The sequence below is a fragment of the Euphorbia lathyris genome, chromosome 2 (genome assembly GCF_963576675.1).
Source record: "Euphorbia lathyris chromosome 2, ddEupLath1.1, whole genome shotgun sequence".
In the NCBI taxonomy this organism is placed as follows: Eukaryota; Viridiplantae; Streptophyta; class Magnoliopsida; order Malpighiales; family Euphorbiaceae; genus Euphorbia; species Euphorbia lathyris.
Genome location: NC_088911.1, coordinates 68,466,297 through 68,538,385, shown reverse-complemented (window position 1 = coordinate 68,538,385; position 72,089 = coordinate 68,466,297). Strand labels below are relative to the sequence as shown.

The 72,089-nt window shown below is 34.5% G+C and overlaps 2 protein-coding genes, 1 non-coding gene and 1 pseudogene across 4 annotated transcripts; 3 read left to right on the top strand and 1 right to left on the bottom strand.

Annotated features, from left to right (window-relative positions):
- The first annotated feature begins 23,823 nt into the window (after positions 1-23,823).
- On the top strand, positions 23,824-24,986 carry LOC136218536 (uncharacterized). The gene is made up of 4 exons (XM_066005472.1): positions 23,824-24,056; positions 24,141-24,274; positions 24,377-24,474; positions 24,551-24,986. Exons 1-4 carry the CDS (start codon positions 23,939-23,941, stop codon positions 24,783-24,785), a joined length of 585 nt encoding a protein of 194 aa, XP_065861544.1. The 5' UTR covers positions 23,824-23,938; the 3' UTR covers positions 24,786-24,986.
- A 223-nt stretch (positions 24,987-25,209) lies between these two features.
- LOC136218535 (eukaryotic translation initiation factor 3 subunit H) lies at positions 25,210-32,453 on the bottom strand. 2 transcript variants are annotated; one of them, XM_066005470.1, is made up of 12 exons: positions 32,307-32,453; positions 32,129-32,208; positions 31,932-32,048; positions 31,754-31,857; positions 31,481-31,547; positions 29,717-29,850; positions 29,577-29,625; positions 28,768-28,839; positions 28,580-28,681; positions 28,437-28,504; positions 25,791-25,943; positions 25,210-25,501 (listed from the first exon to the last, which is right to left on the bottom strand). In XM_066005470.1, exons 1-12 carry the CDS (start codon positions 32,320-32,322, stop codon positions 25,447-25,449), a joined length of 1,017 nt encoding a protein of 338 aa, XP_065861542.1. In that variant the 5' UTR covers positions 32,323-32,453; the 3' UTR covers positions 25,210-25,446. The 2 variants fall into 2 exon arrangements, with proteins under 2 accessions (XP_065861542.1, XP_065861543.1); XM_066005471.1 differs by having other exon boundaries at positions 32,313-32,393.
- Positions 32,454-45,256: 12,803 nt separating this feature from the next.
- LOC136221219 (small nucleolar RNA R71) lies at positions 45,257-45,363 on the top strand. Its single transcript, XR_010684998.1, has one exon. It is a non-coding gene; the product is annotated as a small nucleolar RNA R71 (small nucleolar RNA).
- A 13,996-nt stretch (positions 45,364-59,359) lies between these two features.
- LOC136217098 (U-box domain-containing protein 21-like) lies at positions 59,360-60,164 on the top strand (annotated as a pseudogene).
- Positions 60,165-72,089: the final 11,925 nt, after the last annotated feature.

Sequence of the window (72,089 nt, the reverse complement as noted above, 5' to 3'; positions counted from 1 at the left end):
GTGTTTATGAAAGTGCAAGGCAATATTTATAAACAAAATCAGAAAACTACAACTATGAGAATGTTTAAACTAAGCTATAAATTCCAGCTATAGGTTGTATATGGCAGCTATAGTTATAATGTGGAAAGGTTATGTGTATTTCTCAAATATAGAGCAATTAATAAGATTAAAAAGTGCAGCTATAGGATATAATAAACACAACCAAAAAATCACAGCTGCAATTCAATAAGTATAAACAAGTGTAGTATAAACAAGTAAATGCCTAAACTAACAAATTTGACTTTTGGTTCGATATTGTTGGAAGATAAATCCTCGGCAATGGCGCCAAAAACTTGATGCGTCCTGAGCTGGTGCTCAGAGGCTCACTAAAGGATAAGTGTACCCCGTCGTTATCAAGTAATAAATCTGAAAATTCCATATATCAAATCCACAAGATTTATACCACAACTGCCAAACTACTCGATTTCTAATGTTATTTAGGCGGTGGAAAGTTGAATTGGGTTTTATATCTAAATTATTCTACTCCTAAGGTGATCTTAAGCCAAAAAATCAATCTAATAGCAAAACGGAGTGATAAGATAATGTAGAAATCAACCTAATTAACCAATCTAATCAATTACCTAATCTGAGTTGCATAAACCTAAGGCAATTAAACCGAATCATCCTTCTCAGGTCCCTAGCACCCAATTCCTTATTACAAGACGTAGCTAGCTCTGAGATTCAGGAATTTGGGTCATATTCACTATAGATTTGTCAATTGCATAGGCTTTGATTATAGACAATCAAATCAGACTTGCAATATGAACCTAGTCTATTTTTGGACTTTTGAGTGATTCAATTCAATTAGGTAAAGCATAAACAAACAGATAAGAAACTTTGGAAAATCAAATTGAAATTTATACTAAAGATGAAGAATCGATATATGAATGCAACTAGCTCAAAATTCATAGCAAAGATCTAAAGTAAACAGATACTAAGAGGGTAGAAATCCCTCACTGAAACCTGTCGACTAAAGTAGTAGTCTTTCTGAGACTGGAAGATGAAGCTTGAAAATTCTTGAAGATGGAGATGGAAGGAACCTTGGTGCTTCAATGGCAGATGAAGGAATTTGAGGATGAATTCTCAAGGTGGGGAAGATTGATTACAATAGCAAAAGATGAAGATTACAATTGAAAGGTAGTTTATTTATACACTGAAAATAGACCTCAAAGCTCAAAGTTAACGTTACATTTGAATTGGAAAGCGAATATTTGAAAATCCCCGTATCTCAGGAGTAAGAATTTGTCTTTTTAGACTAATTCTCGGGTCCAGCTCGCCGAGCTGCAGGGGAGGCGCCAGCCTCCTTTGGTGGTCAGCTCGCTAAGCTGGCCCCCAGAGGCCCCGAGACGCGCTTCGATGCTTAAGACGATATTGCCCTTCCGTATTCGACCTGCAAAAATGCACTAAAACTCCAAAAACATTAGTCCAAGTGCTGAATTGATTCACCAAACTTAGGATTTAAGTGTCAAACCATTTTATAGTGACATTTGGTGAATCAATTAGCCAAAGTAATTAAAGGAAAGCTTTAGGTGCGTGTTAACTTGACGTTCTTTCACTAAAAACAATATAAATGATGTAAAAAGTGCTAAAAGTGCTAAAACGGAAGTAAAAACTAAATAAATGACATAAGTGAAATAAAGCAAGGGAAATTACTATTTATATACTGAAATTAGTGTAAAATTACTCTAAAAACCGTACCAAAAATATGGTTTTTTTTACCCCTATCACTACGCTGAATGACCATTTCACTTCCAAAAAGTGATGAAAGGGCCCATCTTCCTCCTTCCTCCACCAAACTAGGAGTATTTACCCAATACCTATAGTGCAAATGAGATTTCCATTGCTTGAGGGTGTTGTGGCCTTGCTAATTGAATTTAACCTTTGCCCTTATCAAATTACCACCAATGCTTGGTTAGAACTTCTTAGTTTTGACAAGGTTTGCACTTATCTGGATATTGAACTAACTGGACCTCTTTTTTGGAGTTTCTGGCATCCAACTAAGAAACCATACGAAAATATGGTTTATTGGACTATTTCTGGCCGAAGAAAACCCTTTTTGACAAAGAAGATCCAAAGTGTTAAAGACTTCAAGCTAAAGTGGTTCTAGATAGAGCCGAATAGGATGGACCTGAACACTCCCTACGCTCAAGGGTTTCCCTTCATCGGCAAGTGGAATGAAAATCCCAAAGAAAAAACCACGAGGAAACCTGAAAGAGCGCTAAGCTCTGAAGAAAAATTGGACGCCGAACATATCAGTGCTTACAAACTCTAATGGGAATATCAAGACATGATCAAAATTATCCGAACCAAGGGACATACTAGATTCGTTAGCATAACCAAAGGAATTGCATATTTGGGATCTAATCAATTTGTTGCTATATAAGGTAGATTTACTTGTATTCTTTTGATTTTTCGTTTTTTCTTCTTTGCCGCAGGTAATTCTGATCAATATCTACCCTTCATGACCAAATAATAGCTCGTCTCAAGTAAGTGAAAGCTAACAAAGCAGCGAAAGCAGCAACAGCACAAAGCTCATCAAGCCCAAATGCTGCTCTAGAATTTCCACTCCAACTTCTACTAAGACACATGTATCCGAAGATCTTGAGGTGCAGCCAAATCTAGGAACTTCCCCTACTGTCAATGCTATACTACACCTCCAATGCCAAACCTTCCCCTTAACTCCGAATTTCTTCCATTCGGCTTCAACACTCCTTTAAATGAAGTTGTTATCTTCACTGAAGGAATGCTTCCTTCACTAGGGCAATCCGGGGAAACTCCAACCTTTTCAAAATGAAGAGACTATTAAGAACATAGTAATATATTTCGTATCCTCCTCACACGAACCTTCTCAAATCCTTCAAGTTATTGTTCCTACTAAAGCTGTTGCAGACACTAGAGTTGGAAGACCTATGATGAAAATCTCTGAAAACAATCATATACAGTCGGAACGTCAAAAAATAAAATATAATCATAGGAATAGAAAATGGTAAACGGGAACTTCTTAGTTAATTAATTAAACAATTGATTAGTTAATTAGGTAAATCGAAAATTACTTTCGATTAATTAACTAAACCAATTAATTAGTTAATTAACTAGACATGAAATGATAATGCAAACAAAATGTCAAAAATAAAAAGGGATAAAATAAAAGTCAAATATCAAAATATTAAAGTAATTAGAATAAAATAGAAAAAAATATTTTATTTCTATAAAATGGGCCCGCCAAAAAACGTCACGGGCTAATGATTGCGCCCAAGTTGGCGTAAAACCTCGGGTTCCATGCCTATAAAAAGGCACGCAGCCTAATGCAATTAGGGAGTGGGGTTTTCCTAGTATTGTCGAACCTCTGTCGAACCATTTTGAGACACGAAACACTATTAAACACACCCGGGCTTGGAATTATAGAATGATTTGGATCGTAATACCTCAAACATGTATTAATCTGAGGAACTGGACCAAATTTTTTATTTATCTTTATTGCTTTTCACACACATCCTGATTTATTAAAATTATTTATTTGCATTTTAAATTTAAAACCTCGTTTTTTAATCCCGTTATACGAAACGTGATCCGATTTGGGCAGTTCACGATTAAAAATGATGATTTAGAATAGATTCAATTAGTTTTTTGGAGTTTCTAAAGTAAATAGGGACTGATTTGGATAATTGTTTATTTTTATCTAACAGTGGTTTAGTGACGGATTTCCCATCACTAAATCTACTGGAGTTGTTAAATAACAAGGGACTGATTCTCATACTAATCCATTTCTGTCTCAAAACCAGTTTAGTGATAGATTTTCCGTCTCTAAATCTGCTGAGGTTTTTAAAATGGTTATTTTTGAGTTTGTTTTGGGTTTTTTTATTTAATATATAAGTATAAATATAGTTAGTATTAATTAGTTTGGGGTTTTGGTTTTGAATATTTATTTTATTGATATATGTTAATATGTTAATTATATTTATTTTTAAAGTATATATATATATATATATATATATATATATATATATCCCCTTGTATTATATAGGGTTAATACATATATTTGCCCTTGTATTATCACGGAAAAATAGATATGCCCTTATATCAAATAACCCACAAAACTATCCCTGAACTTTCCACAAACCTGCAATTATACCCTAATCTAACAGATCTGTGATGTGGCATAAACTGCGTACCCTTTAGTTTGATATAAGGGCATACCCCTAATTGATAAACTAATAAAAACCATATACTAATTTAAATTAAAAACTAACTCATACTGGTCTTCGGATTCCGGCCATTTCGGCTTTGGTTTTTATCCACAAGGCCGCCACTTTTCCATTAGCGTCTTCATGCCATCAATCCATCAGAGAACTGTAATATGGACAGCAAATCCAAATGATCCACCTCTTTCCAAGAATGCCACTTTAATCTTATACCTTCAAGGTCGACTTATCTTGCGAGGTGGCGAATAGAGTTCAATTGCGAATACTCTCTCCCCAGCCTCATCCGCTTCCACGCTCGAATTCGGTAACTTCATTCTCTACGATTCCGATTCCAACATCATAAGGCAGACTTTTGATGTTCCAAGCAGACATCACTTTCTCTTTTCTTTAGATTGGGCTCAACTGACTTGAGCATATTCAAAAACTCTTCTATAGAGGTCTCTGAGTTATTCATCTGACAGTTCATTATGAACTTATGAATAATGTCTAGGAGGGATCAAAGAACTAAGTCGGTACTTAATTAATCAAGTAGTAAAGCAGTCATGGATGGCTGATGGATGGACTTGTGAGTGACTGTTGACTAGTTTTAGGTTTGAGAATTGAGGATTTTGGATGGGTCCACTTTGGAGAATTGGGGTTGGAATAGGATCGATATTTAGGCGCATCTAATTAGAATTAGGTTTTGTTTTTTTAATGTTTCATTAAACAACATTGTCCAACTTAAGTGGAACAACGTGGTTTTGTTTATAAAAAAGGAAAAAGATAAATAAAAGAAAAACCTATCTCTTTCTTTCTTCAACCTTAGCCCTTACAGTAGCAGCCACGCCATTGTCAACGGGGGCAAACCTTTAAACTTTCATATTGTTACAGGGAAGATCAAAAAAATTCCAGAACACATTTGGGGCAAGTGCCCCCATTACCCCCACTGTGAATTTGTCCCTGATTATGTTGGCCGAATTAGCATAGGGGGAGTGAGTATTTATAGAGTTCCAATTCCTAACCCTAATCCAATTAGGTTAAAACACTTACTATGTATTATAATCCCATTAGGTTTACTAATTAAATAAATAAAGATAATTATTAATATTATCTATATCTAATATAAATATAATTAATAATTCTAATTCTAATTCTAATCCCATTAGAATACTTATTTATGTTAAGATAATAATTTAGTGATATAATCACATTATACTTACTAATTAATATTAGGAACATTATCATTAACTATATCTCATATAATTAATAATCCATAATTCTAATCAAATTAGAATTCATATTTTCTAATAGAATTATAATCTCTTAATTAATTTATCCATAACTATAATCAAATTACAATTATCTTATAAATCAATTAATCAAATAATCCCCTTATACCTATTGATATCGGGCTAAACGATATCCCACGCATGATGTCATCACTACCCTCGTTACGACAAGGGCCCACACGTAACAAAAGCCCAACAGGGCATAATTCATTGATGCGGCCCAACCCCAAGCAAGCGACAACCCATCACCAATCACCAAAGGCTCCAAGCCTTAACACATCAATGATCTTCTACAATCCTACAAGACAAAGGATTCCTCCTAGGATCCAAAATCCTTGAGGGAAACAAAATCCTAAACTTGTAAGGATTCCTAAGGAGGTGACAGCCTTAAACCTAATCATGCACTATAAATTCACGGGTATAAGCATAAAGTTCAGTATGTTAACTATTATTTCTAACTAGTCCATTCCCCTCTATTCGATCCTTGATCATTAACTAACTTAGGCATCGGAGCGGGTTTGTCGGACTCCGGCCCCGTCTGACTTGCTTATTGTTTTATAGGGTCTAATACGACGTCGAAACTCCATCACGGTCAAAGAACAAGACCAATTTCAGGTAACCATTTATCATTGGTGCAGTGAGCGTGGAATGGGATTATCCACAATCTTTCAGAATATTCAATAATGGCTCATTCCGGCCAAGTCCATTTAGAAATCCATCGGAGGAATGAGGAAGAGGTTGACCAACGTGTAGAGCACCAACTCCAGTTAGACCCAGAGTACCAACTCTTGGTGGAGGAAGTATCCCGCAAATTCGCCAAAATTTAGCGGCCATGCAGAAAGAGATGGATGATGTGAAAATCGCTCATAAGCTAGAGATGGCAGACCTATGGCGACAATTGCAGAAGGCTAAAGAAGGGGGGGAAGAGAAGAAGAAGCCCACCCGAGAGGAAGAATCTAGTGGGGAATCCTCCAAAACCCCTAGGGTACTCGAGATCAATGAGCCCTCGTAGGCACCATACTATTAGGGTTTAATGTCCTATAGACAATTGTTGTAGGATATAAACTATTTGTAAACGAATTGTTCATTATCATTTGTTTTATAAGATATAGTAAATTAAACTATATAGAGGCATTAATCTTTTATCAGAGCTAATTAAGTCAAATAAAAGAGATCCCAAGTTTAATTAAGTATGAGCCCTCGCAGACACCATACTGTTGGGGTTTATTCCCTATAGACAATTGTTGTAGGATATAAACTATTTGTAAATGAATTATTTTTGTTTTATAAGATATAGTAAATTAAACTATATAAAGGCATTAATCTTTTATCAGAGCTAATTAAGTCAAATAAAAGAGATCCCAAGTTTATTTGAGTGATCATAAAATGTTCATACAAGCATGAAGTGAGACTAGACTTTATAATAATAAATTTAAAATCAACCCAAGTCAAGTAATATGTTAAAAGGGTTTACATATTACTGTTGAGACTTGCATGTAACAGTGTTTTCTGTCCAGACAGAGAGCTGATCTCACAAGCTTTAGATATGGAGATATCTAGACAGTTCATGGATCCGGTGAAGGAGTTCATTAGGATTGGGACCCGACTTGAGATAACGGTATGGATAGATTTATCTAAGTGTCAACTATTCATCTCATTGGTGTTAGTAGGTATAAGTAATCCCCAGACTCAAACAATCATTAATTAGTGATTCTAGATTATGGAGTGTGATGCTTTGATTCTGTGCGAGCACGATCCACTACAGGGGAGCCCTGGGGTGTGTGAGTGCAGGGTTGGGTATCACATAAAGTAATGGCAAGATATTTAATGTTAGATTGAGCATTCGTCACTCTTGATAAGTAGGAGATATATCTAAAGGGCCGCTTGTGGTGAATTGACTGAAATCCTTACAAGGTGATCGAGTTAAGAGTAGAAATGGAGATTTCACTTAACTTATCTTTCAGAGTTAATTCCACCTGCACAAGTATAACAGACTCTTTGTTATATGTAACATGACACGTTCCATGGTTATAAGAACTGTCTAAAGGATATACTTGATGAAGGATCGAATTATACTGGACCTAATACGGAAAGATAAACGTCAGTATTCAACCTGGCTTCTTATCGCACTAGGGGAATGTCTAAGGTTCTGGTAGTAACAGCTCTCGAAGTCATTTCGTTATATATAAGTTGAAATTAATCAGGTTGAATTAATTCCAATAAATATACAGGGCTAGCAATGATAAGAACCTAATGGGTCGCACATGGGACTTGGAACCGGAGGACATAATGGTAATTAAGAGAGAGGAAGTATATGGGCCGAATTTTATACATTAGGGATGAAATAATTTAATTGATAATTATAATTAGATTATGGTTATAATTAAATTATATGATTATAATATTAATTACAAAGTTTAATGTGATTATATCTCTAATTAATTAAATCTCTAATATAAATAAATATCTAATTAGGATTAGGATTATTATCTATTTATATTAAGATATAAATAAAGATAATGATTATATTTATTTATTTATCTAATTAGTAATCCTATTCGGAAAGGATTCTAATTAATTAAATCTCTAACATAAATAAATATCTAATTAGGATTAGGATTATTATTTATTTATATTAAAATATAAATAAAGATAATGATTATATTTATTTATTTATCTAATTAATAATCCTACTCGGAAAGGATTATAATTAATTAAATTAAATCCCTAACATAAATAAATATCGAACTAGATTAGGATTATCATTTATTTATTTATATAAGATATAGATAAAGATAATGGTAATATTTATTTATTTATCTGTTAGTAAACCTATTTGGAATAGGATTCTAATTAAGTGATTAAACCTAATGTGATTAGGGTTAATATTTGAAAGGCTATAAATAGTCCCCATACCTATGAATTTCGGCCATGGCATATTCAAGAGGCTAAGAATTTCTTCCGACTTCATCTCGTCTTAATTACTTTTTCGTTTACTCTCTATTTGATCTCGTGTCGATTCCTTTAGAGGCAATCAATTTAGATTGTTATTCATTGGTTGATTACTAACCATTTTCTTTTCTGTTGTTATTATTGTTCGTGATATACGGATTAGAAGTTGTGGGCACTTCGTTTGCAACGCTAGATTGATCTTCAGAAAAGGTACACTTGTTTAATCACTCCTTGTATGAAATAACGATTAACGGATCTTCGGAAAAGAGAAATAGATAAAATAGATAAAATTTTATAATTCCGTTGCACCTAAGCTTCTCTATTTTCTTTCAGTGGTATCAGAGCAAGCGTTAAATCCGTTATTTCATATATGAAAATATTAAACGGTTAAGACGAGATTAAAAGGTTTTATGATTCGGTTAATTGACAAATGGGTTAGTAGAATTAAACGGTTGATTAAAATGATGTTTGTATATGTGGAGAAATTATATAATACGCCAGGCATACCACATCAAAATATGATGTGGTATGCCATAGCCACTAAAATTAAAACTTTTGTACAAAAAATTCCAACTAAGTATAATTAGGATAAGGGTAGTTAAAGTAATCTGCCCCAAAACTATATCTCATCTTTCACACGAGAAAGTGCCGTCGCCTACCACTGCTCAGGTCGTATTCCACCGTCAGCGACCACCACTACCCCGTTCTTTCTCCTTTTCCGGCGACCACCAATGTTCATGCTTGATTTATCTCATACTGCCAACTACTTGGTTTTCCGGTCAGTTCCGTCTGAATTCGCTCAAATATCACCTCCCTCCTAGATCTGACTTCGAACTACAATTGTTGAATGATTGCCTGAAATCTAGTCAAGTAGGGGAAGTTCTCCTGGGCAATACATACTTGTATTTGGTTTCACTGATTTCATTCACAAATTCTTCTTCCCCAAAACAATTTTTAGCATTAATAAAGCATCAATCTCAAAACATTATTTAATTTTAATTGAATTATGGTCCTGGTTTACATGAACTTCCATTAATTCATTGTGGAATTTTCTGCAATTAAAACTAAAAAAAAAAAACTATTTTCTCTTGTTGTCGTCCTTTTACGATTTGTAGGTGCTGAGTGGATTTCAGATGCAAATTCTCCATTAATCAATTACATCTTCCAGTCACCTGTACTAAAAAAAAAAAAGGAGCCAAGTAGAAGGACAATCGGAGATGGACGATCGAAGATGGTCGGAGAACGAACAGAACACTCATGGTACCTGATAGGAGATGATCTTTTTTGGTAAGAATAGGAGATGATCTTATATTTGGGGAAGATTGGTTTTCGACGTCTCATAAAAAAACAAAAATAACAATTACTTAGTTGGAATTTTTTGCACAGGTGTTTTAATTTTAGTGGCTATAGCATACCACATCATATTTTGATGTGGTATGCCTGGCGTACTATATAATTTCTCGTATATGTGATATACGTGTTTTGTGGATTAATGGTTTAATCGTTTGAATCGTTAAAAGAGTTAATTAGATTAATCTTTAAAAATTTGATATTGTTAACGATATAAGCGAAACGGTTAAAATCGATTAATTAGGGATATATATTGAAAAAGGTTATATATATAAATATAAAATAGTTAAATATATATATATATTAAAGTTTTAATTTAAATATATATATATATATATATGTATATATGTATGTTCGAAACAGTAGCTTTTGTGCTATGTTTCGAACACAACATCCCACATACATGGGCGGCAACGTTGCTGCCAATTTTGGCAGCAATGTTGCTATTCGTCGCGGGTTAATTCCGCGACGGGGATGAACCCGATTTTCGTCCCCGTCATGTGTATTTTTTGTTTTAATTTTTCTAAATATTTGTTTTTCAGAAAACTAAAATTGATATATTGAATTAATTGATCCACATGATTTTATTGTTGTTTATTTTAATAGGTATAGATTGAATTAAGTTGTCTAATTAAAAATATTTTGATACAATTAATTAGGCGAACTATGTAGTTCATTGATACAAAAGTTAAAATTTTGAAACAACGAATCAGCCCATATAAATTTATCGACATATAATTGTTATAACTAATAAAATGACATGGTAATTATGTGTGTTTTAATTTGATTTTGCAAACCGTTTTCGTGCTTAATAATTATATTAGATATACTAGTTAAACACGTTAAACAGTTTCAATAAAATAGTTAAACACAATAATTTAATCTCTCATCTTAAAAGTTTTGTGTTTTAGAATTGATTTCGCAAAGTTATTTGATGTTTAATTATTTGTATGTGATACGGTTGAATTAAACACGTTAAATAATTTTGGTAAAATAATTGAACATAAATAATTAATATTTTGTATAGTTATATTTTGAGTGTCTTATTAAGTTTATATTTGATATATTTTAATTAGAATAAATATAAATGATACAAAACTAATTAAAGGTTAATTTGATAGTAAAGTTAATTAAAGGACTAAATTGATAAGAAAATTAATTTAAGGGTTAATTTGATTAACTAAAAATTATTACATAAATAGTTTATGTAATCAACCAATTAAATTTATTTAATTGAGTCTTTGCGTGTTTGGTGTTATGGACATATTTAGACCCCTCTATAATTGTTATTTAGTCTTTTGGTATTTTTGGAAAATAGGGCACGCGAGTCCTGCCTTATCTACTCTCTATTGTATTTCTCTTCTCACCCAAATCCCTTCAAATTAGTTGAAATGTTCTAAAGTAGTATAGAAATTGATATTGTTGTAATTTCAAGGTGCCAAGGAAAAGATGGAGGACCTTAAGGAGAAATATGCAATAGTTAGTATTTCCCTATGGTGACCTTTTATTCCGTTTCTGGCTCAACGGAATAAATTTAGATAATATCTCCATAACCGCCAATGTTGAATATATGGTCTGATGTATGCTAAAGCAAATCAAGACTAGGTTAGATTATAAGGCTTAAAATAAAAATCCATCACTAAACAAAAGTTAAGTCAATAAATAAGTTATAAATCAGTTGCCTCCCTAATATTATAATTGCCAACGGTATCTTGGAGCCTTTGGATTGTTGAGTAAACTCAAGCTCGGGGCCTTATAGGTAACACCTGAATTATTGAAAAATTGTTTTTCACGAATATATAAGGTTAATGACTTAAACTAGCCTAAAATAATTGGATAGGTAAACTCATGTTATTTGAAGCTGGTACGCAAGATGGTTGGGATTAATATTAAAATGTATTAGTTACTAATGTGGTTAGTAACCCAACAACCTAGGAGTCATATAATTGATATGACAATTCCATGATTGATTATATGAATCTACCTAACGAATGAAGCTAGCTTGTTGAGTAAATTCAAGGTGAAACTTCACTAGATAGGATCCTAGCCCACTAGGGAATTTGTGAAATTCTTCGAATTAATTTGGAGGATTATTAATTTGGTAAAATAGTGGGAGAAATTTACACATACAAAGTCCTATGTTTAAATTGTATACTTAAAACAAATGAATAACATCTGTCACTTTATCTCAATCTCAAGTTAAAGTAATCACTCTAAATCATCATATCTAAAATAGATCTACACAATATGTTAACCGATAACAAATTGAATAGTTTAAATTTCACCGACTATTTTAGCAACCTCAAAATTGTTTTGAAGTTTCAAAATGATTGGGTATGTATTAAGATACATTGATACCCATCGTCAAAATTGTTTTGAAGTTCGAAAAGATTGGGTATGTATTAAGATATGCCAATACCCAATGTCCTTGTTGATGATGCTCTTGTCAAGAAGATTGATGTTTACCGGAAGCACCAATCAGATGACGAACGTACATGATGCATCATACTTGCAGCTATGGCACTAGAGTTTGAGAAACATGGATGCGTAATCCATAGTTATGCACTTGAAGGAGGTGTTTGAGAAACAGTCTCAACGCGAAAGCTATGAGATAGAGAAGTTGTTGTTTCACTCCAAGATGTAAGAATGTTCTTCTATTGTGGCACATTGTGTCAAGATGATTGGTTACATCACCAAGCTTTCTAGTATTGGATTTATGATTTCGCCAAAAAGATTCCATTTCATGATTTATCTTTCTGAATTTCTAGCCTTTTAAAGGGTTTTCTTTGTGGTTGAATTTGAATATGTTTTTTTGGTAGATTTGGTTCTTCCCAAGTTTATAATTTGTTGCATATTGTTAAGAATAGTTTAACTTAATTTTCTTTATATATTGATTGTTTAGTTACTTGCTAAGTATTAGTTAAATTAGTTAAGGGGATAACGACCAAATTTGGAGTTGAGTTAAATTAGTTAAGGGGATAACGACCAAATTTGAACCTAATGTGTTATGTGAAGTACAAATTTAGTCATACATTATCGAAATTTAGGAGCTAAAATTGATCTTAATTGTAAACATTAAAATTGAATTTGGACCATTTCAAATGTTAGGCTAAATTTTCACTTCACAAAAAACGTTAAGGTCAAATTTGATCTTTATCCTTTAGCTAATCCAAGATAAGATCGTAAACATTAAGATTGAATTTGGACCATTTCAAATATTAGGCTAAATTTCCAGCTTTGAATTTGTAAATTGGTACTATTAATGAACCTATATAGTTTTCCCTATTAAATGAAAATCTTGGATCCGTCCCTGAACACAATATTCTACGGGTTAGAATTTTCTTTCAAACCTCACTCAAACAATTACTTTTCTAGTTAATTCGTTTCTTAGTTCCTGGATACCGTTAGACACTCTACACTTGATTGTTATTTTGGTTGATTAATAGCATGTTTTGCTCGGGTATTCTTATTCATGACAAGGACATTGAATAATTACATGCGCACTTCGTTTGCAACAGTAGATAGTTCTTCAGAAAATGTACGTACGTTTAATCCCTATAAATACAAGTAATCATGTTACCTTTCGCTCAATAGCTAATCAAATTGTTCAGGTTCTTGTTCACCAATTTCTTCCTCTTCTATAAACATAAAATGCATTTCTATAATTAATTTGTATTTAAGAAAAATAATAAATATGCAATGTATATTCAGAATGTTCCTAACCTTCACCGTATCAATTAAAGTTAACTTTGTACTTAAATCTAAAATTCTAACCCTTTAAAATTTAATTATCATAATAGACTAAGAATTTAGAAAAACTATCATACATACTAGAACCTATAAGAAACCGGTAAAATTTTATCCGGATAACTCTCACTGGAGTTTCACCGAAACGCGATGATCGATCGTCGAAATTAAGTTAGAGATCTTGTAATTGCGAGCCGAGACTATCACGAGATAGCTAACGATCAGGGGAGTTTAAAAATACACTCCTTTCACTACTAAAACTGATCAAAAGGCCAGGATCTAACACTTTCCGGTGAAAAATATCTCCTCCGATCACTGCACTTTTCGATCAGAAAAATATCAATAGTGATCTCAAAATCTTCCTCATAAAACAAGGAATTTAATGGTAAAATTTTCATTTTAAGAGGTAGTCGAAGTATTGAGTTAAGAAGAAAATAAGATAGAAAAAAATAGAAACCCCAAGGTTTTGCAGAGGATAATCGTTCTTCATGGTAAAATACCAAGAAATGCTAACTCCCTATCATAATATAATAATACTAATAATAATATATTAATAAAAAAAGTACAATTCTTAAAAAGTAGTTTTTTTTGTTATACCAGGAGGTAATCCTGGTGGGTCCGCACCACCACGGCGGCACCTTTAAGTCATGTCCACATCCAAACTAATCCTCGTTCGTTGGTTGGTATACACCTCAAATGGGTGGGACAGATGGCCTAAGGATTTAAGATTGGAAATCTTAAAAGTAGTTAATGGTTCACTAATAATAATTTCAATAACTCTATTTTCTAATATTAAAATTATAATATATATTATAATTTTTATTTTGTAAAATATCCTCGATAAAATTGCGGATGTTACATCATGACTTGTGATGAGATACCCGTGACGTCCGCTGAGCACTGATAGGGGTAAAAAAAACCTTATCTTTAGGTACGGTTTTCAGGGTAGTTTTAATTAGTTTTTGTCGAATAAGTAAGTATTTCTTGCACTTTTATACATTTGTATCTGTTATTCAGCTTTAGCACTTGTTTTAGTACTTTTTATAGTTTTTACACATTTCTAAGTGTTTCACACGAAATAGCGTCAAAACAGCACACACTTGAACTTCACCTTATTTATTTTAGTTAATTGATCCACCAAAAGTCACACCAAAAGGAGTTTTTACTCAAATCTGAAGACTAGTGGGTCAATTTAGCCTTTGAACTACTGGTTTTTGGAGTTTGATGCGTGCGTGCAGGTCAGGCGTGGACAAAAATGGCAGAAAATCGCGTCTTGGGGACCGCCGGGAGTAGTTTGCCAAGCTGGGCAAAACCAGCCCATCAAGTTGGCCTTCATAGGCCATCTCGGTGAGCTGGCCTGCGGAAATCAAAGCTGATTTCCCGCCCCACGATGTGCCTGCTCTTCAACGGACTTCCTACCTGCATTAGAAAACACTTTGAATTAGGTTTTGGGTCAATTGTATCTATAAATAAGACCCTTTTCTTATGTATTAATTTATCTTTTGCTTGTGTAAAATAATGTATCCCCTACCTTGAGAATCCTACCTCCTTCCTCCGTCTTCCATTGAAGAACTCCTCCGAGCTCCAAGGATTCATCAAAGTTGTTCATCCTTCAGTCCTAGGAAGACGACTCCTTAGTCGATAGGTTCCCTGAAAGGGATTTTTATTCTCTTTTATTTTCTGTTTACTTTAGATCTTTCCTATGAATCCTAAGTTGATTGTAAAATGGGCTCGCAATATGAACCTAGATGATATTTGGGCATTGTGTCTCTATTTTGCGCTTCTGAATGCATGTGATTATAGTTGCTTGAAATTGTGTCAGGCACCTAGTCAAACCAGGAGGTTTTTCTAGCTTGGTTGATTGCGGGTTTAGTTTTTAGTTTACTTGGAGACAAGTTTTAAGTGTGAGGAGGTTTGAGAGGGGTAAAAAACTCATATCTATGGGTACAGTTTTGAGGATAGTTTTAATTAGTTTTTGGCAAATAAGCAATTGTTTCTTGCACTTTTATGCATTTGTATCTGTTTTTCAGTTTTAGCACTTGTTTTATAACTTTTTATAGTTTTTAGACATTTCTAAGTGTTTCTAGACGAAATAGCGTCAAAACAGCACACACTTAAACTTCACTTTATTTATTTTGGCTAATTGATCCACCTAAAGTCACACCAAAAGGGGTTTTTACTCAAATCGAAAGACTGGTGGGTCAAATTAGCCTTTGAACTAATGATTTTTGGAGTTTGATGTGTGTGTGCAGGTCAGGCGTGGACCAAAACGGTGGAAAACCACGTCTTCGGGACCCCCAGGAGTGGTTTACCGAGCTGGGCATAACCAGCCCACCGAGTTGGCCTTCATAGGTCATCTCGGCGAGCTGGCCTGCGGAAATCAACTTTTAAGCTGATTTTCGGCCCCATGACGTGTCTTCTCTTCAACGGACTTCCTACCTGCATTAGAAAACGCTTTGAATTAGGTTTTGGGTCAACTATATCTATAAATAAGACCCTTTTCTTATGTATTAATTTATCTTTTGCTTATGTAAAATAACTTACCCCCTACCTTGAGAATCCTACCTCCTTCCTCCGAGCTCCAAGGATTCATCAAGGTTGTTCATCCTTCAGTCCTAGGAAGACGACTGCTTGGTCGACAGGTTTCCTGAAAGGGATTTTTATTCTCTTTTATTTCCTGTTTGCTTTAGATATTTTCTATTAATCCTAAGTTGATTGTAAACCTGTGACAACAATTCTATTTTCATCTTTAATATGATTTTCAGTATTAATTTCTCCATTGATTGTTATTTTCTTCTATTTATGCTTTACCTAATTGGTTTAAATCATTCAATAATCCAAATATCATCTAGGTTCATATTGCGAGTCGAATTTGACTAACCCTAATCGAAGAACCTATGAGATTGACAACCTCATAGTTGGTAACACCCAAATTCCTGAACCATAGAGCTAGTTTCGGCATGACAATGGAATAACGGACTAGGAACCCTAGAAGGATAAGTAGGTTTAATCTCTTTAGGCCTAAGCAACTCAGATTAGATTAGCAATTAAGTGTTAAATTAGGTTGAAAATAGTGTTATCGTATCATTCCATACACTTCCAAGTTAAATTACCTTGTTTAAGATCACTTAAGAGTAGGTTTAAATAGATAAAACTCAATCTAAACCCCACATAGCCTAGATAACATTAGAAGCCTAGTAGTTTGGTACTTGCGGTATGAATCATGTGGATTCGATACCTGAGGAAGAGGTAGAGTCAGTGATAAACATGTGTCATTCTAGAGAACCAGATGGCCATTTGGGGCCAGCTAGGACAGTGGCCAAAATCCTTCAATGTGGGTTTTGGTGGCCACAAATGCATGGTGATGTTGTAACTTTTGTTAAATGTTGTGATGCATGTCAGAGAGTAGGAAATATCTCTAGGAAAAATGAAATGCTTCAGCAATGCATACTCGTCTGTGAGCTCTTTGATGTTTGGGGCATAGACTTTATGGGACATTTCCCCTAAGTCGCATAACAACCAATACATTCTTGTTGCGGTTGATTATGTCTCTAAATGGGTAGAAGCAGTAACACTACCCACGAATGATGCTCGAGTAGTGACAAAATTCCTGAAAAAGAATATTTTTATAAGATTTGGCACCCCCCGAGCTATCATTAGTGATGGGGGATCCCACTTCTGCAATAAACAATTTGACATGTTGCTCCAAAAGTATGGCGTAACTCATAGGGTTGTAACACCTTACCACCCTCAAACGAGTGGGCAAGTGGAAGTGTCAAATAGAGAGCTGAAACGTATTCTTGAAAAAGCGGTAAGGAATGCTAGGAAAGATTAGAGTTTGAGGCTAAATGATGCCATTTGGGCATACAGAACAGCTTTTAAAACTCCCATAGGAATGTCACCCTATCGTTTGATTTTTTCGAAATCTTGGCACTTGCATGTTGAACTTGAACATAAAGCCTATTGGGCACTGAAATATCTGAATTTTGATCTTAAACTCTCAAGTGACCTTCAATTGGCACAGTTGCACGAGCTAGATGAGCTTAGATACAATTCCTATGAGAATGCCCAACTCTACAAGAAAAGGACTAAAAGGCTGTATGATAAGAAAGTATAAAAGAAAACCTTTCAAAAAGGCAACCAAGTGCTTGTATAAAATTCTCGCTTGAAGTTCTTTCTTGGCAAACTCAAGAGTAGATGGTATGGGCCATTTGTAGTTAAAGAACCGCACCCTTCAGGTATGATTAAGATCGAAGGGAAGGATGGGACAACCCAAAGAATAAATGGACATCGCCTTAAGCTCTATCTTGGTAAAGATGACTCAGACATACATGTCATGTACCTCAAAGACGAGTAAAGGGGGAATCTCATCAGTAAGTTGTCTTCTCCACCCTAACTCTTTACATTTTACACTTTCATGATCAAAATTGCAATGTTGGAACTTATTGCAAATTTTAAGTGTGAGGATGAGGGTAGACAAACTTACAAAAATCTGTATATTTTTCAATTTTTGTTGCGTCGTATCTAGTTTAGTTTTATGGTGTTTTGAGTTATTTTTGTGTGTTTTGATTGTTTGTAGGGCCTAAAAACCCACTTCCTTCGAAGTTAAACTTCGTTACTTGTCCCTATGAATTGAGAATCGAATCTAATATTGCATGCTAACTAGTTTAGGTGTAGGAAACAATCTTTGTATCTGTAAAAGCATGAGCTAAGATCACATCTAGACCCTACTTTGAATGAAATGCTAAAATCGTTACTTAGGTAGATAAATTAAGATTTGAAGGCATGTGACATTAAACTTGAGCTTGGGAGAACTAGTAACACAAAATTGAAACCCAACCAATTGTGAACTGTATTTGAGCCTAAGAGAGAACATCAAAAAGCTCTTTTTCTTGACATTTTTGTGTGTATGCTTTGACTTGTGTGAAATTACGGATTTTCCACTAAATACTGATTTGAGTCTACACGCACTGATATCAGACAGTAAACGATGAAACAAGTCTCCATAGAATTAACCTTTTTTACCTTTTTTTATCTTTTTCATCAACTATAGGAAGCCCCTTTGAGCCTTAATTTTTGTAGTTTATAGTTTTTCTTCTTTCCTAACCCATATTTTTGCAAACTTTCACCAAGTTTGTCTCTTAACTCATGTTCTTGCAACTCGAATAGAGTTTTGTTTTGTTGTTTAGCACTTTTCCTTTGTTTATGGCATTTTAAAAAGCAAGCCAAAAGACTAAAAGGTGAACGGGCACATTTGCTTAAATAAAGGACCAATCAAACGGTCCACACCAAAAAGAAAAAAAGGAAAAGAGACAAAAGAAAGGGGGAACATCATTCCCCCGGTGTTTGAATTGTCAATCAAAGTCTAGGGAAAAAAGAGGGAAAAAGGAAAAGAAAAGAAAAAGAAAAAAATATATAAATAAAAAGCTTGTTCCCTTTATGTTTGCTAAAAGCCATTTATATCTTGTTTTTCTAGTGCTAAGTTCCTTAACCCTTTTTAAACTTACATGTACCTTTTTAACCACATTACAACCCAATTTTGAGACTGTTTTTTATATTGTTGGAGTCAAGTAGCAAAGTAGATGTACTTATATGAACGTGCAAACTCACCGTAATTTTGAGCAGGAACACAAACTGAGAGTAAACACTTAAGCCACCTAAATATTGTGTGAATTCAGTGAACTACCAATGGTGAGGTGTTTACTTAGCTATCCCTTAAGCTCATTTAATTGAACATGTGTCCTTTTTTTTTTAAATATGACCTATGCTAATTGAACTGCGGCTTTTGGGCATTGTGTCTCTATTTTGCGCTTCTGAATGCATGTGATTATAGTTGCTTGAAATTGTGTCAGGCACCTAGTCAAACCAGGAGGTTTTTCTAGCTTGGTTGATTGCGGGTTTAGTTTTTAGTTTACTTGGAGACAAGTAAAGTTTTAAGTGTGAGGAGGTTTGAGAGGGGTAAAAAAACCCATATCTATGGGTACGGTTTTTAGGATAGTTTTAATTAGTTTTTGGCAAATAAGCAAGTGTTTCTTGCACTTTTATGCATTTGTATCTGTTTTTCAGTTGTAGCACTTGTTTTATAACTTTTTATAGTTTTTAGACATTTCTAAGTGTTTCTAGATGAAATAGCGTCAAAACAGCACACACTTGAACTTCACTTTATTTATTTTGGCTAATTGATCCACCTAAAGTCACACCAAAAGGGTTTTTACTCAAATCGGAAGACTGGTGGGTCAAATTAGCCTTTGAACTAATGATTTTTGGAGTTTGATGTGTGTGTGCAGGTCAGGCGTGGACCAAAACGGTGGAAAACCACGTCTTCGGGACCCCCAAGAGTAGTTTGCCGAGCTGGGCATAACCAGCCCACCGAGTTGGCCTTCATAGGTCATCTCGGCGAGCTGGCCTGCGGAAATCAACTTTTAAGCTGATTTTCGGCCCCACGACGTGTCTTCTCTTCAACGGACTTCCTACCTGCATTAGAAAACACTTTGAATTAGGTTTTGGGTCAACTATATCTATAAATAAGACCCTTTTCTTATGTATTAATTTATCTTTTGCTTATGTAAAATAACTTACCCCCTACCTTGAGAATCCTACCTCCTTCCTCCGAGCTCCAAGGATTCATCAAGGTTGTTCATCCTTCAGTCCTAAGAAGACGACTGCTTGGTCGACAGGTTTCCTGAAAGGGATTTTTATTCTCTTTTATTTCCTGTTTGCTTTAGATCTTTTCTATTAATCCTAAGTTGATTGTAAACCTGTGACAACAATTCTCTTTTCATCTTTAATATGATTTTCAATATTAATTTCTCCATTGATTGTTATTTTCTTCTATTTATGCTTTACCTAATTGGTTTAAATCATTCAATAATCCAAATATCGTTTAGGTTCATATTGCGAGTCGAATTTGATTAACCCTAATCAAAGAACCTTTGAGATTGACAACCTCATAGTTGGTAAGACCTAAATTCCTGAACCATAGAGCTAGTTTTGGCCTGACAAGGGAATAACGGGCTAGGAACCCTAGAAGGATAAGTAGGTTTAATCACCTTAGGCCTAAGCAACTCAGATTAGATTAGCAATTAAGTGTTAACTTAGGATGAAAATAGTGTTATCGTATCATTCCATCCACTTCTAGGTTAAATTACCTTGCTTAAGATCACTTGGGAGTAAGTTTAACATAAATAAAACTCAATCTAAACCCTATATAGCCTAAATAACATTAGAAGCCTAGTAGTTTGGTACTTGCGGTATAAATCCTGTGGATTCGATACCTTGACTTGTCTAGATTTATTACTTGATAACGACGGGGTACACTTATCCCTTAGTGAGCTTTCGAGCGACAGCTCGAAGGCGCATCAGGCACTAAGCACATTGATGGGCTCGGCTAAACCTTTGGTCGTCTGAATTGGTTTGCCTTCATTTAACCATATTGTTTCCAAATAGCCTCCGGGCTCGGCTCTTTCTTTTTCCTCTTCTTGCTTATCTTTGACAAATGGCTTCATATTTAACGATGTTATATAAGCCCGGTGTGCCACTAACTGATTGTCTTGGGCAATGGCCATGCCCTTCTCTGTTGGTGTCTGTAATGTCAGGTGCCTAATAAAAAGGTTCCAGTCGAGCTGGAAAGAAGGGGCCTTCCCACTATGGCATTATATGGAAGAGTGGTGTCTACCACGAGTAATTTTGTGGTGCTTCACCATTTAGGTCTGGAATCCCCTATCTCGATATCTAGCTGGATGCACCCTGAAGGGGAACAATGTGCCCACTAATCCCTACCAAATGAGTCATATTGGTAGCCAATTTACCTGCCCCAATGTCTAGGCTTTCGAAGACTTTGTGAGTAATGATGTTGATGGAGATGCTGGTGTCAACGAAAACCCTTCAAACCTTGAAATCAGCAATCATCATCTCAATTACTAAAGCATCATCATGCCACTCATCAGGCTTATTTTTCATATTGCCGAAGTAAAAATATGATCGATGCTCTTTCCTCCATTCTATTGCATCGTTTTCTTCCCTCTTCCATTTGGTCTGTTGGCCTCCGGTAATTACGTTGATCACCTCTTGAGGATTTTGTCCTTCCGGCTTTTTCTCTTTTTCTTTCTTAGAGTCACCCCCATACTTTTTGAGAAACCGACCAAGCTTACCACTTTCGGCCATTTTTTCTAATTTTGTGATCAACTGGCTGCAATCTTCGGTCTCATGGCCCTCACTTTTATAGAAGTAATAGTACTTCCCATTGCTTCGGCTCTTTTTGAGCTAGGGTGGCTATTCGATCCGTATCTTATTATCTTCCACCCAGAAGAGCGTCTCTTTCCTAAGATTGTTAAATGTGAGCTTAGGCTTATACATCGGCTCCCGAGGCATCTAAGGATTTTTATCCCTTTGATCCTTGTCCCTTGATGGTTTGTCGCTGACGGAGCCTAAATATTTTCTAAGTAATAGGTTAGGTTTGTGCTCGTCCCACCTAGTGTAGCTTGTTGCTCGCTTCATTAGCTCCTAAAAGTCTATAGGTCTGGATGTAATAATGCTTTGGCGAAGTGCTCAGCTTCGGCAATTACTTGCCATAACATTAATGGCTCTATCGATGTTGAACTCCTTGATTTGGATGGCCATGGTCTGAAACTTCTCAATAAATTGGGCCAAAGTTTCCCCTTCGGCTTGGACCGTTCGATTGAGATCTTGCATGTTCTTCCCTTCCGATATGGAGGTTATGAAGTGGTCTACGAAAGATCCAGTCATTTGATTGAAGTTGTATATAGACTCGGGGAGAAATTTCTCATACCAAAAAACCACTAACCCCTTCAAAGTTGTGGGGGAAAAGGTGATAAAGTAATGTGACCATAACAGCAGTAGCTTCCATGATTCGCCTAAAATTTTTGAGATGGTTGATTGGATCTCTCCACTGCATCCGTACTGGCTGAAAGTAGGGATTTGGAATCCCTTGAGCATCGACTGAATTTATTTAGACAAAGTGTGCATGTGTCATATAGGGTTGAATACCCATAGAATGTGTCAGGTCTATCTAATGCCTCATTTCTAAGAAGCTCGTATACATCTTTCTTCCTAAGTGGCTTGTCTTCATCCTCCTCCTTCAGTTTGCTCTTATCTGAATGCCTGTTACGATCGATCGATGGTTTTTTAGGAGATCGTTGCCTACTTCTACTTCATTCCTTGGATTGGTTTCTCCGTCTATTTTGGTATACATGTCTATATATAGGTGTTAGGTTGAATCCTTCGTTAACTAGAATTCCTTTTGGGTTTAGGATATCCTTCTTCTTTTAGGAGTCTTGTCCTATGAGAAGTCCTTTGTCGTGTGGATTTCTAGTTATTCTCGAATATTCCCTCATAGAAAAATAGAAGCTTCCAAAGAATATGAAGGTCTGCTTCAGCATAGAGGGTTGTGATGATGCCACATGTATAATATCACTTTGTATGATATCAAATAGTAACTAAAAAACTTTTATAGTCTCTCATTTAATTGTTTTTGTACAAACTTCTAATCCAATTGTTGTTACACGACTAATCTGCTCACTTATAAATTTGTATTTTCATTCCCTTGTCTCTCTAGATTACTTGGTCGGTGTTATGTGATTTTTTAGAAGATCATTTTATGTGATTTAAAAGCATTAGAAGAGGAGTCAAAAATGAAAAAAAAATTAGAAATGCAAGCCATACAACTTCTGGTTTAGAGATGATGGCATGGCCTTAGACACATAATTCATACGTGCAGGCAACGAGTGTTGGATTCACCTTACAATTAATATCAAATGTTGGACTCAAACAAGATAGAACAGTGGAATGCAACAGGATGGTTATTAGCCATACTTGGAAAACGGTCACATGTTTAATTAAAATATGTTTAAGAAAAACATTTCGGAGCATGCATATGGTTGGTTAATTGGAGGCCATTAGAATCTCATTCATCTACTTATGAATTAAATTTAAATATAAAGTATAAATAAGAAAATAAAAACATTCAAAATATTTAAATAAAATATTTTAGAAATTGAGGAAAAAGGTGGAAAACCTCCTAAAAAATTGTTTAGTTTTAGAAATTCGAAATCCAAAACATTTTGTATTGATATGGTGAATGTATTGGAGATTTCTAGGGTGAAGAGTCCTTGTAATTCCCATCCCATCCATCATTTGATAATATCAATAACAAGGCCAAGGAAGAGTTTCCCTTCCCCTATTTATTAATGGCTAACATAACAACAAGCCTTTCTCTCTTTCTGCCTCTATTGGGTGTTGTAGAAAATGATAGACTGTATTAAAGGAGGAGGAGAAGGAGAAGAAGAAGAAGGCAGTAATAATATTATAAGATTGGCAGTTGGAGATATAGATAGGCATAGGCATAAGCATGTTGTAATAGTAATGGATGCTTTGAAAGGCTTCTCTTTAGAACCTCTTCAATGGGCACTTGATCATCTCATTACTACTCACTACTCTACCATCACTCTTCTTGGTGTCATGCCATGGATACCCCTTGCTTGTAAGCATTCATTCTAATATCTTGCTGTATTCTAATAATATCTTCTTACTATTCCTAAATAATTTATTCATATATCTTTACTAGTATCATGCAAGACTTGGTTAGATGTTTGGACATATGATGTTGGGGATTTGTCACCATTAAAACCCAAACCCAAAACTACTACTAATAAGCATCACAAGATTCGGGAGGTGATTCACCTATGTCACCAGAAAGGGGTATATTCTCTCTCTCTCTCTCTCTCTCTCTCTCTCTCTCTCTCTCTCGTTTTTCTCCTTCCTTTTCTTTTCTTCTTCTCAACCTCAATTACTACACTCCAGGTACTTCCCTGCATCAAAGTGGCAATGGGACACCCCTTGAGGCTTGTTGTTCTTGAACAGACCACTAATCTCCATGCTTCCTTTGTGGTTCTTGATAGGTGCCTGCATTGCATTGCTTCTTATTAGTATTATATGCATCCACTCCATTTTCTAATCTATCAATCACATTCACAGGCATCTTAGGAAGAACAAAGCTTTCTTTCAAGAGAGATTGCCAAGCAGTGTGGTCATGATGAAAACTGATGGAGAAGTGGATATGCTTAGACTTCAACCACCCATTCATAGCTGTGATACAACTCCTCAACAATCTCCTGCAACTCTAATATCCACTCCTGAAGTTATTCTTTCTCATGCTCTCTCTCAATTGTATACCAACCACAAAAATCAACCTCATCTTCCATTCATATAATATAATTCCCATTTTTACTCACTTTTTCTTTTTTTTTTAGTAAGCAACCAATCCAATAATGTAGCATTGTCACATGGTTGCCAATAATATTTTCTTTGCATTTAAATGCCCCTTGAAAATGTACAAAGAATCTGAAATATATACTAACATTTAGTTTGTCACATAAACAAAACTTCTCTAAGTATGCGCATATTCAGCTCCTGTTGCAGCTTTTCCACCTCTCTTTTATCTTTTTAATGTTACCAATTTTGAAGAAGATGCACGTAATAAAATCAAAAGGTATTATATACCTTGCTCGGATGAAGGTTTCATAAAACATGAGATGGTAGTCACAAGGAATGTCATATTTGGGAAGATACCCATTTTCCGATCCTCCAATTCCAAGACTAGTTCCCTATGTTGTATCTTTGTATACATCTTCATATAATAAAATAATTTCACTCTGAATAAAATTTAAAATTTAATTATAAAGCCAGAGAGTAATCAGATAAACCTATTCCTTACAACTACCAGAGTGAAGAAGCCATCTCTAAAAACACTCTTCTAGGACGGTCTCCAATAACATAATATTCAATTCAACAGTCTACAGTACATTTCCTACGAAATCCATGGCTTTCCTTCTCTGTAACTTCTCATTTCCAAAACAGAATACAAACAAACATCATTCTTGTAATGCCTTCATTAAGTACAATCTGCTGAAGCTCTGCCCAGCAACCCTGCATTATTATATGGTATGTAATGAGACAACAACCACTCAATTTTCCCACACAGGCAAGGCAATTGAAAATATGGCAGAATAACATTAAACTTCTCACACACATCATTGTATTTGTAAAACTATATTTTCTTAGCAAATCTGTACTGAAAATGTTATTATGACCTTCCTATCAAAGACATGTTATTTAACAAAACCACCCACTTAAGCAGACATAGCCAAATAGAAAAATGTTTTTTTTCTTATGTTTAACAGCAAAATCTGTTCAATCCTAACATGTAAGAACATACCCATTTATTTGGTTGCAAAAGTTAGAAATCTGATTGGTGATGAGGAAGCTATCCAACCGCGATGGCTCAGGGATTGGCTTGAAGACAGGGTTTGAAGGATCCTCCTCAGGCAAAGGCTCCTCTCCTGCAACTTTACGTGCCATGTTCTCTGACCTACACACATTATAGGATCCATGATACAAAATTGACAAACTAAAACCCAATAGGATCCATTATGGTCCTGTTTGGTAAAGAGCGTTTTGGGATAAAAAGAGCGGTTTTGACCAATTTTAGAGGTTTGACCACTAAAACCGCTGATTGGAGTGTTTGGTTGAGAGAGGTTTGGAAGAGAGTTTTGGGATGAAAACGTTAATTTAGAAAAAGCTCATAGAGCTTTTTCAATTAGCGTTTTGGAATATTAAAATGAATGGACTTCTTTAACCCTAATAGATAGACTCCCTCTTCTCCTGCGTCAAAATTAATGCCCTTATTCGTCTTTTTGCACAAACCGCTATTATCAATCAGCTAATTTTTACCAAACAGCAGCTAGTCAAATCAGCTAATGTAATCAGCTAACAGCTAACAGCTAATGTAATCAGCTAACAGCTAACAGCTAATTCCCAAACAGGGCCTATACTGAATGTAAAGACAACCCAAAAAAGACAAAAAAAGAAAAAAAAAAATAGAGGTACAAATAGGAGTCCTTAAGACCTTACTGGGAACTAAAACTGGTCTTACTGCCACTTCCCTATTGTCACCGGCTTGGTGATGGGGAAAGACTCAAGACACTAATAATCCACTTAACCACGTCAATCCCAGGTTCAGCAGTTCCATTACATTCTTATCTCTACTTTGTTACCCATGTCTTCGGTTTTCTTCAACGCAGTGGAATAGGAAATGGCCTTAAAAACAAATAAATAAACAAAATGACAGCTAGAACAAACAACCATGTTTTTTCAGACATAGCCAACAACACATGCTCCAGACAAGGAGTGACAATAATAGAAAAAGCAGTTAACAGTACAGGAAATGTTGCCTCCATAGCAAACATAAACAAACCAATCAGAAAAGCAAGTTTATTCTCTCAATTAGTTGTTGCCATGCCCATGCAAGTGTTCACTCCCAGTAGTGGTCAAATCAAAAATCAAGGAAATCACACATCATTTTATCGTATTCAGGTGAGTTAAAATAAACAATTTTCTACGCTCATGTTCTCTACGATGGTTGCTCTTTTAGACATTCAATGATTCAACAATGATCTCTACAGTTGTCTCATGAGTACAGTTTTCGGATCAAGTTTTTGAGGTCGGAAAGAAAAATTTTGGAGACATTTGTTGGGGTTGTGTTTTTCATCATTAAAAATGATGTTAAAATTTGAAAAAAAAAATCGCATTTTGAAATTCTGTTACATGTGAGTTTTCTAAATCAGAAATAGAACACAATATGCAAAGTTCTGATCAAAAAGTTTACATGTCTGCTACATTAATATGACACTTGGGATATTTCTCCCGAGTAGGCTACAAATATGTATGTAATCCTTTTATTGGTCTAGAAAAAACATATTAGAGAAATAATGTGAATACCAGATTATTTTATATGTCACATATTAATAATGAAAATAACTTTCACATTATCAATCAAAATATCATTGTTACACTTTCTCGCGCTCTTCTAACTGTGAGTGTAACAGACACTTCAATACTATTCATTATGCCCATAATACATAGAACTACAAGAAACAACAGATTAGGTAATAGACAGAAAATATAAAATTGAAGGGTTAAAAAAATGAGTAACATGGTATAACAGAAGAACATGACAAATAATTATAATTTTTTTTCACAAAGATATATTCTTAGCATTAGTGTAAGTATTAAGTTACAAGTAATATCAGTATATTACAACTACTGGGTCCCAGAAACAATGCATCATTTTTATGAACTTAAACTATAACTAGTAAGTATTAAATATGTCCCAAACACCGGTTCTCATTATTTCATGCCAAAAAAAAAAATATGCTTATACAACATATATTTTTAAGTTATAATTAACTTTAATTCGCCTCATAATATCAATATAGATAAAACCTTTATACAGTATTAACTATTTACAAACATATACTTTAACTCATATAAACTATGTTCACCGAGTCAGAGATCATTAAGTATCAGGTGCAATGTAGGTTCAAGTTGGCTAGTTTTGTAAAATGAGATGGTCTATATTACTAAAACGCTACTCAAAAAACATAAAAGAAATCCTTTTGGAGCTCTTAAGAAAATATAAGAACCATGCTCAATGAGTCAGAATTCATTATGTATCAGGTGCAATGTAGGTTCAAGTTGGCTAGTTTTGTAAAACGAGATGGTCTATATAACTAAAATGCTACTCAAAAAAACATTAAAAGAAATCCTTTTGGAAATCTTAAAAAAATTACAAGGTTTAACGAATGAAACAAGAAGACTACTTAGGTCTAAGGTACATGGTTGAAAAATAATTAAATAAAGGGCAATCCAGAACAAGGGCAGAAAAATGAATATTTTCAATTTCCAAGCTGTTCCCCTGTTATTTCTCTTGTTACGTTCCCAAAGAAAGTTTTTTTACCAATAAAATAGTCACATAACAACATCACTAACAAAGAGCATTTTCCTGTACTAGTTAAAATTTTACCTTCTTTTCTGAAGCCATGCTTGTTGCTGAGCTTGCTGGCGTGAAAGGTTCCTATAGTAAAACTGGAACTGCAAAAGAAGACATTCTCCACATTATAAGAATAGGCCACCAAACCTGGAATATTTAAAAGGAAGAAGACTAGCCTTTTGTTGTTCAACGGACAATTCATCCAAGCATTCAACCAAAAATTCAACATTTCTTTCCATAAATGGATTGGTCGACAATTGCAAACGATCATAGTCACACTAATACAAGAAATCAAGGGAAATTCATCAAGGAGAAATACGCTTTTATAGTTATAATAACCTTTCAGAAACAGTACATAACTTACTTGGGTGACAGGTGAATCAGCTTCTAGCTCAGTCATGAAGGCACTAATAAGCGTAGAATTTGAAACTTTGATCTATCAATGCAAAAAAAGGGCATATTTATATCAAGTGCAAATGATGCAGCCTAATTTCAGAGTTTTCACTAATTTAAAATATACTATATTCTCTGATGCACGGACACGCCATAGACCCAGCGTATCCCGTGTCGGATACGTATCCGATACGGACACGGCCGGAAACGCCAGGGACACGGTGTCGGGGCCGTGTCCGTAATATCGGAAAGTTGGACACGCATATCAGTAAAGGATACGCGTGTCCCAGGAAAAAAAAACCTGCGGTTCTTCAAATGTCAAATTAAAACCTGCGATTCTTCAAATTCAAATTACAGCCGTTCAACTTCACCGATCGTCGTTATAGTTGATAGATTTGGAGAGCCGGAACTCCAAAGGACAGGGGGAATTAATGCCAGAAGAAACTCCTAATTAATACAAAAACTCTCAAACTTCTCCATCCATCTATATAAATAGGGCTCCTAATTATTTAGTTATATTACAAAAAAATCATATATATAAATATATTTTTAATATTTATAAATGTGCCCCAATATTTTTAATATTTACACGTGTCCCCCACATATCCGTGTCCTGTGTTTTATAGAAATAACGTTTCCCGTATCCGTATCCGTGTCCGTGTCGGATACCGTGTCCGTGTCCGTGTCCGGGCAACATAGACTATATTTAACCAGTTAAAACAGTGATAGGTTTATTCATAAGAAAAAAGAAAAATAGGTATAACAAGATTAGAAGCTCACAGGAATTTCCTCAAAAATATCCACCCAGGACAAGTTTTTCTCTCTCAACCTGTAGGAGAAAATGAGACATCAAAGTGAAATTACATTATAAAATTTACACTGGACAGTATTACTATTAATAGAGATAGATATATCCTTACTTCTCCCCAGTGAAATTATTACTGCGATACAGATCCATGAAAGCATCAGAAAGCTTCAAGGCTTTGAGAGCCAAGACACCCTGATTAGATCTTGAAGGATCATAAATTATACAGACACATCGACTAATATTTTCCTGCAATCACCAATAACGACTGAAACATCAAAATGACGTCCCAACTTTATACAATCAAAAACTACATGTAAGATAAGATGTTAGGCAATGGAATACAATCAATGAAATTTAATTCAAAATAAACTTGAACACCCCCACAAACTAAAAAATAAATAAATGATAAATGCAACTTTGCCATAACATTACTTCTGTCGAATGTTATACAAGAAATAAATTACAATGGTAGTTTTATCCAAGCAGAAGAGACATTCCATGATTTCTTGCAATTATTTCTCTGAAATTCCAAACCACATCCTTGGTTAGATTAAATAACCACATTTTACCTCATAATTTTCATAATACTAAAAACAATACCTTGAACAAAATATTATGTGGTTGGTGGGAGGAGCTATTGGATGTTTCACATTAAAACAGATACATAAAGCTTAGGTTCATATGTAAATTCCCATACAATTATATAGAGAAAATTTGTCTGGTGATGCTAATTTGACAAAGGCTCGTCTAAAAAGCCAGTAGCATACAACTCATAGCAATTCTCGGGGACTCAACTTATGAATGGATAACAACTATATTAGCCCAAAACTAACTTGATGTACAAGGTGGAATCTAACATCACAAATGCAACTTCAGATCTGATAAGTACCAAGAAGATATGGGATAGAGAATGTGATTAACCAAAAAAGTCAACCAGAGAGACATAGTTAAGTCTTAGTTGGCATTAGTAAGCGTAGGGTGTAAGATATTAGCAAGGGATTTATTTATAGATTAGAGGTGGAAACGGACAACAGGTTTTGAAATACAATTTTGGTTTTGGGGTCTATCTTAGATCTCTATTAGGAGAAGGGGGGTATTTCCCAGCTTCATTTTCTCAATTATTTTCTTCTCTTTGTGTTGTTACTCGCTGACACAGTTGAGAATCATCAATAGAAGTTATATTCCTCACGATTTGGATCCTCTCAAGTTAGGCTTCAATTTGACAGGTCAAGTTTTATAAATCTCAACCATTAATTACAAACTAAAAGGTTGAGATTTAATTTTTCAATAAATTGATAAATAATTTCCAGATTTTAACTATTAAATCTCAACCATTGATTTTGTAATTAATGGTTGAGATTACAACTTGACCTCTAACGTTTAAACTTAGCTTAAGAGGATCTCAATCCTATATTCCTAACACCTAAGCATTGTTGATTTGTGTTTGTATCCTTGGTTGTGTTTAAGCTTGTGAGTTTCTTATTAATATCTTGCACAAAACTTTGATGAACACAATTCAAACAAATGGATTTTGGAAGAGCAAAACTAACAGGACCAAGGATTAACCATCACTTCGCTAAAGCTTACAAACTCACCTTTATCTCCCTTCTATGCAAAAGAAAAGCTACTTCAGATTTTCATCGAGTTACATGCAAATAAATCTTAAATGAGATTCTACCCTCTAATAAAGATTCCTAAGTTTTCACATACTAAAAATATTTCCATTTCTTCGATTTTTCTCACATCTTACTAACACATCCCAGCCAAGAATATCAAGCTAAGAGACAAAAAAATATGTATTAAATACGCAAAAACAGCAGTAAAAAGTGCATGCAACGTACCACATTCAGATGGAAAAAGAATCTACAGGCAATACCTGGTAGTTCATAAATGTCTCTATTAATTCCACTGTTTGGAAGGAACCTAATAATGTTGATTGATACCTGAAAATAAGAAAAGAATAATGGATCAGAGACTATCCAGCATGCTCCTTTCATCTGGATCACGACAATGATGAGAACTTTTCATAGTGCAACACAAGGAGCATAAAACTGCTTAAACAATGGCCAGCTAAAACAAAAAAGCAGCAACCAAGACAGAGGATGTGCAGCAATTAAAGAATTTGAAAAGGGAATAAATCAAAGCTCACCACCCAACTGTGTTATTGTCAACATTAACCTCCCTCAAGCATCTCATCATTTCAAGCTGGTAGTTGGCACCATCAGCTTCGATCTCTTCATCCTCCTCCCGTATCTGCAAATGATTAGGAAACTGATTAAGAGAGAGATCATTAAATATTAAGCAAAAGAACAAGAGATTTCCAGTACCGGAAAAGGGAAACAGTTGGTGACTTCGAGAACGCTACCAACATCCAGCCCAAGAAGTTGGCCTGTGACCAAAGCCGGAGAAAACTCTTTGCAATGTTTAATAATCTTCAAAATAACCTGTTTATCGAATGTTAATATACAATAATAGTGTAGGGTTACTATTCGACGTTTAATAGTGAGAGGAAAAGAGAAAGTACCAGTCCCTCCATCTGAACTACTCGAAGGGGGGGAGCAATCTCCTCAGCCGCCGCAACCTGAAGGAACGACTTTGCCATTGCTGCAAAAATTCAAAAAAAATAAAATTAAATTAAATTATAGCCTTAGTCTTCCTGCGACACTAATAACTTGGAGATAATATATCAAATTTATACGGACTGTTACTGTTTGCCATGCTTGCTTGTTCGGCGACGAGAATTGGCGGAACCAAGATTTTGATTTGGCTCCCTCTTTCAGTTTGGTTCCTCAAAACCTAAATTACGCTATCCGAGGTTCTTTTTTATACCCAAGGAGTGAGGACTAGGGATGGCAATGGCTAGCGCACCCGCGGGTACCCGGGCACTACCCGATCCTAATAGGACTACTCGTACCCTGTATAAAAGGGTATGGGATGGGTATGGGATCAAAATCATTACCCGTTAGAGTAATGGGACGGATATGGGAATACCCCCTAGGGTACCCGGTACCCGTTACCCGTCATAAAAAAAAAATTATATTAATAAATATCATTGTTTTTTAGATGTAAGACATGAAATTTAAACCCCAACCATTTATTTTTCAACAATTGAGTGATACCATTAAGCTACTTTATTTTTATTAATTAAGGTTCAATTTATTCAATTTTTAGATTGATGATTTATTAAATTTATAGTTTGTTAAACTTGTAATATTTTTTTTTATTTCTTGATTCTTAACGGGTAAGGGTACCCGCGAGTACCCGCGAATTAAATGGAAAGTGTATGGGATGCAAAAAGTATACCCGTTAGGGTAATGGAACGGGTACGGGTAATTAAAAAATAAAAGGGTAAGGGTTTGGGAATGGCATTACCCGCAGGTACCCTACCCGTTGCCATCCCTAGTGAGGACGGTTTATCAGATCTTTGGGAAAAAAACAATAGTTCACTCATGTACTTTCGTCAATTGTCAAATTGACCCATGAATTAAAATTTGGACATATTTAACCACAAATATAGATAATCATGATCGAGATTTAGCCACGGTTAAAGTTGTTCATCCCTCCAACCGAATATAATTAGTGAAAATCAAATCTTGAGATCTCTTTTCACAAACTTAGTCTATTATCAACTAAATTATAACTTTTGATTAATTTTCGATATATTTCATGTACTATAAATAATGTTGGATTTTTCTTATTTTTTATTTTTGAAACAAATATATTATTTATTAAGGAAAAATAGGGAAAAAACAATATAAAAGATGAATGGTTGAGTTTGTGGTTAAATATGTCCAAAAATTATTTTCGAAATTATTTATTGTGCTAAAGAATAAGCAGTTTTATTCTCTTTTCTCTTAATAAATGACAAAGTAACATCAATGAGCTTCATTCCTTATAGCTAAAAGATTAGGAGAGCTTACATTAATTGAATGAACCACCAAATAACAATCAGATAAAATTAGGATGTTGAAGACCTTGAAATTTCGCCCAAGTGAGCTTCCCGAATTGTCAATGCCTCTGCCAAACTCACATTTGAAATCGATACAACCAACAATCCTATTAAACAAAACACATCCAAAACGACGAACTGAAAAAAGCACTGCAAAACATGCATGCATCTACCTAACAGTAAAAACCAGTTAGAGAACGTACCATGGACTGATGCGACGATTGCAAAGGATGCATGCGCAAAAGATAATGTGTTTATTACCATTGTTGAAGACAACTAATGAACCAGTAGCAACTTGAAGAAGAGAGAGAGGTGTGAACATCAAACCAGCTTAAAACGAATTTCAACCAATTTCATACGATTTTTATCAAATTTAAACCAATTTGTTAAGCGATTTCCGCAAGTGCACGGTATACGCTTGTAGTAATAAAAGATATCGATCCCACAGGGAACGTTTTTTAACAAAAACTTATTTTGAATAGGTTAAATATACTTTTAAGATTTATAATAAGGAAAATCGTTAAATCGGATTTGGTTTTGAAATTGCTAGAGTGAGAATTAGATTAGAGTATGAAGACGTTAGAAAATATTCTGATTTAAGAATGAATTTGCAAGACAGGAACGTTTAGTACTTTTTAGAAAAGTAAACAAATATATTCGTTTGCATTAAGCAAAGAAAACAACTTTAAACTTTGTATAAATTATGACGATGAAATAAATGACGGAACCTCTAATTTTTAGGCTTTGAACTGTATTCAATCCTCCTACGGTCGTGTTAGATCGCTACCTTAACCAAATTAAAACTCTTTCGAGATAGAAATTTGTCTAAGTTGTTCAACAAAGTTTCCTTGTAAAGATTTTGAATTAAACTACGTTTTAATGAAAACACCAGCAGTCCATTTCGGATTCTTTACCAAAGTGCTGCATAAAAATCTATCGAATAGAACGGACTTTATTAGATGAAATATAAATTGATACAAGTTTACAGAGAACAAGGAGCATGAAAACATTTCACGACTTGCAAGTGAACGGGTTGTCAATCCTTTCCTTGGGTTTCGTTAGAGTTTGTCAGACTCAGGGCGGATCCTCTACTCAATCTTCTCGTTGAATCTTCGTAATAGAGACTGGTCTATCTACTACCAAAATGAAAACTAAACATGAACAATGTCTAAACGCTACTGTGTTTGTTATTATTGAATAAACAATGTGTGTACATCATATTGTTTTGAACAGAAATGAAAAACTAAATTCTGAATCACTTGACTCGGAATTTCTGCATAAATTCTATACTAATCTCTCTCTTCTACATCTTTTCAACTCTCCATCAACTCTTTATTTATAGATGTTGAAGAGTCTTGATTGAAGTGTCGTGTCCGTTGTGAAGGATCGTATCCGTTGTGAAAGGACATCTTTATCCACCCGAACGAACGTGTTTCGTCGAAAACGAAAGTGTGCAATTGGCTTATACAGATTTTCTGCTCTTACCAAGAATATTTAATTCTCGACCGAGAATGGGGGAGCATCATTTTGGTCTTCGAACGAAGGGAAGGAGTTTCTGAAGAAAGCGTGTCACGACCGAGAATTGTGGATTCTCGGTCGCGGCTTTCATTAAATTCCCTACCGAGAATTTGTTTCCTTAACCGAGAATTTGACATTTCTTCTGTTTCTGACCTCGTCTTTGTCCTCGTTTTGGTGTAATTTGATCTTTGTCGTTTTTAACTCCTTTTGTAAGGTTTTTATTCTGTTTTTGAGCTCTTTTCGTTCCTATTTGGATTTTACCAAATATTTAGGTACCTTGTAAGAAAGAAACATATTCGAGAGTAAAAGCATTCTAAACAGGTATAAATAGCATAAATTCGTAGCAATATTGATGTAATTATTGATGATATTTTAGGTATATTTTGAGCTTAACAAATCTCCACACTTAATCTTTTGCTAGTCCCGAGCAAAATTTCACTGAATTTATTCTTTAATTAATCTCTTTATAAAAATAAAACATACATCTTGGTATTACCTTTTAAATTAGTTAAGCCGAAAAGACTAACTTCGCATGGCAAATTTATACGCAAAATATCAAACTAACATAGTATAATAGGCGATATATCATTCGTCTTGTATTTTTAATTTTGAAACTGAAGTATTCGGGACGAAATAAGCACGCATGTTATTGAGTCTTTCGTCTCAAGGCATTTCAAAGCACAAAATTTCCTTTCCCAAACCTAAACTAATATATAAGATATATTATTTTAAATAAGTACTTAATTTTAATTTATTTGCTTAGTTACGCCCGAGATAAGGGTGGTCTTGATCGTAACCTTATACGTATGTTATTGCTTAGTGTTCGCTTAAGAGGTACCGACCATACCATAGGTGGACGCAATCGTTACTTTAAACTTAAACACGTGTATTTTTCTGATTTTAAACGTTCCTTTCATACCTCGATTGTGATAAGGGTGGTCGCAACCGTGGCCAAAAGTAAACGGTACTTAATTTTCTTCCCTTTCATACCTCGATTGTGATAAGGTTGGTCTCAATCGTGGCCAAAAGTTAAGAATTCAACTAATTGATTAATTAATATGAAATATAAAATTGAAATTGTAACTTGGGAAAAAGAAAGATAGCACATTCATCCTATATTGACTTAAAATTCAACATGTATTATGGCTAAAGTTTCCTTAAAAACTTCAATTGGTGTTTATGTAAGACGAAATCAAACCGAGCTAAAATTGTTAGTTCAATTTAATGCCTATAAACCTAATTGAAAATTTAAAATAAGATTTATTGTATCATGAATTGCATGATATAAAATAGAGATTGAAATAAAGAATTTATTTACTTAAATACATTCACTCGAGACGTTTTATTAAAAATCGTATCAGAGATTTGTGAAAAATTTGAAAAACTATGCCCGTATAGAAATATTATTTCTAACGATAACGATAACCTAAAATAAAAATCACATTAACTTATGATTAATTTATAAACATATGAAAAATGTAAAGTTAATAAAAATAGTGTGAAAATAAAATGTGTTGCAATATATATGGTGCATTTGCATAAAAATTATTCGTTGCATTTGTTATTTGTGCTAAAAACTAAAATGATATATGTATATCTCCTCCCACACTTAAAATGGACCATGTCCTCATTGGTGCAAAAATCGAGATATCATAAAAAAAATAAGCACGAAATAAAGCATACGAAAGAAAGATAGAATATGAGCAAATAAAACATTCAACATAAAATTAAAAATTGTACCAAACATATTAAAAAGAAATATTGTACCAAACTTTAACAAGATAAAAATAAAAATAAAGAAAACAACCTATGCATGAGGCGGGGAATCCGGAGGTGTAGGTGAAGTCTCCACATTTCGGCGTCGGAAAAATGAAAGCATCCGAGACCGAGTAGACCTATGCTCACGCCTCAAAAGATTGAGGTTGTCATTCATCACCATGTTATTTTCCACCAAATCATCAATTCTTAAATTCATTTGGCGATTATTGGAATTGATTTGGTTCAAAATCCGCCTTAAATTCACCGGATCATCCTCATTAGGTGCTTGGGGTTGTGGTTGAGCTTGTGGCGCATCCTCCTCTCCTTCCGCCTCGCCTCCGCCTTCGGTACCTACAAATTGAGAACCTGAAGCTCCTCCACCCATAGTGCCACGAAGATGGGCAATACGGGAAGCATATGAAATAAAGACGGAAGGACACGAAGTAAGCAATAAGTGAGCCCGCTCAAGAGCCGAGATGTCCAAGAGTGGAATATACCCACGGTAGGTGGACATGTCATAATCGGCCAATTCACCCCGTGCTCCCAACACAATAGCGGTGATAAAATTACAGAGAGGGATTTGAATGGTAGTAGCCCTCGAAGCACGGAATAAATTATCAAACAGAATACCAATGCTATCAACCCGTAAGCCCTTAAATAAACTATCCAAAACAAACAAATCCCGAACCTGAATCTTCGAACTCTCAACACGACCAAACAAAGAGAAACTTAAAAATTTATGAAAGAAGAACACACAATTATCCTTAATCAACTTGCTTGAGGTGTTTTTCGAATTGAAATAGTCTTGATCCGAAAGAGTTTGCCAAATAGCATCATTATCAAAATCCTTAGGCTTATCATAAAAAGCAGAAGTAGGGAAACCAAACATGTTTCCCATTGCTTCATAATCAATGGTGTAAGTCACACCATTATTCCTAAAAGAAATAGAGGTTTTCTTCTTGTTCATAGTTAAGGTGACCAAAAACTCCACCACATACTCATTTATACGGGGAAAACGCATAGAAACGAATTCTTGCCACCCCAAAGCCTCAATAAAAGCATCAATTCTAGTGGAGAAATTCAATGCTCTTACCGAATCGAAGTCTAGGAAGAGCATGTCCACAAATTGGCGATCGGCTTGTGAAAAGTGAGTGAAACGAGCGGCTTCCTCCTCCGAAGCGATATCGAAATAAGCCCCGCATCGAACCCGTAGGCGATTAGCTTCCGTAATAGTGGGCTTGTGACCAACACGCTTAGTTCTAGGCATGTTAATGGTGTTTAGGGTTTTGAGAAGAAGAAAAGAAAAGATAAATTAGGAGAAAGAGCAAAGCTTGAAGATAAGTTGGGAGTTGGAATGGGAGGTGATTGAAGTGAAAAGAGTATAGAAATGGTAATGAATAAATTGGGAAGAGTAAAAGTTGTTTTATGGGGAAGAGTTTGGAGTAGGGGATTGGGTAAAAAGAGAGGTGATGTGAGGTTTGTGTAAGAGGTAGGTTTATATAGGGTGGAATAGGTAGATGTAGAGGTAGAATAGGAATAGGAATAGGCCAAAAATTGTGTCAAAAATCCGGAACTGGTGGCTCTACAGGCCGCGTGTCGCGACCGAGTATTCGGATCCGCGGTCGCGGCATGGCTAATTCAGAGAATTTTTCTCTAAAATCCCGCGCGTTCCCTTGCTGAAGTTACCGAGAATTTACAATTCTCGGTCGCGGATCAGCCCTGGTGACTTGTTTTTGGGTATTTCGTTTATTTATTATGACCTGAATTGAATAAAAATGATACCTGCACTTAAGAACTTAAATGAAGTTTATTAAATGTAAGGAAAACCAAAGGTTTGTCCTTTATTAATGGAAAATTAATTATTTGCTTAATAAATAGAAATTCATGTAAGTTAAGAATATCAAAGGTTCTTAACAAGAATTAAATGAAACATTAATGCTTCATTTAATCAAGTAAGTTAAATGAATCTATATATATTAATGAATCTAAACTTAGTCATGGATTTAATAAAGTCTCATTTGATAGATTGATGAACATATTATTAAAATGAAATGATGATAGTTTAACTAATATCAAAATAAGAATATGAAGCAAAATAGAAATATTTATTCAATCAAAGATGTACAAATATATACAAGAATCACAAAATGAAAAATAAATCAAAACTACTCTATATACTCGTCCCTATCAAGAGGGATTCTTCTAGCCCTATAACGATCTATTTGCAACTGCACAAAAGCTTGACGTTCTGGTGCAGAGAGAAAATGAGGGCCTGCTCGAAATACACGTCTCACAAGTCCTTCGTACTCGAGAAACTCATAATCGAGAGTCGGGAAACTCTCATCCTCGCTCCAAGGAATATCGATAGTACCCTTGGTACCGAGAATTATCCCACAAATAATATTCCCGAATCCAATCTTTTTATCCGTGGATCGAGATGCAGCAACAAGACCTTCCATCAGAATTTTGGAAGAATCTACTGTATTGCCTTGGAACACATCCCCAAGGACATACAAATCAGTGTCACGGACCACACTACTGAGTGTGCGACCAAACAGACTGTGACACAAAAATTTGTGCAAATACAGCATGGAACTGGAGTGAAAAGACTGATTGTAGGCGAGTTTAGAATTGAATCGCTAGAATCCAGTGAGCATTCTCCAAATATCAGTGGATGTCATGTCTTTTCCAGGATGACGTTTGATTGTATCCCTCGGGGGAAAACCAAACCAAGCATGCAACTCGGGATATCCAAAGGTAAACAATTTGCCTTCTCGACGAAAACTGAGACGTACTCGTCGTTTGTTAATGAAACGAACGGTACAAAAGAATTCGAGTATCCAGTCGCCTATTATAGGAAATCGCATTTTGGCGAATTTTGTCCACCCTAGGCGTTCCATATAGTTACTCATGTCATCGCTAATTCCAAGTTGAGCATTAAGAAAGTCATCCATATACAACATTCCAGTGAAGAATTTGTAACGGAGCCTCCAGTAACGCCTACCTTCATCGTGATTGAAGATAGGAAATGGCGCCCCATATCGTTTGGATAAGTCTGGGCGTTTGTTGCTTGAAGCAACATTGTTCTTTGAAGGTTTGTTTTTGGTAGGCATGACGTAGAACTAAAGATACAAGGTTTCTGTAACTTAGGAAAAATAGTGTTTGAAGAAAATCAGAAATTTGATCTGACAAAGATGAAAAGATTTGTAACAGAACCAAGATCCTCAAGGACTTATTTATAAGATTTTAGGATGAAATGAGGTGTTGTTTTGATGTGAAAAGGCATAAAATTATACCTTTCTGAATTGAAGAAACTTAAGTTTTCATTATTGAAAGGGTTTGTCTGCAGGTTGAAGATGATTCAGGCCTGATATTGCAGAAATAACGCGTGTCGCGACCGAGAATTCCAAATTCTCGGTTGCGACACGCTGATTTCCTTGCGGAAATCAGGCGTCGAAACCTATATCCCGATTCTCGACCGAGAATTTAATATTCTCGGTAAGTTCAGAAAAACCTAACCTATTTTGACAATTGTGAAAAAGAGGATTCTCGGCTGAGAATTCCAAATTCTCGACAGAGAATTGCCTGAAACTTCAATTTCGGTCTTAATTGCCTAAAATCAAATCTAAAATCATGAAATAAACATATTTTATGCATCTAAATCATAATATAAAATCATCTAATCAAAAAATGGCATGTGTAAAAATAAAATAAAATAAAATAAAAATGAACAAAAATCTAAAAGAATTAAAACAAAATAAACTGTGTTAGAAAAGCTAAATGATTTAAACGTCAGATAATAATGTTACGAACTTAATTCCTATGTGTGAAATATTTTCGTAATAAATTTTACATCGATTACCATTAACTTTGAAACGAACTCCGTTAGGTCCTTTAAGTTCTAAAGAACCATAATTGAATGTTTTGACGACTAAATACGGTCCTATCCATCTGGACTTAAGTTTTCCTAAAAATAAACGAAGTCGTGAATTAAATAACAGCACCTTATCCCCAACATTAAAGTGTTTGACTTTAATCTTGGCATCGTGCCATTTTTTCACTTTTTCTTTATAAATCTTTGCATTTTCATAAGATAGATGGCGTAACTCATCTAATTTATTTAAATCAAGCAAACGTTTCTTACCTGCTTGTCGTAAATCAAAGTTAAGTTCCCTAATAGCCCAATAGGCTTTATGTTCTAATTCGACTGGCAAATGACATGCCTTCCCATACACTAAGCGGCATGGAGTCATTCCTATTGGTGTTTTAAATGCAGTACGGTATGCCCATAACGCATTATTGAGTTTACAAGACCAATCTTTTCTTGAAGATGAAACTGTTTTCTCTAGAATCCATTTGAGTTCTCTATTAGATATCTCCGCCTGACCATTTGACTGAGGATGGTATGGCGTAGACACGCGGTGGCGTACTCCATATTTTTTCATAAGCGTATCAAAACTTCGGTTTATAAAATGGGTACCGCCATCACTAACGATGACTCTAGGACAACCAAATCTACAAAATATATCGTCAAGAAAATTAACAACTACTTTAGAATCGTTTGTCAGGGTTGCAATTGCTTCAACCCACTTTGAAACATAATTAACGGCGACTAATATGTAAGTTTTACCAAAAGAAGGGGGAAAAGGTCCCATGAAATCTATTCCCCACATGTCGAAGACTTCAACTTCTAACATGGTTGTGAGGGGCATCTCATCTTTTCTTCCTAAATTTCCTGTTCTTTGGCACTTATCACAACGAGTAATAAATGAACGGACGTCTTTAAACATCGTAGGCCAAAAGAAACCACATTCAAATATTCTAGCTACTGTCTTACTAACTCCATTATGTCCTCCATAAGAGCTAGAATGGCATTCCGACATTATCGATTCATATTCATTTTCACCAACGCATCTCCTAATTATCCCGTCACCATAAGTTTTGAACAAAAAGGGATCTTCCCAAAAATACTGTTTAATGTCAAAGAAAAATTTCTTCTTTTGTTGGAAAGATAATCCTTCCGGAGCAATATTGGCTGCAAGGTAATTAGTAATATCTGCATACCATGGCGACATGACACTTTTTATTTGATAGAGATGTTCATCAGGGAAATCATCTCGTATACCGATAGTTTCACCTATAGGACCGTTTTCATCTTCAAGTCTCGATAAATGATCGGTGACGAGGTTTTCTACTCCCTTTTTGTCTTTAATTTCTATATCAAATTCTTGTAACAATAAAACCCATCTAATGAGACGTGGTTTTGCATCTTTTTTAGCAAATAAATACCTTAAAGCTGCATGGTCGGTATAGATAATAACTTTCGAACCTAACAAGTATGACCTAAACTTGTCGCATGCAAAGACTACAGCTAACATTTCTTTCTCTGTTGTGGTGTAGTTTAATTGTGCACCGGATAGTGTATGACTTGCATAATAAATGACATGAAGTTTCTTATCCTTCCTTTGACCTAAAACACATCCGACAGCTAAATCACTTGCATCACACATAATTTCAAAGGGTAAATCCCAATCGGGTTTAGCAATAATAGGTGTACTGACTAAAGCTGTTTTCAATGTTTCGAAAGCTTTAACGCAATCTTCATTAAAATCAAAAGTTGAATCTTTCATGAGTAAATTAGTGAGTGGTTTGGAAATTACAGAAAAATTCTTAATAAATCTTCTGTAAAAACCGGCATGTCCTAAAAATGACCTTACTCCCTTAACAGTAGTTGGAGGGGGTAATTTTTCTATTACTGAAGTTTTTGCTCTATCCACTTCTAATCCTTTTTCAGATATTTTGTCACCTAAAACAATTCCTTCGTCAACCATGAAATGACATTTTTCCCAGTTTAATACCAAATTTGTTTCTTCACACCTAGTCAAAACTTTATCCAAGTTTTGTAGGCATGAGTCGAAAGAATCTCCATAAACTGAAAAATCATCCATAAAAACTTCCATGATATCTTCAATGAAATCATTAAATATTGCAGTCATACAACGTTGAAATGTTGCAGGTGCGTTACATAGACCAAAGGGCATTCTCCTATATGCAAATGTTCTGTAAGGACATGTGAAGGTCGTTTTATCTTGGTCATCCGGGTAAATATATATTTGAAAGAATCCGGAGTAACCATCTAGAAAACAGTAGAAAGCATGACCAGCTATCCTTTCGATCATTTGATCAATGAAAGGAAGAGGAAAATGATCTTTCCTAGTTGCTTTATTAAGGTTCCTATAATCTATACAAACTCTCCAACCAGTGGTGGTTCGTGTAGGTATTAATTCACATTCTTCATTCCTTACAACTGTTATGCCTCCCTTTTTAGGTACACAATGGATTGGACTAACCCATTCACCATCCGAAATAGGATAAATGATTCCATTGTCCAGAAGTTTAGTAATCTCATTTTTGACTACTTCTTTCATATTCGGATTTAGGCGTCTTTGCCTATCCGCTTTAGGTGGCTTATCTTCTTCTAAGTGAATTCTATGCATTACAATGCTCGGATTAATACCTTTTAAGTCTGAAATTTGCCAACCCATACTTCCTATCCTATTTCTAACAACTTCTTTCAATTTCTCTTCTTGAACCTGTGTTAACTTGTTAGAGATAATTATAGGTAGAGAATCGTCTTCGCCTAAGAAAGCGTACCTCAAATGACTTGGTAATTCTTTAAGTTCTAATTTAGGTGGAACTATAATCGAAGGCGAAACCGGTCCATCTTCTCGAATCAAAGGTTCTGGGTCCTTATCTTCTAGTTCCTCACTCATTATAGGTTCTATTATTTCTTCTTTTTGAACAATGTCATTGACACATTCTTCAATTAAATCAAGTTTCATACAAGCGAAATCTTCCATAGGATATTTCATAGCTTGGTTCATATCGAACTCAATCTTATCATCTCCTATTCGTAAAACTACTTTCCCTTCCGACACATTAGCTAGAGCACGTCCCGTGTTCATGAACGGTCTACCAAAGATTAGCGGACAATTAACGTCATAAGCAAAATCTAAAATAACGAAATCGGTAGGAAAAATAAATTTGTCAACTTTAACTAAAACATCCTTAATTATACCATATGGTCTTTTAGTGGTTTGATCCGCTAATTGCAAAACCATATTGGTACGTTTGATATCTTCTTCTAAGCCTAACTTATTAAAAATAGATAATGGCATCAAGTTTATGCTTGCTCCTAAATCACAAAGACAACTTGGGAATTCAATATCTCCCAATTTACACGGAATGGTAAAACATCCGGGATCTTTGAGTTTGGTGGGCAAAGTACTTGACACAATTGAATTGCAATCTTTAGTTAGTGAAATGGATGAAATTCCTTCCCAACTGATTTTCTTCGAAATTAAATCTTTGAGGAATTTACCATAATTGGGAATTTGCGTAATCGCATCCATAAACGTCAAATTAATATGCAAATTTTTAAGTTTGTCTAAAAATGTTAAAAGTTGTTTGTCATAGTCCTTATTGCGGACTTTGTGTGGAAAAGGTGGTTTGGGTACAAAAGTTTTTGTACTAGAGTCAATTGGTGCATCTTTTTGATTTAATGTATCTTCTTTGGACTTTGGTAAATCAGTTCCAGGTACAGTCGAATTTTCGGGCATTTCCAGACCTAAGTAATTTTTCCCTGAACGAAGAGTGATAGCCTTTACATGCTCTTTCGGATTTTCTTCCGTATGGCTTGGAAGACTTCCCTCTTTGCGGGATGGAATTGATTTGGCGAGTTGTCCAATTTGAACCTCCAAATTATGGATGCTAGATGATTGGTTTTTAATAAGCTGATCGAATTTATTCTCGATCCGTTTAAAACCATCGTCATGATTACTTATTTTTCCGCTCATAGCATCAATAAATTTGTCGATTTTAGAAGATAAAGTGCTAATCGTATCTCTTGATTGATTTTGATAATTAGTGGTACGATTTTGATTAGCATTAGCATTGTTATTATTATCTCTCCAGTTAAAGTTATGATGATTTCTCCATCTAGGATTATATGTATTAGAGTAAGGGTTATTAGTTTGATTTTGCCCTTGGACAAAATTTACTTGTTCAATTTCGCTCATACCTTCATAATCCACATCCGTTTGGATTGGCTTACCATTAGGATCACACGGTGCTATAAACCTATCAATTTTGTGCGATAAGGCAGAAAATTGGGCTTGCAACATCGCAACTGGATCAAGATTCACTATACCTTTAACTGATGACGTTGTTGAGGATGATGGTTTCGCTACTGGTATGTGTCCACGTTCCGCGGGCCACATACTGCTGTTGATTGCCATTTCCTCCAAAAGCTCTCTTGCTTGGGCAGATGTTTTCTTCATGAATAACCCTCCAGACATAACATCCAATGAACCTCTAGTTGTAGGATTTAGTCCATTATAAAATGTTTGCATTAAAAGTTCAGCGGGCAATTGGTGGTGTGGGCACAAACGTTGAAGTTCTTTAAAACGTCCCCAAGCCTCATAAAGAGTTTCATTATCATTTTGAGAAAAAGATGTTAACTCTTTTATGACTCTTGCGGTTTTTGCTAAAGGAAAAAATTTTGATAAAAATGCTTGGGCTAATTGCTCCCAAGTCTCAAATGATGCGACTGGCATAGAAGTTAACCACTCTTTGGCCCGATCCTTCAAAGTAAAAGGAAAAAGGCGAAGTTTGATTGCTTCTGCAGTCACGTCAGTAATTTTAAAAGTGTCACAAATTTCTAAGAAATTTGTCAAATGGGTATTAGGATTTTCGTTAGGTAACCCGTAAAATGTTACGTTATTTTGCAACATATTAAACAATGCTGGCTTAATTTCAAAATGGTGTGCATTAATTTGGGGTCTAACTATACTATTTGTTACACCGGCCACTCTTGGCCTAGCGTAATCCATGAGTGTAGCCATAATTTCTGGCTCGGTAACTCTGGTTTTTATTGGGGTCTTGTTTTTGTTTTTGTTTTTGTTGTCTCTCTTGTTCTTTTTAAGAGTCCTTTCAATTTATGGGTCAATAGGATCTGGTGACGTGCCTGAACTTCGAGAACTGCGCATGAACCTGAAATTTCGCACGAACCGAAACTACCTACAAAACAGAATTTGAAAAATAAATATGTTAGTAATTTGAAATAAATAAAAAAATAAAAGTTTGAATAAGTATAAATAAACATAGATTCGAAATAAAATACGAAAAATCTAAATTTTTGTCAAAAATTTTGGCGTTCTCCGGCAACGGCGCCAAAAACTTATTGAGCGATTTCCGCAAGTGCACGGTATACGCTTGTAGTAATAAAAGATATCGATCCCACAGGGAACGTTTTTTAACAAAAACTTATTTTGAATAGGTTAAATATACTTTTAAGATTTATAATAAGGAAAATCGTTAAATCGGATTTGGTTTTGAAATTGCTAGAGTGAGAATTAGATTAGAGTATGAAGACGTTAGAAAATATTCTGATTTAAGAATGAATTTGCAAGACAGGAACGTTTAGTACTTTTTAGAAAAGTAAACAAATATATTCGTTTGCATTAAACAAAGAAAACAACTTTAAACTTTGTATAAATTATGACGATGAAATAAATGACGGAACCTCTAATTTTTAGGCTTTGAACTGTATTCAATCCTCCTACGGTCGTGTTAGATCGCTACCTTAACCAAATTAAAACTCTTTCGAGATAGAAATTTGTCTAAGTTGTTCAACAAAGTTTCCTTGTAAAGATTTTGAATTAAACTACGTTTTAATGAAAACACCAGCAGTCCACTTCGGATTCTTTACCAAAGTGCTGCATAAAAATCTATCGAATAGAACAGACTTTATTAGATGAAATATAAATTGATACAAGTTTACAGAGAACAAGGAGCATGAAAACATTTCACGACTTGCAAGTGAACGGGTTGTCAATCCTTTCCTTGGGTTTCGTTAGAGTTTGTCAGACTCAGGGCGGATCCTCTACTCAATCTTCTCGTTGAATCTTCGTAATAGAGACTCGTCTATCTACTACCAAAATGAAAACTAAACATAAACAATGTGTGTACATCATATTGTTTTGAACAGAAATGAAAAACTAAATTCTGAATCACTTGACTCGGAATTTCTGCATAAATTCTATACTAATCTCTCTCTTCTACATCTGTTCAACTCTCCATCAACTCTTTATTTATAGATGTTGAAGAGTCTTGATTGAAGTGTCGTGTCCGTTGTGAAGGATCGTATCCGTTGTGAAAGGACGTCTTTATCCACCCGAACGAACGCGTTTCGTCGAAAACGAAAGTGTGCAATTGGCTTATACAGATTTTCTGCTCTTACCGAGAATATTTAATTCTCGGCCGAGAATGGGGAAGCATCATTTTGGTCTTCGAACGAAGGGAAGGAGTTTCTGAAGAACGCGTGTCGCGACCGAGAATTGTGGATTCTCGGTCGCGGCTTTCATTAAATTCCCTACCGAGAATTTGTTTCCTTAACCGAGAATTTGACATTTCTTCTGTTTCTGACCTCGTCTTTGTCCTCGTTTTGGTGTAATTTGATCTTTGTCGTTTTTAACTCCTTTTGTAAGGTTTTTATTCTGTTTTTGAGCTCTTTTCGTTCCTATTTGGATTTTACCAAATATTTAGGTACCTTGTAAGAAAGAAACATATTCGAGAGTAAAAGCATTCTAAACAGGTATAAATAGCATAAATTTGTAGCAATATTGATGTAATTATTGATGATATTTTAGGTATATTTTGGGCTTAACACAATTCCATCTAATTTCTTTAAATTTCATTCATTTATTTTCATCCAAATTATTTTCACCTAATTCTAACTGTTCAAAGACTTACAGAAATTCAACAACACAACCAAAACAAAATAATAATAATTAATATGTACAAATAGTGTATAAAATTGACTAAATTCAAAATAAAAGAAAACTAAAAAGCGATATACCTTCAATTTAGACACAAGTATCCTTCCTTTCATATTTAATAGAAGACTTCTTCACAAACTTCTTTATTTATTTTAGGGGTGGGCCTGGAGGGGTCAGGCGCCCCCGATCGCCGGAACCACCCCTACCATGGATGATTTCGGCCCCTATCTCTGGAAAATTAAAACTGGGGGAAATTAATTAGCTTATTGAGTTTGTATCTAATTATAAAATCAAACTTGATTAATATATGAAAGTGGATAAATTTCTCTAAGTTTGTTCGAAATGACCCAATTTTACTTTTCTAGTCCAAATTAAACTCAATTTTGAGACGTTTTACAGTTGTATAGAAAAATTAGTTATGAACCACTCAGATGATAACATGTACATATACACACATACACACACAAAATTGAGCGAGTTCGATTTAGCAAAAAAAAAAAATGGATATAGGTGTGAAATTGGCCCCTAACAAAACAGTCATGTATTTACCACTAATTGTTTTCTTTGCTAACCTCTTCACTCGATTGTTCTCATCTATCTTTCTACTAACATTTTTATCCTTCTTCACATCATACTCAACAATCTTATCCACGTTATTTTTCGACAAAAATCTTTCTTCTCGTCAATATGCAACTTCTTCGCCGACTCTTTCTTATGCTTCTTAATAGAAACATCGTCCTTCAGAACCATTTTCCTCTTACCAACACTAATAAAAGGTTTAGGAATATTTAAATCATCAATCATTGTATTGTAGCAAAGATTCATGTTGAGAATCCTTAAAATTATAAGCAGTAGAAGCTTCATCATTATTAGAATAAAAATTCAAATCCATTTTCTTACTCTCTTTAATCGTTGTGAAACCTTGTAACATTGATGCAAAAACAAAAAACAATGAAAAAAACAATCCAACACAAATACAAATAGAAACCTAATACAAAAAAAAAACAAACTAAAGAAAAGCAAACAAAAAGCCAATGAAAACAACGTAAATCTAGAGAATGAAAGCGGGAAAAAGGAATGCAAAACGACAGGGGCAAAAGCAAAAAGATATGATACAAATGAAAAACATAAAAAATAGTATTTTTAAAATAAAAATTTTAAAAAGACTTATGTGCACAAAACATGATAGTTACACATCGGAATAAAACCACCAAATATGGCATTTCACGTAATTTCCCCTTAAATTTTTATTAGTTGGGTTTTTATTGAAGTAAAAAACATGGGTTGTAAAGATAAGTAGGAGGTCAAACACTTTTTCCATTTTCTTTTTTTTTTTGAATAATAATAACATGTCTGATATTTCGGATGGATCGCTCTTGATGAGACCCGGCCGATTCAACATGACCTATTTAATTTATTATAAATGGAAAATAATTGAATAAAAAAGCAAACTACTTGTACTTTCATACGAAATAATGTCATTCCTTTCTATGTGAAAAAAAAATATCAAACTCAATCTTTGACTCTCTGATTTTTTCTTCACTGTTTCTTTGTGAATTGAAGTTATGTAAAGTCTAGAAGAGGTATTTATGTTGTGAAAAATTTATACATAATTCGTCAATTTTCATTTTATGTAATTTGATTTATCTTTATGACATTAGACATGATTATTATGTTTTAATCATTGTTAAATCATCGTAACAAAAAAAGAAAAAGAAAGGATAAAACATGTAAGTGAATATAATTCCTGTAGATTTTCGATTTTTCACTTTTGTTTTTTTAAACAAATTAAACTAACTAAAAGAAATTATTTTAAGAAGTGACATGGAAAATGATTTACTAACTTTCATAAAGTCGTGGCACGTCAAATGTCAAGAAAGTAATAAAAAGATGCAGTAACCAATGGTTCCTAAGTTGGGGCATGACTTTTACAAAATTGTGTTGGGGTTTTATGTCTTATAGACAATTGTTTTAGGATATAAATACTTGTAAATGAATTGTTCCTTTAATCATTTGTTTTAATTAGATATAGTATGTTTAAACTATATATAAAGGCATTCATCTTTTATTAAGAATTAATTAAGTTAAAGGAAATCCCAAAGTTTATCTAAAGTGATTATAAAGTATTCACACAAGCATGAAGTGAGACTAAACTTTATGATAAACTAATAAACTTAAAACCACTTCAAGTCAAGAAATGTGTTTAAGGGGTTAACATAATGCTATTGAGACTTGCATGTAATAATGTCTTTTGTTGTAAACAGAGAGCCGATATCATAAGTTTCAGATATAGAGATATCTGGACAATTACATGGATCTGGTGAAGGAGTTCATTAGGATTAAGGACCCAACTTGAGATAACAGGATGGATGGATTTATCCTATATCACATGTTTATCTCAAATGGTATTAGTAGGTAGAAGTAATCATCAAACTCAAATAAATATTAATTAATGATTCTGGATTATGGAGTGTGATACGTTGACTTTGTGCGAACACGGTCTATTAACACGAATGATCCTGGAGTGTGTGCGTCAGGCGTTGGGTATCACATAAAGTAATTGCGGGATAGTTAATATTAGATTGAGCATGCGTCACTCCTGATAAATGGGAGATATATCCATGGGCCTCTTATGGAGAATTAACTTGAAATCCTTGCAATGTGATAGGGTTAAGAGTTGAAATGGAGATTTCACTTAACCTATCTATTTAAAGTTAATTCTACCTAAACAAGTAAAACAAATGTCTCATTATATGTAACTTGACATAATCCATAGTTACAGATTTGTTTAAGGATATAGCTGATGAATGATCGAATTATATTGGAACTAATACAGAAAGGTAAATGACGGAATCAACCTGTCTTCTTATTACTATGGGAAAATGTTTACGTTTCTGCTATTCACAGTCCGCACACCCATTCCGTTATACAATCGGTTGAATATAATTTGGGGAAATTAATTCAATGACTATATATTGCTAGTAGTGATAAGAACATATTGGGTCACACATGAGATTTGGAACTGGAGGACGGAATGGTAATTATAGGGTGGAGCATTAAGAGGGATAAAATTTATATATATATATATCTATATATATTAAGTAGGGATAATTGATTTATTTAGATAATTGTCATTAAATTATAATTATAATTAAATCAATTATCGGATACAGTTTAATTAGAAGTTTAATGCGATTAAATCTCTAACTAATATTATCCTAACCTAAAGATAAATAATCTAAGTTGATTAGAGATAATATTTATATTTATATGGGATATAGATATAGATAATATGATAATTTATCCTACTTATCTAATTAGTAATCCTAATTAGAATGAGAATTTAGTTAAGTGATTCAACAATAAGTTTCGAGGGCAAGAAATTCTTTAGACTCCACCCGACTAATTATCATTCTCGTTTTCTCTCTTTGATCTCGTATTGATTCCTTTAGAGGCAATCCTTTTGGTTGCTATTCAACGGTTGATTACTAATCGCTTTATTTTTGTTTTGTTTTTGTGTTCTTGGAAAGACCATTGATTTCCGTGTGGGCACATCTCTAGCAACAGTGGATAGATCATCACAAAGGTACATGTTTTTTTTATCCTTCTTTGATATGAAATAACGATTAACGGATCCTTGGTTAAAGGAAATGGGTAAAAAAATTATATTTCCGCTGCGCCCCGTTTGCCTATTTTCTTACATTGTGATATCAGAATATCCTTTAACTTGCTTAACCAATAACTTTCAATGACATGAAAGAGAGAAAATAGTCAGACAGGGGTCGATGACCGGCGAACCCTCTCCGATGCCTAAATTAGTATAAAGAATACGTAATTTAGAAGGAGTATAGTGATATTGTAGTATATAGAATTGTGTACATGCCTTGTTGATTTCTGCATTATTTATAGACATTCAAGTTTGTGCTTGGTTACACATGTCATCTTCTGATTGGTCCGAAAGCTATATTTTTGCAATAAGTGACTTGAGTGTGTAATTTGGAGTCTGAAGTCTTTTCCCTATGGTTATTTTCAAAAAAGCCCTTCGTACTTGGGTGGGCTGACCAGATACATGAAATAGTGGGCATGGGCTTGTTTTCTTAAGCTCATTTCCTTATTTCATTATATATCACATTGGTATCAGAGAGAGCGTTAATCTGTTATTTCATATATGAGAATACTAAATGATTAAGACGAGATTAAGATGTTTTATGATTCGGTTAATTAACAAATGGGTTTGGAAAATTAAACGGTTGATTAAAACAATGTATGTATATGTGATATACGTGTTTTGTGGATTAAGGGGTTAACCGTTTGAATCGTTAAAAGAGTTTATTAGATTAATCTTTGAAAATTTGATTTTGTTAAATAATTTAACCGAAACAATTAGAATCGATTAATTATTGATATATATTTGGAAATAGTTATATATATAAGGGTTAGGCTATGCTTACTTTGTTTTTTCTACCATTGCATGGTGATGAACTTTGACAAAGTAAGCTCATCCAATGGTATAAAAAACAAAGTAAAGCTTACTTTGTCAAAAACAAAGTAAGCATAGAAGACACCTATAATATAAATAAGTTTATAGGATATATATATAAATTAAATTAAAAGTTTTTAATTTAAAACAAAAAAAAAATTACAAGTTTCGAACACAACAACATGCTAATGTGTTCGACTTGTATTTAAACAAAACAAGTTACTTGTTTTGATTAAAACAAGTGAGACTTGTTTTGGACTTGTTTTGAAATAAAACAAGTGGGCGGCGATGCTGCCTATTTGGCAGCAACATGCGATCCACGATGGGGTTCGTCTCCGTCAAGTTTATTTTGAGTTTCTGATTTTTTTAAAATATTTTGGTTTTTCAGAAAACTAAAATTAATATATATAGAATTAATTGATCCACATGATTATGATTGTTGTTTTGTTGTTTATTTTAAAATGTATAGATTGAATTGAGTTGTCTAATTAAAGTTATTTGATACGGTTAATTAGGTGAACTATTTCATTGATACAAAATTAAAATTTTGGAACAATGAATCAGCCCATATAAGTTTATTGATATATAACTGTTATAATTAATAAAAGGATATGATAATTATGTATGTTTTAATTTGATTTTGCAAATCATTTTTGTGCTTAATAATTACATTTGATATACTAGTTAAACACGTTAAACACTTTTGGTAAAATGATTAAACACAATAATTTATAATTTCTTGTCTTAAAAGTTTTATGTTTTGGAATTGATTTTGCAAAGTTATTTGATGTTTAATTATTTGTATGTGGTACATTGAATTAAACACGTTAAATAATTTTGGTAAAATAATTAAACACAAATAATTAATATTTTGTATAGGTATATTTTGAGTGTCTAATTAAGTTTATATTTGATATATTTTAATTGGAATAAAATATAAATGATATAAAATTTAATTAAAGGTTAATTTGATAATAAAGTTAGTTAAACGACTAAATTGATAGTAAAATTAATTTAAGGGTTAATTTGGATTAACTAAAATATTATATAAATAGTTTATGTGATCAAACAATTAAATTTATTTAATTGAGTCTTGGCATGTTTGGCGTTATGGACATTATTAGACTCCTCTATAATTGTTATGTTGTCTTTTGGTATTTTTTGGAAAAATATGGTCTGCGAGTCATGCCTTATCTACTCTCTATTGTATTTTTTCTCTCACCTAAATCCTTTCAAATTAGTTGAAGTATTCTAAAGTAGTATAGAAATTGTAAATCAAGGCGCCAAGAAAAAGACGGAGGACCTGAAGGATAAATATGTAATAGTTAGTGATCCGAATATGAATACGGCCCACTAGGCCCAAGCCAATCAAGTCCAAGACAAGCAAGGTCCTCTAAGCCCATCACGTTCACTATAAATACCCCTATAAAGGGAAGGTATACTCTCTCTCTCCCTACACTCTACTTTATCTCTCTACTTATATACTCCTACTAACTTTAGCATCGGAGTGCACACCGGGGGCCTCCCCCGACGTAGGTCCGGCGACCGGAGCGGAAGCTACCTCGCTTCATATACCCAATCAACTCTGAAGATCCAATGTCCTCATCAATTGGTGCGGTGAGCGTGGAGAACAAGCGATCTTTAGATCCACATTTGGAGAGCCGTCCGTCGAGACATGCCATCAAAACCACAATCGAAATGCACTGGTTTGGCACTCTCCTGGAAACCTCTTGCTACTATGCTTTGAACTCTAGTGTCAAAGTGAAGGTTTTGGACCCATCTGTATATGATTCTACACTACCATTATACACCATAATACACCATCACACCTTGAAGGGAAACACTTTTATGATTTTGTCATCTTACAAATCCTACAAAAGTATGCCACTGGTCTTTAATGGGATTTTTTTATGTTTTCTTAAAAAGTCATACATACTTCATACAAAAATCCTAGCACACACATATATGCATCAGAAGTTGAGATTTAAATTGGTATCGATCCATTTATCCTAGAGGTGTCGAAATCGTGAGAAAACCACTCCCGAGTCGATCAACACCATTCAAATGTTGGTCGGTCCGCAGCCTTTGAATATGTCCAAATCGATCCACTCCTTCAAGATGCATCGAAGCCATTCTGCTCAAGACATGTCGAAGTCGGTCCTTCATACACTTTAAAATCAATCTGCACCCTCGGAAACCTTCTTGGTACATCAAAGGTGACAAGCACCTCCCCGAGCAAGATCAACTCGTATCCCTCAGGCCTATTGAGTTCTAACCACACAAAGCATATGAAGATACCATACCAGTTAGACAAGAGCAGTAAAGACATATTAAACACCTTAATATATGTTCAAGCTGAGAAGATGATCGCTTTAAAGTTTCAGTCAAATACATCGAGCTCCACAATTTGATTCGCGCCTCCCTAGTCTGCATAAATAAATTCGAGCCAACTCGATCCCTCGAGATTAGTTCGCATTCGAGCAGGTCAATTTAGAAGCCTTTGCAAATCGAGGGCACAAAAATCATTACGAAATCAAAATTGCAATTGGAAGGATAATTCGAAGTCACCACTGTAATCAAGCTTGAAATCGGAAGCCCCTTCCGAACTCATTTTCGAAGTCGGAAGCTTTCTCTCGAAGTCGGGCGTCTGTAGCTCTTATTCAAATCGAACCCTCCACCTGGGATCGATCCTCCATCTGGGATCACTTTCGATGACTATACCTGAGATCGGAGTCTATCTTCGAAACTCTATGAAAATCGACCCCCATTGTATCAATGTCGAAGTTAGGAGCTATTCGCTCAACATCGGACACCATCTGAATGTCAAGAAGTCAGAATGTGTTCTCATCGAGCACCCCTCATATCTCGGATCAACATCGAACACCCATTCGATCAATAAGCTCAACTTCAGACAACCTCGGATCAACCATCGAGCACCCCTTCTACCTCGAATCAACATCGAACACTCATTCGATCAACAAGCTCAACATCAGACAACCTCAAATCAACCATCGAGCACCCATTCTACCTCGAATCAACATCGAACACCCATTCGATCAACAAGCTCAACATCGGGCAACCTCGGATCAACATCGAACACCCATTAGATCAACAAGCTCAACAACAGACAACCTCGGATCAACCATCGAGCACCCCTTCTACCTTGAATCAACATCGAACACTCATTCGATCAACAAGCTCAACATCAGACAACCTCGGATCAACCATCAAGCACCCCTTCTACCTCGAATCAACATCGAACACCCATTCGATAAACAAGCTCAACATCGGGCAACCTCGGATCAACATCGAACACCCATTCGATCAACAAGCTCAACATCAGACAACCTCGAATCAACCATCGAGCACCCCTTCTACCTAGAATCAACATCGAACACTCATTCGATCAACAAGCTCAACATCAGACAACCTCGGATCAACCATCGAGCACCCCTTTTACCTCGAATCAACATCGAACACCCATTCGATCAACAAGCTCAACATCGGGCAACCTCGGATCAACATCGAACACCCATTCGATCAACAAGCTCAACATCAGACAACCTCGGATCAAACATCGAGCACCCCTTCTACCTCAAATCAACATCGAACACTCATTCGATCAACAAGCTCAACATTAGACAACCTCAGATCAACATCGAGCACCCCTCCTATCTCTGAACTCATCGAAGGAATCTCACTGAAGTCGAAAGCTCTCCTCCTTTAGTCGGAAGCTCCCCGAATCCCAATCTCACCCTCCAAATCTATAAAAATCGATCCACCGTGCAACATACAACACAACGAGGTCCACCTCAGTATCATATCGAACCTGGAACTCACCTTCACAGTTGGAATTCATGGCTAGAACTTCTCAAAATCATATAAATGGTAAAAGGTAGAAGACAGAGCTCGTGTGTCGAAGCTCTTCGATCAAATGATTCTCACTACAAAACAGGTCTATCTCTACTTGGTTTAAATGCAGTATTTACGCCATCTCATGCATAATTGAGCATTGACACATGGAATATATTCCATACATGTGTCCCCTGCTCATTTTTTTCAACACAATATAGGCTAATATTCATGCACTAGTTATGAGGATGTAATGTCAACAGGTTCTGACCTATTCATTCACCAATTGCAATACTAGGCCCAATATTCATCATTAATTTATTATTATTATATGTTCAATACACTTATAAACATTGAGCACCACCATTTTTCCATGATGTAATACCAACATCCATTCATAAAATCCATGTCATATGGATACATGAAACACCATTTGTTTTCGTATCAGATAATATCTCAATTTCTCAATCTCTGATCATCTATATTGGTACAAACGATAAAGTGTAAGAGAAATCCTTTACATAGTCGGTGTACAACTCTTGAATATCATCCATCTATGTGTATTTATCAATTATATTCATAAGCCGTCTCAATTGGCGTAATTATATTCTTAAGCCGTCTCAATTGACGCAATTATCTTCGTAAGCCGTCTCAATCGACGCAATTCTATTCGTAAGCCGTCTCGATTGACACAACTATATTCGTAAGCCGTCTTAATTGACACAATTATATTCTTAAGCCGTCTCAATTGGCGCGATTATATTCATAAGCCGTCTTAATTGACACAATTATATTCTTAAGCCGTCTCAATTTGCGCAATTATCTTCATAAACCGTCTCAATCGATGCAACTATATTTGTAAGCCATCTTAATTGACGCAACTATATTCGTAAGCCATTTTAATTGGCGCAATTATATTTATAAGTCGTCTTAATTGACGCAACTATATTCGTAAGCCATCTTAATTGACGCAATTATATTCTTAAGCCGTCTTAATTGACGCAATTATATTCATAAGTCGTCTTAATTGACGCAACTATATTCGTAAGTCGTCTCGACTGATGCAACTATATTCATAAGCCGTCTCAATTGACGCAATTATATTCATAAGTCATCCCAAGTAACACAAATATATTATAGTCATTTAATTCTCGAAGGCCGTCCCTCGACGTGTATTTATTAACATATTTATCGAAGACCGTCTCCGGACGTGTATATACCATTTATTTCTCGAAGACTGTCATTCGACGTGTATATAGTCATTTATTTCTCGAAGGCCGTCCCTCGATGTGTACTTATGCACATATTTATCGAAGACCGTCTCCAGACGTGTATATACCATTTATTTCTTGAAGACCGTCATTCGACGCGCAAATTGTCGTTTATTTCTCGAAGACCGTCATTCGATGTGTATATAGTCATTTAATTCTCGAAGGCCGTCCATCGACGTGTATTTATTCACATATTTATCGAAGACCGTCTCCGGACGTGTATATACCATTTATTTCTCGAAGACCATCATTCGACGCGCAAATTCTCGTTTATTTCTCGAAGACCGTCATTCGACGTGTATATAGTCATTTAATTCTCGAAGGCCACCCTCGATGTGTATTTATTCACATATTTATCGAAGACCGTCTCCGGGCGTGTATATACCATTTATTTCTCGAAGACCGTCATTCGACGCGCAAATTGTCGTTTATTTCTCGAAGACCGTCATTCGACGTGTATATAGTCATTTAATTCTCGAAGGACATCCCTCGACGTGTATTTATTCACATATTTATCGAAGACCGTCTCCGGACGTGTATATACCATTTATTTCTCGAAGACCGTTATTCGACGCGTAAAATGTCGTTTATTTCTCGAAGACTGTCATTCGACGTGTATATAGTCATTTAATTCTCGAAGGCCGTCCTTTGACGTGTATTTATTCATTTATTTATCAAAGAACGTCATTTGACGTCTATATACCATTTATTTCTCAAAGACCGTCCCTCGACGTGTATACATTCATCCATTATTATTCATAAAGTCGTCCTAATCGACACCATTATTATTCACAAGAGGTCCCAAGCAACGCAATTACGTTCATTACTACTCCCAAAATGTTGTGAACCTCGCATAAATACTCGAAAGACCCTTGAAGGAGGGACTACTTGATCCAGAATATGAATACGGCCCACTAGGCCCAAGCCAATCAAGCCCAAGACAAGCAAGGTCCTCTAAGCCCATCACATTCACTATAAATACCCCTATAAAGGGAAGGTATACGCTCTCTCTCTCCCTACACTCTACTTTATCTCTCTACTTCTATACTCCTACTAACTTTAGCATCGGAGTGCACACCGGGGGCCTCCCTTGACGCAGGTCCGGCGACCGGAGCGGAAGCTACCTCGCTTCATATACCCAATCAACTATGAAGATCCAACGTCCTCATCAGTTAGTATTTACCCCAAGGTGACATTTTATTTCGTTTCTGGTTGAACGGAATAAATTTAGATAATATGTATATAACTGCCAATTTTGAATGAATGGTCTGATGTATGCTAAAGCAAATCAAGACTATGTTAGATTATGAGACTTTAAAATAAATCCCTTACTAAACAAAAGTTAAGTCCATAAATAAGTTATAAATCAGTTGTCTCCTTAATATTATAATTCAGCCAGCAGTATTTGGGGGCCTTTGGGTTGTTTTAGGATATACATGCTTGTAAATGAATTGTTCCTTTAATCATTTGTTTTAATTAGATATAGTATGTTTAAACTGTATATAAAGACATTAATATTTTATTAAGAACTAATTAAGTTAAATAAAAGGAAGGGAAAAGTACAAAAATAAACCTTGTGGTTACACCTGTTTTCGATCGGCACCCTTATGGTTTAAAAGTTTGCAAAATGGTACATTGAGGTTCATTCTGTTAGCAAACACATGCCAAATTGACTAACAGTGTTAAAAGTCAAAGGGAAAAGAGTTAATTTAGTCCTTATAATTATTTATTTTATAAATTAACCCCCTTATTATCTAATTATTACAAATAAATCCTAAAATAAAAATAAAAATCAAATATATCATCTTCTTCATCTCCCTTTAATTTCTTTTCTTTCTCTCTTCTCTCTCTCCTCTTTGTTAATTTCTCTCTCTAAAATCAATTGAATTTCCAACTCTTTCTAAATCTAATCAATTGAATCCAATTTTGAAAAGAAAAATAAATTAATTAATAAACTCCACACTCTCATAAGAAAAAAATATCACGTGGAGATGAGAAAGATTGGAACAAATGTGTGAGTAATAATGATATTTAATTAAAAACAAAAAAAATGAAAATGGAGAGAAGAAGCATACGATAATGCATTAATATGGCTAGTTTTGGTGAAGAAAATCTCAAGGATATATTGTCGTTAATGAACGAAATGATGTTTCCATTGGATTTAGAAACACAATTATATTTAGGATCAACAAGTTCTTTAACTTCAATGATGTGGTTCCTGAAATGTTGAGATTTCTCATCCAAACACAACTCCATTATCACATTGAAACGCCCCATACCTCCGATTCTGATTCCGATCACGCTGAATCACTATCCAAAATCAAAGGTGTAAATCAAGTACTATTCAACTTGATAAAAAGATCCAATCTCACCTACTATCATAAAATCTTCTCTAACAATCATCTCTCACCTACTTTCATCTTCTCCATCTTCAACGATCAGATCGGAGTTCGTTGAGCTCGGTTTGATCCTGTCACTCCTCGAAATCATCGTGGATTCGGAGAAGAACATATGCGAAACAGCTTTAGGAGTGTTTGATAAGCTTTGTGACAATGAAAAAGGGAGAGAAGAACCATATAATAATGCATTAACATGGCCAGTTTTGGTGAAGAAAATCTGGAGAGTATCTGAATTGGCTACGGAGTTTTCGGTCTCGGCGATTTGGAAGTTGATGAATAAGTATGGAAGAAGAGAAGAGAAAGTAGCAGTAGTAGTAATGGCAGAAGCTCTCCAAGTTAAGGCTTTTTCAGAAGCTGGTTTTGTTGTTGCAAGTTGGGTGCAGTGATGATACGAAGGAGAAAGCTACTGAGCTTTTGAAGTTGGTGAATCCGTACAGAAATGGATTGGAATGTATTGATTCCGTTGATTTTAAGCATCTTAAACGTTGGTTTTGATGGAGTTTATTTAACTTTTCTCCATGTGATTTTTTTTCTTACGAGAGAGTGGAGTTTATTAATTAATTTATTTTTCTTTTCAAAATTGGATTCAATTGATTAAATTTAGAAAGATATGGAAATTCAATTGACTTTAGAAAGAGAAATTAACAAAGAGGAGAAAGAGAAGAGAGAGAAAGAAAAAAATTAAAGAGAGATGGAGAAGATAATATATTTGATTTATATTTTTTATTTTGGGGTTTGTTTGTAATAATTAGATAATAAGGGGGTTAATTTATAAAATAAATATAAGGACTAAATTAACGCTTTTTCCTTTGACTTTTAACACTGTTAGTCAATTTGGTTTGTGTTTGCTAATGGAATGAACCTTAAGGTACCATTTTGCAAACTTTTAAACCACAAGGGTGCCGATCGAAAACAGGTGTAACCACAAGGTTTATTTTTGTACTTTTCCCTAAAAGGAAATCCTAAAGTTTATTTAAAGTGGTTATAAAGTATTCATACAAGCATGAAGTGAGACTAAACTTTATGATAAACTAATAAACTTAAAACCACTCCAAGTCAAGTAATGTGTTTAAAGGATTAACATAATGCTGTTGAGACTTGCATGTAATGAAGTCTTCTATTGTGAACAGAGAGCTGATCTTAGGATGGATGGATTTATCCTATGTCACCTGTTTGTCTCAAATGGTATTAGTAGGTATAAGTAATCCTCAAACTCAAATAAATATTAATTAGTGATTCTAAATTATAGAGTGTGATACTTTGACTCTGTGCAAACATGGTCCATTAACAGGAATGATCTTGGGGTGTGTGCGTCAGGCGTTGGGTATCACGTAAAGTAACTGCAGGATAGTTAATATTAGATTGAGCATTCGTCACTCCTGATAAATGAGAGATATATCCATGGGCCTCTTATGGAAAATTAACTTGAAATCCTTGCAATGTGATAGGGTTAAGAGTTGAAATGAAGATTTCACTCAACATATCTATTTAGAGTTAATTCTACCTGAACAAGTAAAACAAACGTCTCATTATATGTAACTTGACATAATCCATAGTTACAGATTCGTTTAAGGATATAGCTAATGAAGGATCGAATTATACTGTAACTAATACAGAAAGGTAAACGACGGAATCAACCTTTCTTATTACTCTAGGGGAATGTTTACTGTTCTTCCACAGTCCGCGCACTCATTCCATTATACAATTGGTTGAATATAATTTGGGGAAATTAATTTAATGACTGCATACGACTAGTAGTGATAAGAACCTATTAGGTCACACATGAGACTTGGAACCGGAGGGCAGAATGATAATTATAGGGTGGAGCATTAAGGGGGTTGAAATTTATATATATATGGAAGAGTTCTCAATGGAGAGTCTCCATCCATGGAGACTATTATATTCTGAATAAATGACGTGCTATAGTAGATTACCAAGAGGTTATCAGGTTACCTAAAGGCATATTTCTCTCTCTATAATAAATGATTGTCTACTTTTTGTAAAAAAATACTCTCTCTCCATAATAAATCCATTTTTTTGGTAAACGGGGAAGGCTCAAGGCCAAGGGAACAGAAAAATGGAATAAAATAGAGAAAAAAATAGTGAAACAAAGTTAGAAACCAGAAACTAAGAACGAATAATTCTGCTTAGAGCCAAGCCCTGATAGTCATCAAAGAGGATCTTCTGGAGGCCTATAGGGGGCACATCATACACATGATGACCCAGAGCACTTGAACCTGCGAAATTCGCCAGCCAGTCTATAACATAGTTCCTTTCTCTATAAGTATGCATAAAGACAGCCATCCATTCTCGATCTTGGAGCTGTCTACACCGAGAAATTAACCAGGCGAACAGATGATGAGATTTAGCTGCATTCGTGATCAAATGGAGAATAGTGCGGGAATCTACTTATAGGATAACTTTTTTGTAACCCGCATCCCGTACCAGGCATAGACCAAAATATAACCCCCAAAGCTCCGCTAGAGACACTGTGCAGTAACCAATATCTACTCCAAATCCACCAAGCCAGACGCCCTGCGCATCTCTCAACAAACCACCCGCAGTCGCAAACCCAAGATTGCCTTTACAGGCACCGTCAATATTTACCTTGACCCACCCTTCATCCGGTGGGTGCCACCAAATCCAAATAACCCGCGGGATCAAAACTTCCCAGTCTACATACGTTGACAAAGTGCTCAAAGCGTTTTGCACTAGACCTAACATCACTTTTGCTTTAATCATTACAAAGTCGATTATAGGTCAATCCAAGTGATGGTCACTGGATTGTTGTCAAGAACATTCTTAAGTGCTTAAAATGACTATAGATATGTTCTGAGTATATGGAGATGATAATTTGAAAGTTGGAGACTTTCATATACAAGTCATCAAACAGATAAAAATGATTTCACAAAACACAAGTTTATTCTGAATGAGACACGATTAGCTGGAATAGATCTGAGCAGGAAACCATAGCTGAGTCAAGACCAAATCAGAGTATATAGCAGCTTCAGAAGCAGCTAAAAGGAAGTTTGGAATGGAAGTTCATCAATGAACTAGGCGTGGTACCTGACATTGTTAATGAGATCAATAATAGAGTTGTTGCTCTTGCTAAGGACCTGCAGTCTCATAATATGTCCAAACACTACCTCAGTCATTACTATCTCTTTCGAGAGATAACAATAAGAGTAGATGTGAGAATTAAAAGAGTGTCCACCAATGGAAAATCTTATAGATCCATTTAAAGAAAGCCTTACCCCAAAAGGTTCATGATAGTCATGCGAACACTTATGGGAATTTTTTCAGAAACAATTGGCTTTAGTCCAAGTGGAAGATGTTAGGGTTTAGTGTCATATAGACCAGTGTTGTAGGATATAAATAGACCTGACAATTATCGTGTTTCGTGTCAAAATCATGTTATCTCATATTTATGTTCCATATGGTTTTATATGTTATAAATGCTAGAAAAATGATTTTCATGTCAATCGTGTCGTGTTAGTCGGGTTGGCTCTGTAATCGTGTTTTCGTGTCAGAAATTGCCACCTCTAGATATAAACTATTTGTAAATGAATTGTTCATTATCATTTGTTTTATAAGATATAGTAAATTAAACTATATAAAGGCATTAATCTTTTATCAGAGCTAATTAAGTCAAATAAAGGAACTCACAAGTTTGTTTAAGTGATCATAAAGTGTTCATACAAGCATGAAGTGAGACTATACTTCATAATAAGTCAATAAACTTAAAATCAACCCAAGTCAAGTAATATGTTAAAGGGGTTGACATATTATTGTTGAGACTTGCATGTAACAGTATTTTCTGTCGAGACAGAGAGCTGATCTCATAAGCTTTAGATATGGGGATATCTAGACAGTTACATGGATCCAGTGAAGGAGTTCATTATGATTGGGACCCGACTTGACATAACAATATGGATAGATTTATCTAAGTGTCAATTGTTCATCTCATTGGTGTTAGTAGGTATATGTAATCCTCAGACTCAAACAATCATTAATTAGTGATTCTGGATTATGGAGTGTGATGCTTTGATTCTGTGCGAGCACGATCCACTACAGGGGAGGCCCTAGGGTGTGTGAGAGTAGGGTTGGGTATCACATAAAGTAATTGTAGAATAGTTAATGTTAGATTGAGCATTCGTCACTCTTGATAAGTAGGGGATTTATCCAAAGGGCCACTTGTGGTGAATTGACTGAAATCCTTGCAAGGTGATAGAGTTAAGAGTAGAAATGAAGATTTCACTTAACTTATCTTTCAGAGTTAATTCCACCTAGACAAGTATAACAGACTCTTCATTATATGTAACATGACACGTTCCATGGCTATAAGAATTGTCTGAAGGATATAATTGATGAAGGATCGAAATATATTGGACCTAATACGGAAAGGTAAAAGTCAGTATTCAACCTGGCTTCTCATCACATTGGGGGAATGTCTAAGGTTCTGCTAGTAACAGCTCTCGAAGTCATTCCGTTATATATAAGTTGAAATTAATCAGGTTGAATTAATTCCAATAAATATATACGGCTAGCAACGATAAGAACCTAATGGGTCGCATACGGGACTTGGAACCGGATGACGGAATGGTAATTAAGAGAGAGGAAATATATGGGCCAAATATTATACATTAGGGATGAAATAATTTCATTGATAATTATAATTAGATTACGGTTATAATTAAATTATCTAATTATGGGATAATCTTAATTAGAAGGTTTAATGTGATTATATCTCTAACTAATTAAATCTCTAACATAAATAAATATCTAATTAGGATTAAGATTATTATCTATTTATATTAAGATATAAATAAAGATAATGAATATATTTATTTATTTATCTAAGGGTAAATTCCAAAAAAATTCCCTGTAGTTTCATGTTCTTTCAAAAAAACCTCCGTGGTTTGTTTTTACAAAAAAAAACCCCTGTGGTTTACGCCGTTACCTGAAAAACGGAGACTGGCTTAACACCGTTAAAAAGCTGACGTGGCACAGGGGTAAAATTGGAAAATCGAATTTTTTTCCCTCTCTCTTCTTCTTCTTCTTCTTCTTCTTCCTCTCTTATCTCCTTCTTCTTCCTTCTTCTTCTTCTTCCTCCTTCTTCTTCTTCTTCTTCTTTTTCTTCTATTCTTTTTTTTAATTTCCGATACTCCGGAAATCTGGAAATTTCCGAAATATGGAAATTTCCAGATTTTCGAAGAAATCTGGAGATTTCCGAAACTTAAAAAAAAAGAAAAAAAAAGAAGGAAGAAGAAGAAGAAGGAAGAAGAAGAAGAAGGATGAGGAGAGAAGAAGAAGAAGGAATAAGAAGGAAGAGGAGAGAAGAAGGAAGAAGAAGAAGAAGAAGAAGAAGAAGGAGAGAAGAAGAAGAAGAAGAAGAAGGAGGAGGAGGAGGAGGAGGAAGAAGAAGGAGGAAGAAGAAGAGGAAGAAGAAGAAAGAAGAAGGAAGAAGAAGAAGGAGGAGAGAGAGAGGGAAAAAACATAAAAAAATAAAAAAAATTCGATTTTCCAATTTTACCCCTGTGCCACGTCAGCTTTTTTAACGGTGTTAAGCCATTTTCCATTTTTCGGGTAACGGCGTAAATCACATGGGTTTTTTTGGTAAAAACAAACCACATGGATTTTTTTGGAAGAACATGAAACCACAAGGGATTTTTTTTGGAATTTACCCTTTATCTAATTAGCAATCCTATTCGCAAAGGATTCTAATTAATTAAATCTCTAACATAAATAAATATTTAATTAGGATTAGGATTATTATCTATTTATATTAAGATATAAATAAAGATAATGATTATATTTATTTATTTATCTAATTAGTAATCCTATTCGGAAAGGATTATAATTAATTAAATTAAATTAAATCCCTAACATAAATAAATGTCTAATTAGATTAGGGTTATCATTTATTTATTTATATTAAGATATAAATAAAGATAATGATAGTATTTATTTATCTATTAGTAAACCTATTTGGAATGAGATTCTAATTAAGTGATTAAACCTAATGTGATTAGGGTTAATATTTGAAAGACTATAAATAGTCCCCATACCTATGAATTTCGGCCATGGCATATTCAAGAGGCTAAGAATTTCTTCCGACTTCATCTCGTCTTAATTACTTTTTCATTTACTTTCTCTTTGATCTCTTGTCGATTCCTTTAGAAGCAATCCATTTAGATTGCTATTCATTGGTTGATTACTAACCGTTTTCTTTCTGTTGTTATTATTGTTCGTGATATACGGATTAGAAGTTATGGGCACTTCGTTTGCAACGGTAGATTGATCTTCAAAAAAAGGTACACTTGTTTAATCCCTCTTTGTATGAAATAACGATTAACGGATCTTGGAAAAAGGGAAATAGATAAAATAGGAAAAATTTTATAATTCCGCTGCGCCTAGGCTTGTATATTTTCCTTCACATACTGGGTTAAGGAACCCGGGGGAGACCAAAAGCTTCGTGGACGAGGCAAACAATGTTCCCCATCAAAGCCTTGAAGCAACCACCGCCGAAGGTCCGAACCTGAGCAAACAGAGGCTAAGGAGGGCGTGCCCCTCAGTAAAGAAGACATGTTGGAGCTCCTGTTGGGGTTTAGTGTCCCATAGACAATTGTTGTAGGATATAACCCAGTTGTAAATGAATTGTTCATTATCGTTTGTTTTATAAGATATAGTATGTTTAACTATATAAAGGCATTAATATTTTTTATCAGAACTAATTAAGTTAAATAAAAGAAACTCCAAGTTTATTTAAGTGATCATAAAGTGTTCATATAAGTATGAAGTGAGACTAAACTTTATAATAAGCCAATAAACTTAAAACAACCCCAAATCAAGTGATATGTTTAACATAGTGTTGTTGAGACTTGCATGTAATAGCGTCTTCTGTTGTGAACAGAGAGATGATCTCACTAGCTTTAGATATGGATATAACTAGACAGTTACATGGATCCAGTGAAGGAGTTCATTAGGATTGGGGACCCAACTTGAGATAACAAGATGGATGGATTTATCTAATGTCACATGTTTCATCTCAAATGGTATTGGTAGATATAAGTAATCCTCATACTCAAATAAACATTAACTGGTGATTCTGGATTATGGAGTGTGGTGCATTGACTAAGTCCGAACACGATCCATAACAGAGAGGATTCTGGGGTGTTGGAGGGAAGGCATTGTGTATCACATAAAGTAATTACAAGGTAGTTAATGTTAGATTGAGCATTCGTCACTCCTGATAGATAGGAGATATATCCATGGCCCCTTGTGGAAGAATTAACAGAAACCCTTGCAAGGTGATAGGATTAAGAGAAGAAATTGAGATTTCACTTAACCTATCTATTCAGAGTTAATTCTACCTGGACAAGTAAAATGGATGTCTCATTATATGTAACTTGACATATTACATAGTTACAGATTTGTCTAAGGATATAGCTGATGAAGGATCGAATTATACTGGACCTAATACGAAAAGGTAAATGTCAGAATCAACCTGACTTCTTATCGCTCTAGGGGAATGTGACGATTCTGCCAACAATAGTCTGCGCACTTATGTTTAGTTTGAATTGATTTGGTTAAATTAATTTAAATAGACATATACGACTAGCTGCGGTAAGAACCTAATGGGTCACACACAGAATTAATACCGAAGGACGGAATGGTAATTTAAGAGGGAGGACGTGAGCGGGCCAAAATATATAAGGGTATTATTAAGTTGATTTAATTGATTTATTTAGATAATTATAATTAGATTACGTTTATGATTAAATCAATTAAAGAATAATGTTGATTAGATAGTATAATGTGATTGTATCTCTAAATTATTATCCTAACTTAATTAAGTATTTTAATGGGATTAGAATTATATTTATTAATTATATATTTATATTAGATATAAATTATGTTAATACTTTATTTATTTAATTAGAAAACCTAATGGAATTAGAAGTCTAATTAATCAAATCTAATGAGATTAGGGTTAGGAAAATCCAATCACTACAGCTACATATTTCGGCTAAGCCTATATTCCAGAGAAGAAATTCTTCCCGAACCTCACTCGAAAAATTACCTTTCTAGTTTACTCGTTTCTTAGTTCGTGTGGATACCATTAGAGGCAATCTACACTTGATTACTTTAATTGGTTAGTTATTAATGTTTTAATTTTGTTTTTGTTTGTGTTCGTGATTGACGGTTGATATCTTCGTGGGCACTTCGTTTGCAACTGTAGATAGTTCCTCAATAAAGGTATACATGTCTGATCCCTCTTTATATGAAATAACTATTAGGGGATCTTGGGAAAGAGAAATAGATAAAATTTTATAATTCCATTGCACCTTGCTTGTATATTTTTCTTCAGTGGTACCAGAGCGAGCGTTAAATCTATTATTTCATATATGAAAATATTAAACAATTATGGCGAGATTAATTGGTTTTATGATTCAGTTAATTAACAAATGAGATTTGTAGAGATTAAACGGTTGATTAAAATAAAGTTTTGTATATGTGATATACGTATTTATGGATTAATGGTTTAACCGTTCGAATCGGTAAAATAACGATTTAAACGAAACGGTTAGAATCAATTAATTAGAGATATATATATATGGAAAAAATGATGTACCTAAATATGAATTAGTTAAAAAAAAAGTTAGTGGACAGAGTAGCAAAAGCTACTGTGTCCGCCTAAGAGTTTTTAAAAGAAATAAAGAGTTGGTTCCAGCTCCATTTAATTGAAAGAGTTGGAATCCAACTCTTTGTTGTATGAGTTGGGTGCCGCAGATTGTTGCGGATGAGATCTGTTTTCATTCCCGTTACGTTTATTTTTGGTTTTAATTTTTTCTAAATACTTTGATTTTGTGAAATTAAAATTAATATAAATAGAATTAATTGATCCACATGTTTTGATCGTTATGTATTTTAAATTGTATAGATTGAATTGAGTTGTCTAATTAAAGATATTTGATACAGTTAATTAGGCGAACTATTTAATTGGTATAAAATTAAAATTTTGAAATAACGAATCAGCCCATATTATTAGTTTTAAAATTATACTGTTATAATTAATAAAAGGGATATGGTAATTACAGTTAAACCTCGATAAATGAATGTTCGATAAAGTAATAACTTCGTTTATATAATAAATTCTTGAGTTAATTACAAATAACTACCCTATGGTTTGGCCAATTTGCGATGTGGTACCTGTGGTATTTTTTTTTTGCAAACGCAACCCTATGGTTGCAAAAATTTTCATGTTTTTTTACTTTGCCAAATTTGACCGATAACAACCTCAAAATGAAAATTTTCAAGAATTAAACTTGTTTGGTATCATATTTACCATGGAACCATATTCTTAATTTTTCAAAATCATCATTTTTGGAGTTTTCTCTCTCTAAACATTTTCTTTCTCCCTCATAAAAAAACAACACCTAAATGACCTCAAACCTAAAAAGTTGAAAAATTAAAGTTCCTTAGAATATCATTTAACTCTTGAAAATTTTCATTTCGAAGTCGTCATCGGCCAAAATTGGCAAAGTAAAAAAACATGTAAAATTTTGCAACCATAGGGTTGTGTTTGCAAAAAAAAAAAAAAAAATACCACAGGTACCACATCGCAAATCGGCCAAACCACAGGGTAGTTATTTGTAATTAACCCTAAATTCTTTCGGTCCCGACTTGGGCCAGTGGACTAAAGTAATAAACTCACTAAATGCATTAAGTAGTAAAAATATCTAAATCTTTAAGGGCCCAATGAAATATAAATTAATAATTATTGAATTACATAATATATATATATATATATATATATATATATATATATATATATAAACCAAAACCTTTCAATCAATCAAGTAGAAGTCATTTTTTCTGAAAAAATGCATCTATAATTGATTGTTTTTTCTTTCCACCTAAACCAAAATGAACACCATCCTTAACTTTTTCTAGTGCAAACACAATTTCTGGTATATTTTGCCCATGTTGTAGCAAGTAGTTGTTTAAGGTGACCATTGCTTGAAAAATTATGCATTTTATAATGAAAAATTATCTATAAAATAATAAATATTGATTTATCGATAAATGAATAGTTTATTCATTTATCGATAAATAAATAATCTCGCTTAATGAATATTTTTTTCCAGTCACAAAAATATACATTTATCAAGGTTTTACTGTATGTGTGTTTCAATTTGATTTTGCAAACCATTTTTGTGCTTAATAAATATATTCGATATATTAGTTAAATACGTTAAACATTTTTGGTAAAATAATTAAACACAATAATTTATAATTTCTCGTCTTAAAAGTTCTGTGTTTTGGAATTGATTTTATAAAGTTATTTGATGTTTAATTAATTACGGTTGAATTAAACACGTTAAATAATTTTAGGAAAATGATTGATAAATCCACCTTACATTTCTTTTCACCTCATCTTTTTCATCTACTTCGCCTCTCTCTCTTCCTCTATAACTAATTCCATGATCTCTTTTTTCTATTCTTCCTTTAAATTTGTTAACTATATATTATATCGGTTTTGATCACATGGACCTTAATGACCATGCAATATTTGGTCATTCACCGTTAGATTTAGGCTTATTAGAACCCTAAGGTGGAAATTCGAAGCATCCTACGGCTCAAATTTAATAAACTCACATCTAACGGTGAATGACCAAATTCACTTAGTCATTAAGGTCAATGTGAATATTGCTGATATTATATATATATATATATATAGTAAAATCATTCCATTTTCTATTTCATATGCATGTATGGCTCAAATAACTTAAGTATGACACGTTTTTTCTAAACCAAATGCATGCGTGACACTTATTTTATTTTATATATTCATCTTAAATTTTAGCATGGTACATTTTTAAATTCATGGTACATGTTCTTTATGAATTTTAAGTATGATGACATGGGCATTTTGTCCCTATCTTTTAGCGTGAATTACGGTCTAATTGTGGGCTAAATAAGTGAGTTTAATTATAAAAATAATGTGTTTTGATAAAACAACAAAATAAAAATAAATTTTATTCTTTTGATTAGTTTTCTTTGTTTTCAGTTAAAGTCGGAAAAATAAACGTCAAGCTAACTCGGCTGTCAAGAATTGTATTTCGCAGGTACAAGTGAAGGAGTAAATTCCACCACCCACGCGGGGCGTCTCTATCGATACGCGGGGCGCCTGCCTGGCAACGCGGGGCGTGTCCTGGGAAAATGCAGAAATTATGCAACTTGTGTATTTACAATTTTACCCCCGAGTTTTGTGTATAAGTAGGAGTGATAAGCACTCATTTCAGGCATTCAATTTTCCATGTATTAGAGTTCCTCACACCTTGAGAGCTTGTGTAATCTTCCCGTTATTCCGCTGAAGTTCCGCTCCATCCGCATTCACCAAGCTCGAGAGTTCCACCTCCAAGTCCTAAGAGACGACTTTGAGTCCGGTTAGCTAGTCTTAAGGGCCGATTCTTCTTCGCTTTCTACTTGTTAATTAGTTTGTACTTTTTCTATGTACTAGGCTTGGTTGTATCCCGTATTCTCGTGTTCCATATTTATAATACATGATTTACGATTCTGTTTTCACTATACGTGTTAATGTTTATTGCTTGCTTTGATACTTATAATTGATTATTGTGTAGGTTGTTTACGAGCTCCGAAATCTGTTAGGAATCACATAGGTGTTGCCTCACCGGAGTTGACAAACCGGTAAACCCTCTGGAACCATCCCCTACCGTTCGGGGTCCACATTAATGGAGATAGGAGGGTTGAAAAAAATTAATGGTTTATAAGAGGGTCAACACTAATGGGGATGCCTTTATGCCCTATGGGGATCCAAGAAAGTGGAACGAGGAGATTTTTCCCCATTCATATACCGAAATATTTAGAGATAGGGAAAGGAACAACTCCCTATCCCCGAATCTGATTAAAAGAGTCTCCGAAGAAGTTCTTTATGAAGCAGGAATGGAAAATTGTATATCTTCAGAATTGGGACATGAATGTAGATACTCTTTTGTCTTGATGGGATCCCAATGAAGGGAATGGAGAGATTTTTCCCGATTCATATACCGAAATATTTAAAGATAGGGAAGGAACAACTCCCCATCCCCAAATCTAATTAAAAGAGTTTCCGTAAAAGTTCTTTATGACGCGAGAATGGAAAATTGTATATCTTCGGAGATACCCTTTCGTCTTGATGGGATCTCGGGGGAGATTTTTCCCCGGGCTTGCACGGTCATCCAACCTCTACCACTATGCTTCCTTACTAGGATTTGATCAAAAGGGCTTAATTGGGTTGTAATGAAGGGTTAAGGACGATTGTGATTGTGATGGAAATGAGGTTCAAGAATTTTTGTGGACTACGAGAATTGCATTCCTAGGGGGTGATGTGTTTGAGCCAAAGAATGTATATGT

Excerpts from the sequence above, each read along its gene's own strand:
- LOC136218535 (XM_066005470.1), bottom strand. Across the intron at positions 28,840-29,576 it reads ATATTTTTGAGGAAATTCCT|ATCAAAGTTTCAAATTCTAC; the intron begins GTGAGCTTCTAA and ends TTGCATTGATAG. Across the intron at positions 28,682-28,767 it reads CTGATTCACCTGTCACCCAA|TGTGACTATGATCGTTTGCA; the intron begins GTAAGTTATGTA and ends TTCTTGTATTAG.
- LOC136218536 (XM_066005472.1), top strand. The coding sequence starts at position 23,939 with ATGGATGCTTTGAAAGGCTTCTCTTTAGAACCTCTTCAATGGGCACTT. Across the intron at positions 24,057-24,140 it reads GCCATGGATACCCCTTGCTT|TATCATGCAAGACTTGGTTA; the intron begins GTAAGCATTCAT and ends TATCTTTACTAG. Across the intron at positions 24,475-24,550 it reads TCCTTTGTGGTTCTTGATAG|GCATCTTAGGAAGAACAAAG; the intron begins GTGCCTGCATTG and ends TCACATTCACAG.